General features: G+C 43.3%; 2 protein-coding genes and 1 non-coding gene across 3 annotated transcripts; all 3 read left to right on the top strand.

Annotated features, from left to right (window-relative positions):
- Positions 1–48,410: 48,410 nt before the first annotated feature.
- On the top strand, positions 48,411–58,536 carry LOC139408478 (protein phosphatase 1 regulatory subunit 26-like). The gene is made up of 5 exons (XM_071152419.1): positions 48,411–48,988; positions 50,401–54,156; positions 56,439–56,559; positions 57,731–57,786; positions 57,936–58,536. Exons 2-5 carry the CDS (start codon positions 50,441–50,443, stop codon positions 57,958–57,960), a joined length of 3,918 nt encoding a protein of 1,305 aa, XP_071008520.1. The 5' UTR covers positions 48,411–48,988; positions 50,401–50,440; the 3' UTR covers positions 57,961–58,536.
- Positions 58,537–58,618: 82 nt separating this feature from the next.
- Positions 58,619–61,256, top strand: LOC139408477 (small ribosomal subunit protein uS2m-like). The gene is made up of 4 exons (XM_071152418.1): positions 58,619–58,680; positions 58,954–59,067; positions 59,213–59,342; positions 59,820–61,256. Exons 1-4 carry the CDS (start codon positions 58,656–58,658, stop codon positions 60,370–60,372), a joined length of 822 nt encoding a protein of 273 aa, XP_071008519.1. The 5' UTR covers positions 58,619–58,655; the 3' UTR covers positions 60,373–61,256.
- An 8,649-nt stretch (positions 61,257–69,905) lies between these two features.
- Positions 69,906–70,035, top strand: LOC139410335 (small nucleolar RNA SNORA17). Its single transcript, XR_011634497.1, has one exon. It is a non-coding gene; the product is annotated as a small nucleolar RNA SNORA17 (small nucleolar RNA).
- Positions 70,036–72,089: the final 2,054 nt, after the last annotated feature.

The following is a 72,089-nucleotide window of genomic DNA, read 5'->3' as shown; positions in this document are numbered from 1 at the left end:
GGCAGGGGGTTGATAGCTGCCTCCATGTCTGAAATAAACAAGGTAATGATAAGGAAATAGATACATGGAGCCACTCCAGCTCAGCCAATTAGCTTACAGATAGAGCTGTATTAGCCAATGAAAACATAACTCCCCAGGTGACTTAAATGAATGAGTTTCAGTGCCAAGTAGTGAGTAAATTCTGCAGTGAAAGTGTTTTCCCCCTTCCTATCTCTTCCTATGTTACTTATAGGGATGCATTATAGGGATGAATCATAATCTGTGAATAGAGGATGTGTATATTGGGGTAATCGTGTATATTGGTAATGTGCCATTTGCCCTTGAGGGATGGTTATAAAACTAGTTTCTAGTTTCTGAAGTTGGGACGTGAATCAGTCAGTTGCATTCATATTCAGAAACCTCGGTCTACTCTGTTTGTTTGTATCGGGGGACTTGATACTGTGTGATATGTGTCAGGGCCAGTAAATGAATGGATTGTCATGGTAATCAAACATGACTCCTCAGATACATCCCAAATGCCTCTCTATTCCTTATATAGTGCAATACTTTTTTACCAGAGCCCTTATGGGCCCTGATCGAAAGTAGTGCACTAAATAGGGAATAGGGTTCCATTTGGGACACAACCCTCATTTCAGTTCCACTCAGCCTGCTCCAGGGAGAGGGAGAAGCCATCCCAGCGTCCTCTCTTATTTACATATTTTTTAGATGGATCACTGACACACACCATACCTGAATAACAACTGAGAGAATTCTTAAAATGGATCATATACACGCCAGGGCTTGGGTTGGATGTTAACAAAATAATGGAGGTTACTATACTGTAGGTCTAGTTTTAAAGGCACTTTTAAAGGGGAATAGCTCCATAGGGGGTGTCATGTTTTATGTGTGAGGATAAGAAGTGGATGTGAAATGGAGGGATAGTCTCCTTTTTTGTACTTCTGAGATTACATAAGTATATAAAGCAGGAAGACACATTGATGTACAGTATGCCCCAGAAATTGAGAATGTCTGACAACTTTCAACAATTTCCTACTACTCCTTCAAAACTGACCTCATTAAATCTAAACAACTTAAGTTTTCCGTTGCATATATCGGTATATTAGGGGATTGTTCCTGCAATATCTTTGTGTATGCAAGCCCTGTGGAATAATTGATGCTTGCAGTAAACAGATATAGAATACCACCACTACCAGAAATGTTGTCCATCTCAGGATCCCTCTTGGATGCAGACATCAGAACGAAGCCACGGGGCAAAACCCATTAACCTTGTCATTACCTTCTCCTCCTCCCTGAGAGAGAGACAGAGACAGGGGGGGGGGAGAATAGCTCTTCCTCTCTTCCTCTGAGATAGCTGGGCTAGCTTGAGAGAGGAGAGAACAGAAGAGAGAACACATCATCACTCCTGTGGATCGGGGGGCCTTCAGGCCAGAGTAGCCTGAGGGAATGAGAGAGGCAAAGGACGAGAGAGGAGAAGAGATTGAGTACAGAGGAGAGCGAGTAAAAAGAATGAGAAATGTGAAAGGGAGAGATGGGAGCAGAAGTGGTGCAGTAATGATGGCCATAACTAGATAACTTCACTACGGTTTTCCATTCACTATGGTTTTCCATTGTAGATTTCAGTGGTTCCCTTTGAATGGTTACTGCCAATTCCAGGGTAATGAAATTGCGCTGAGACTGATTTTTCACTTAAAATGTATGCCAAGCAAAAACCATTGATTTCAAAGTTTAGGAAATGATACAATATGCACAAGGACTACTTTTGACAAAGAAAGTTTTACAAAAACACGTTTACTGGAAGAACTAGACTGATACAGAGTTCTGTAAAATCTCCCTCAGTTTGTTATATGACCACGTGTTAAATATCTGCTCTGAATGAAGATTGAAACATGTATACAGAAGAATGGGGTGTCAGATGTGCCATGACAACTTGAGTTTGAAAAAATCTATTTTGGTTATTGAACTACAGTAAGTGAAGTGAATTTACATCCGGTTATAGAATTGCGGTAACGGAATATTATCATTGGTCCCTGATCTGCACAACACAGAAATGCATCATGATGGATATGAATGTCATCCTCTTCATGGTGAAGTATCCTAAACAGGTTCACACAGGTAGAAATATGCAATATCCTCCTTTGCATATTTGGGCATTATTCTACATACTGGCAATTATTTTAATGAGATCCACCACCAAACAAGACCAAATTGGGTTGGTCCGAACCGGACCAAATCTGAAGCAATCACAGTCTATGTTTTCCAAATTTGGACATCAAAGTATAGCATAGTAGAGCTCAGTAGAGTACAGCACAGCACAGTAGAGTAGAGTTCAGTTAAGTATATTACAGTATAGTTTAGCAAGGTAAAGTACATTAAAGTGTACTCAACTCTAGTGTGCTCTACTGTGTACTGTATTAAACTCTACTCCACTCTATTCCATTCTATTGTGCAGTACACTACAGGACTGTACTGTACTGAACTATACTACCTTTATTTACTGTACTGTACTGTACTGAACTATACTCCACTTTTATTTACTGTACTGTAGCGTACTGCAGTGTTTTCTACAAGTACATAGAGTAGCCAGCCAAATAGAAGACATCAGCCAGGCACCCCCAGGCCGGGGTTAGACTTTTTTTTACCAAAGGAGCTCTAATTTTGTGGCCTTTAGTACATTCTAATGCCTTGATTCCATCTGAAATATCAAAATGACTGAGTACCTTATCGAGTTTACCTCCCAGATTTGAAAAATGCATTGTTGTATTGTATAGTAAGACATGTGTACAATTGAAATTACTGAGAATATATGAATTCAGTGTATTGTTAGTTATTTTGGATATTGTCTAGGTCTAGGCCTATGCGATCAGGACTATTTTATAAAAGAGCATTATACCTTTAACCTGTCTTCTCTTGAGATTAAATTCTTATTTACTGTTTTAGTGCAAGATATGAATTAACACAAATATGTTTGAAGTAAATAGCCCAATGAAATAAACATTCCACATTATCTTGAAAAAAATGTATTAAAGGTTTTGTTTTTCCAGGTTTCATTATTTCAGTTTTTCACACTTTTGTTTAATAGAAAAACAATAAAATGTAATATTCTAAGTTCACAACAATGGTTAAAGGAAAACCACCAAAAAACGACGTATTTGTTTTTATTTCATTAGTCCATTATTGATATAGTCCCAAAACGTTTTGCATGTCAGCAATCTAGTTTTCAAGAAATATAACTTTTAATATACAGAAATAAAGCCATTGTGATGCATTTTGTCTTTTGGTACTGTAACGATGCGCACTGAGAGTCGGGAAGCAAGTTCAGGGAGTGAGTGTTTTAATAAATAAACACAACATAATACAAAATAAGAAACACGAACAATGCACAGACATGACACAGGAACAGAAACAATAACGCCTGGGGAAGGAACCAAAGGGAGTGACGTATATAGGGAAGATAATCAGGGAAGTGATGGAGTCCAGGTGATTCTGATGACACGCAGGTACACGTAATGATGGTGATAGGTGTGCGCCATAACGAGCAGCCTGGTGACCTAGAGGCCGGAGAGGGAGCACACGTGACAGATAAAATGGCTTGCAAAAGTATTCACCCCCCTTGACATTTTTCCTATTTTGTTGCCTTACAACCTGGAATTAAAATTGATTTGTTGGGGGTTTGTATCATTTGATTTACACAACATGCCTACCACTTTGAAGATGCAAAATATTTTTTCTTGTGAAAAAACGACCACCCCTCATCACTGTTCCAAGATGGCGTAGCAGTCAGACGTCTTGTCCTGTCATGTATATATAATTTTTACATATTTTTCTTCGCATATCTTTTAAAATATTTTGCTAAACCTCAACACCTAAATACTCTCCTGCAACCCGCCTCACCCAATGTAGCGTGGATCAGCTTTTTTTTCTTCTAAAGAGTTATATTTACTTCGGATCTGGAACCCCTCAACTGAAGCTAGCCAGCTAACTACCATCTATTAGTCAGCAAACCATTGCTAGCGGTCATCAGCTAACCTTTAGCTCGGAAAGCTCTCCCCAACAACCAACTAACTTCTAGCCCTTGCTATCTGCTTGCTTGCTAATTCGGCCTGCTAACTGCTAGCCTGCCCCGGTCTACTAACCGCTAGCTTGTTTAGCCCCGGTCTGCTAACTGCTAGCTTGTTTAGCCCCGGCCTACTAACTGTTAGCTTTTTAGCACAGGCCTGCTAACTGTCTGAATCGCCGTGTCCCCAGCTAGCACAACCACTCACCGGACCCATATTTATTTTCAATCTCTTTTCGATTTTTAATTCGATTATACCTTCCGGTGACCTGCCTCACCCAATGTGATACGGAATCGCTATTATTTTTTATTTTTAGAACACATTCAAGAACCTCCAGAAGCTAACCAGCTAACTAGCTACAAGCTATTTAGTCATTGTTAGCCACTGCTAGCGGCTTTTACCTTCTGCACAGCCAGCCAGTTTTTTTTTGCCTGGATAACTGTCTCTCCACAACAACTGCCATATCCCTAAGGCCCACTTCCCGGCCTACTCAACTGTTCACCCGAACCACACTCATACACGGCTAGAGCCCAATACTCCATCGGATCCTTGCTGTAAACTTGGCTACATAGCTGATGCCTGCTGGACACTGTGATCACTTGGCTACATAGCTGATGCCTAATCACGATACTCCATTCTGTTTGTTTATGTTTTTATCTGTCAGCCCCAGCCGCACTCAGGCTCTGTGTGTAGTTAATCCGACCCTCTCTGCCTAGTCAACGCCATTTTACCTGCTGTTGTTGTGCTAGCTGATTAGACTTCTGTGAACGAAAAAGCCTTGGTTTCATGCATGTCAACATCAGAAACCTCCTCCCTAAGTTTGTTTTACTCACTGCTTTAGCACACTCTGCTAACCCTGATGTCCTTGCGGTGTCTGAATCCTGGCTTAGGAAGGCCACCAAAAATTCTGAGATTTCCATACCCAACTATAACATTTTCCGTCAAGATAGAACTGCCAAAGGGGGAGGAGTTGCAGTCTACTGCAGAGATAGCCTGCAAAGTAATGTCATGCTTTCCAGGTCCATACCCAAACAGTTCGAACTACTAATTAAAAAAATTACTCTCTCCAGAAATAAGTCTCTCACTGTTGCCGCCTGCTACCGACACCCCTCAGCTCCCAGCTGTGCCCTGGACACCACTTGTGAATTGATCGCCCCCCATCTAGCTTCAGAGTTTGTTCTGCTAGGTGACCTAAACTGGGATATGCTTAACACCCCGGCAGTCCTACAATCTAAGCTAGATGCCCTCAATCTCACACAAATCATCAAGGAACCCACCAGGTACAACCCTAAATCTGTCAACAAGGGCACCCTCATAGACGTCATCCTGACCAACTGGCCCTCCAAATACACCTCCGCTGTCTTCAACCAGGATCTCAGCGATCACTGCCTCATTGCCTGTATCCGCTACGGATCCACAGTCAAACGACCACCCCTCATCACTGTCAAACGCACCCTAAAACACTTCTGCGAGGAGGCCTTTCTAATCCACCTGGCCCGGGTATCCTGGAAGGATATTGACCTCATCCCGTCAGTTGAGGATGCCTGGTCATTCTTTAAAAGTAACTTCCTCACCATTTTAGATAAGCATGCTCCGTTCAAAAAATGCAGAACTAAGAACAGATATAGCCCTTGGTTCACTCCAGACCTGACTGCCATCGACCAGCACAAAAACATCCTGTGGCGGACTGCAATAGCATCGAATAGTCCCCGCGATATGCAACTGTTCAGGGAAGTCAGGAACCAATACACCCAGTCAGTCAGGAAAGCCAAGAACTCCAAAAAGTTCTGGGACACTGTAAAGTCCATGGAGATCAAGAGCACCTCCTCCCAGCTGCCCACTGCACTGAGGCTAGGTAACACGGTCACCACCGATAAATCCATGATTATTGAAAAGTTCTACAAGCATTTCTCAACGGCTGGCCATGCCTTCCTGCTGGCTACTCCAACCTCGGCCAACAGCTAAGCTGTGTTTTGCTGTATTGCACTTGTGATTTCAGGAAAATTAAATATTTGTAGTAATTTCATTTGAATTTGACGCTCTGCAATTCAGCGGATGTTGACGAAAATGATTCCGCTAACGGGATGGGTGCATCAAGAAGTTTTAAATGCTAGTAAAACTAAATGCTAAATGGACCAAAAAACTGACAGCTGTGCCATATAAATTGCAAAATAGTTGGGAATAGATTTTCGATGTACCCATTCCATGGCACATGGTTTATGAATTGATACGCAAAACAACGCTGGATTCAAAACTTCAAATTTTTTAATAAAAATTACTATACAAAATTCTTGCAACTAATAGAATGTTATGTTATGGGGGATACAATCTTCCCAGCTCTGCAGATTCTGCTGTGAGGGGGCAGAGTCATTGGATCATTTATTTTGGTATTGTCCATATGTAGCTCATTTTTGGTCACAGGTCCAGGAATGGCTGAAGAATTGCAACATTTGCCTAGAACTAACACTACAGATAGCAATACTGGGTGACTTGAAAAGCCATAGTCAATCAATCAATAATATAATAATTATTTTAGCAAAAAAAATGTTTTATTTATTTACAATCTGTAGAAGCTATGAGAATAGGAAGGTTCAGTTATTTTGTGAAGCATCACAGCACAGTTGAAAAATATATGGCAAGTAGAAATTCGAAATGGATGATGTTGAGAGACAGATGGGAGGGGTTGAGTGGAGCTGAAGAGCGGGATTAATAACAAGATAAACAATGTAGGGCATAAGGGATCTGTAGAATGTATATAGGTTCGGAGCTTTTGTGAAATAGCATAGTTACAAATAGAAATCAAACTGGATCAGAAATAGAGGAAGGACTAAGAACAAACAAGAGAAAACTACTGTAAAGTAGACTGTGTCTGTAGAGTGTGTATGAGATGTATGGATTGAAGGTAGCAGCAAAAGTGTTTATTAGTTTACTCCAATTGGGGGATCGGCGGAAGGGTTTGCAGGAAATAATAATAAAGGTATATTCTTTTAAAAAGTATGTATGTCTATATAGGTATGTGTATACAGTATATATGCATGCGTGTATGGTATATATATTTACCAAACAAATATGGGGGATTGGAAATGATGCAGACAATTACATTGGAAGCAACATTCTTTCCGCAATATTAAGCTGATCCACCCTCCAAAAAAAACATTAAAAATTAAAATACATATATATTTTTTTAATGCATTCTCTTCAACTGATCGCTGCCCGCACCCGCCCGCCCGACTAGCATCACTACTCTGGACGGTTCTGACTTAGAATATGTGGACAACTGCAGATACCTAGGTGTCTTGTTAGACTGTAAACTCTCCTTCTAGATTCGCATCAAGCATCTCCAATCCAAAATTAAATATAGAATCGTCTTCCTATTTCGCAACAAAGCCTCCTTCACTCATGCTGCTAAACAAAACCTCGTAAAACGGATTATCCTTCCGATCCTCGACTTCAGCAATGTAATTTACAAAATAGACTCCAACACTTTACTCAGCAAATGGGATGTAGTCTATCACAGTGCCATCCGTTTTGTCACCAAAGCCCCATATACCACCCACCACTGCAACCTGTACGCTCTCGTCGGCTGGCCATCGCTTCATATTTGTCGCCAAACCCACTGGCTCCAGGTCATCTATAAGTCTTTGCTAGGTAAACCCCGCCTTCTATCAGCTCACTGGTCACCATAGCAACACCCACCCGTAGCATGTGCTCCAGCAGGTATATTTCACTGGTCATCCCCAAAGTCAACACCTACTTTGGCCGACTTTCCTTCCAGTTTTCTGCTGCGGGTGACTGGAACTAATTGCAAAAATCCCTGAAGCTGGAGACTCATATTTTTGCTCTTTTGCACCCCTTTATCCCTACTTGCAAATCTTCATCTGCACACATCACTCCAGTGTTTAATTGCTAAATTGTAATTATTATCGTCACTATGGCCTATTTATTGCCTTACCTCCCTAATCTTACTACATTTGCATACACTGTATATAGATTTTTATTTTGTGTTATTGACTGTATGTTTGCTTATCCCATGTGTAACTCTGTGTTGTTGTTTTTGTCGAACTGCTTTGCTTTATTTTGGCCAGGTCGCAGTTGTAAATGAGAACTTGTTCTCAATTAGCCTACCTGGTTAAATAAAGGTGAAATAAAAATAAATATTAAAAAAGTACAAACGCAGAGTCATGTCTTAAGTGTAAAACTAACAATGACTCAATAATCTATGCCTTCTTGGAACGCTATAAAGTCCAAAAGTTATGGGCAGAGTAAGAAAGTTGGCTGTCAGAAGTGTTTCAATGTATATTAACTTAACACATCTGTCTGCACATTGCAAATCAAATTCAAATGTTATTGGTTGCATACACATATTTAGCAGTTGTTATTGCATGTGTAGCGAGATGCTTGTGTTCCTAACTCCAACAGTGCAATAATATCTAACAATACACAACAATACACACAAAAAGTAAAAGTAAAAGAAAGGAATTGTAGAAATATTAGGATGATTGAAAATGTATATACAGTATATATGCCTTAATTTCAACAACAATATAGCATTGTAGCTTTCATTTGACACCCAATGTGTCATGCTCCTATGAACTTTACATGTTTGTGCTCATGGGTCCTTTACAATGGAAATGTTACTACTTTATTTCTGTTTGTGCTCCAATGCTATTCATAAAACCATTAATGGATATCTCGAGCAAATAGCTCTGGTCCAGAGTGTTAGTGCAGTTTGAGCCCAGTGGTTCACAAACTAGGTTGCGTGATCAGCCTGCTGTCTCCATCTATACCCCCTTGACAAATATGTCTGCTGTACTGATGACACCTTTGCTCAGTTCAATAGAGTTCACTAGCCACACTAGACTTCTGCCTGTGCACTTCTGCTCTTGGTTCCAAAAACACTGCTCTAAGCCTTTTCTCTGTATAGCTAAGCAGCTGTACAGCAACACTCCACCTCTGTACTGTGAACTGCTTCTCGGTTTTAGTTGTTCTTGGATACAATTAATCCTGCAGTGCTTTTCTGTTCAGATTAACGGTTCTCTACCCCTGCAATATACTGTACTCTATGTCATGTTGGCATGAAGGATCGGGAGACAGACGCAGGAATGCAAAATATTTTTTTTATTTAGCCCAAAATACGGCGTGCCATGTAAACACGCAGGGACGAAGACCAAACAAACACGTAACAAAAACACAGGGTTGAAACCCAAATATAAGTTTGAGGAGTACCTCGAATACATAACATGAGCACAATCATTAACACACGGGATGAGACCCGTAATCATCTGCGCAATCAACAATGGCACAAAAGCCCAAAACACAAAGCACAGGTACTCACACTTTAATTAAGTAATTTTTCCAACAATTGTTTACAGAAAGATTATTTCACTTATCATTCACTGTATCACAATTCCAGTGGGTCAGAAGTTTACATACACTAAGTTGACTTTGCCTTTAAACAGCTTAGAAAATTCCAGAAAATTATGTCATGGCTTTAGAATCAAATCAAATTAATTTATATAGCCGTTCGTACATCAGCTGATATCTCAAAGTGCTGTACAGAAACCCAGCCTAAAACCCCAAACAGCAAGCAATGCAGGTGTAGAAGCACGGTGGCTAGGAAAAACTCCCTAGAAAGGCCAAAACCTAGGAAGAAACCTAGAGAGGAACCAAGCTATGAGACGTGGCCAGTACTCTTCTGTCTGTGCCGGGTGGAGATTATAACAGAACATGGCCAAGATGTTCAAATGTTCATAAATGACCAGCATGGTCAAATACTAATAATCACAGTAGTTGTCGAGGGTGCAGCAAGTCAGCAACTCAGGAGTAAATGTCAGTTGGCTTTTCATAGCCAATCATTAAGAGTATCTCTACCACTCCTGCTGTCTCTAGAGATTTGAAAACAGCATGTCTGGGACAGGTAGCACGTCCGGTGAACAGGTCAGGATTCCATAGCCGCAGGCAGAACAGTTGAAACTGGAGCAGCAGCACGGCCAGGTGGACTGGGAACAGCAAGGAGTCATCATGCCAGGTAGTCCTGAGGCATGGTCCTAGGGCTCAGGTCCTCAGAGAGAGAGAAAGAAAGAGATAAAGAGAGAATTAGAGAGAGTATACTTAAATTCACACAGGATACCGGATAAGACAGGAGAAGTACTCCAGATATAACAAACTGACCCTAGCCCCCTGACACATAAACTACTGCAGCATAAATAGGCTGAGACAGGAGGGGTCAAGAGACACTGTGGCCCCATCCGATGATATCCCCGGACAGGGCCAAACAGGAAGGATATAACCCCACCCACTTTGCCAAAGCACAGCCCCCACACCACTAAAGGGATATCTTCAACCACCAATTTACCATCCTGAGACAAGGCAGAGTATAGCCCACAAAGATCTCCGCCACGGCATAACCCAAGGGAAGCTTCTGATAGGCTAATTGACATCATTTGAATCAATTGGAGGTGTACCTGTGGATGTGTTTCAAGGCCTACCTTCAAACTCAGCGCCTCTTTGCTTGACATCATAGGAAAATCAAAAGAAATTAGCCAAGAACTCATCCTTGGCAGCAATTTCCAAATGCCTGAAGATACCACGTTCATCTGTACGCAAGTATAAACACCATGGGACCACATAGCCGTCATGACCCTCAGGAAGGAGATGCGGTCTGTCTCCTAGAGATGAACGTACTTTGGTGCGAAAAGTGCAAATCAATCCCAGAACAACAGCAAAGGACCTTGTGAAGATGCTGGAGGAAACAGGTACAAAGGTGTCTATATCCACAGTAAAACGAGTCCTATATCGTCATAAACTGAAAGGCCGCTCAGTAAGGAAGATGCCACTGCTCCAAAACTGCCATAAATGGCATCATGAGGATGGAAAACTATGTGGATATATTGAAGCAACATCTCAAGACATCAGTCAGGAAGTTAAAGCCTGGTCGCAAATGGGTTTTCCAAATGGACAATGACCCCAAGTATACTTCCAAAGTTGTGGCAAAATGGCTTAAGGACAACAAAGTCAAGGTATTGGAATGTCCATCACAAAGCCCTGACCTCAATCTTATAGACAATGTGTTGGCAGAACTGAAAAAGTGTTTCTGAGCAAGGAGGCCTACAAACCTGACTAAGTTACCCCAGCTCTGTCAGGAGGAATGGGCCAAAATTCACTCAGTTTATTGTGGGAAGCTTGTGGAAGGCTACCCGAAACGTTTGACTACCCGAAACATTTAACATTTGGGAATGTCATGAAAGAAATAAAAGCTGAAATAAATCATTCTCTCTACTATTATTCTGACATTTCACATTCTTAAAATAAATTGGTGATTTACAGGGAATTTTTACCGGGATTAAATGTCAGGGATTGTGAAGAATTTAGTTTAAATGTATTTGGCTAAGGTGTATGTAAACTTCCGACTTCAACTGTAGTACTAATTTCTCCCAATAAATATATTTCTAACTGAGAGTTGTGAGAACTAGATGTAGAACACTGTTATATTGTCGATGGTGCTAGCCCTATGTGAGTGGTGTGGGGCTCAGAGTAGAAGTAGCATGGTCTCCCTTGCTAGCCCTATGTGAGCAGTGTGGGGCTCAGAGTAGCAGTAGCATGGTTTCCCTTGCTAGCCCTATGTGAGCGGTGTGGGGCTCAGAGTAGCAGTAACATGGTGTCCCTTGCTAGCCCTATGTGAGCGGTGTGGGGCTCAGAGTAGCAATAGCATGGTGTCCCTTGCTAGCCCTATGTGAGCGATGTGTGGCTCAGAGTAGCAATAGGATGGTGTCCCTTTGCTAGCCCTATGTGAGCGGTGTGGGGCTCAGAGTAGCAGTAGCATAGTGTCCCTTGCTAGCCCTATGTGAGCGATGTGTGGCTCAGAGTAGCAGTAGGATGGTGTCCCTTTGCAAGCCCTAGGGCAAGTGCATCAAAAGAGTTGCTTTCTCAGTTGCAAAAGCAGCAAGGACTTTCACAAAGCTACGTTCAGCAATCGACAGAATTCCGAGAGCTAGCTATGTACTGTCCCACAAAATTGCTAAACATAGCAAGCCATTCGCTGAGGGCGAATTAATTAAAGAATGTTTAAGCGACTCTGCAGTAATACTTTGCCCCGACGAGAGAGAACCGTTTGAAAATGTTTCCCTGTCAAGACAAACAGTGACACGGCGGGATTATTCGTGTCATGTTGCTCGTTAAGGTTGTGCCTTGTTTATTTTCACATATTATACCAAGTGTGTATAAGTTTAGGAGCATTGTTTTTCCACCTTCCGTGAGTAACTGGTTTCTCTTTTGTAGAGGGCGTTTATTTTGGTATTGTACCTGACCTATATGTTTGTGGACTTGCCTATTAAAAAACACTACTCGGACATCTCTGCTCTCCTGCACTTGACTCCTTCACCTACCTCTAAACACAATCTCGTAACAGCGTGTTGAGGACATCGCAGATGATATGGTTGTCTTCAACCAGGATCTCAGCGATCACTGCCTCAATGCCTGTATCCGCTACGGATCCGCAGTGAAATGACCACCCCTCATCACTGTCAAACGCTCCCTAAAACACTTCTGCGAGGAGGCCTTTCTAATCGACCTGGCCCGGGTATCCTGGAAGGATATTGACCTCATCCCGTCAGTTGAGGATGCCTGGTCATTCTTTAAAAGTAACTTCTTCACCATTTTAGATAAGCATGCTCCGTTCAAAAAAATGCAGAACTAAGAACAGATATAGCCCTTGGTTCACTCCAGACCTGACTGCCCTCGACCAGCACAAAAACATCCTGTGGCGGACTGCAATAGCATCGAATAGTCCCCGCGATATGCAACTGTTCAGGGAAGTCAGGAACCAATACACGCAGTCAGTCAGGAAAGCAAAGGCCAGCTTCTTCAGGCAGAAATTTGCATCCTGTAGCTCTAACTACAAAAAGTTCTGGGACACTGTAAAGTCCATGGAGATCAAGAGCACCTCCTCCCAGCTGCCCACTGCACTGAGGCTAGGTAACACGGTCACCACCGATAAATCCATGATTATCGAAAACTTCAACAAGCATTTCTCAACGGCTGGCCATGCCTTCCTCCTGGCTACTCCAACCTCGGCCAACCGCTCCGACCCCTCGCAGCTACTCGCCCAAGCCTCTCCAGGTTCTCCTTTACCCAAATCCAGATAGCAGATGTTCTGAAAGAGCTGCAAAACCTGGACCCGTACAAATCAGCTGGGCTTGACAATCTGGACCCTCTATTTCTGAAACTATCCTCCGCCATTGTCGCAACCCCTATTACCAGCCTGTTCAACCTCCCTTTCATATCGTCTGAGATCCCCAAGGATTGGAAAGCTACCGCAGTCATCCCCCTCTTCAAAGGGGGAGACACCCTGGACCCAAACTGTTACAGACCTATATCCATCCTGCCCTGCCTATCTAAGGTCTTCGAAAGCCAAGTCAACAAAAAGGTCACTGACCATCTCGAATCCCACCGTACCTTCTCCGCTGTGCAATCCGGTTTCCGAGCCGGTCACGGGTGCACCTCAGCCACGCTCAAGGTACTAAACGATGTCATAACCGCTATTGATAAAAGACTGTACTGTGCAGCCGTCTTCATCGACCTGGCCAAGGCTTTCGACTCTGTCAATCACCATATTCTTATCGGCAGACTCAGTAGCCTCGGTTTTTCTAATTACTGCCTTGCCTGGTTCACCAACTACTTTGCAGAAAGAGTTCAGTGTGTCAAATCGGAGGGCATGTTGTCTGGTCCTCTGGCAGTCTCTATGGGGGTGCCACAGGGTTCAATTCTCGGGCAGACTCTTTTCTCTGTATATATCAATGATGTTACTCTTGCTGCGGGCGATTCCCTGATCCACCTCTACGCAGACGACACCATTCTGTATACTTCCGGCCCTTCCTTGGACACTGTGCTATCTAACCTCCAAACGAGCTTCAATGCCATACAACACTCCTTCCGTGGCCTCCAACTGCTCTTAAACGCTAGTAAAACCAAATGCATGCTTTTCAACCGTTCGCTGCCTGCACCCGCACGCCCGACTAGCATCACCACCCTGGATGGTTCCGACCTAGAATATGTGGATATCTATAAGTACCTAGGAGTCTGGCTAGACTGTAAACTCTCCTTCCAGACTCAAATCAAACATCTCCATAAAATCAAATCTAGAGTCGGCTTTCTATTCCGCAACAAAGCCTCCTTCACTCACGCCGCCAAACTTACCCTAGTAAAACTGACTATCCTACTGATCCTCGACTTTGGCGATGTCATCTACAAAATAGCTTCCAATACTCTACTCAGCAAACTGGATGCAGTTTATCACAGTGCCATCCGTTTTGTTATTAAAGCACCTTATACCACCCACCAATGCGACCTGTATGCTCTAGTCGGCTGGCCCTCGCTACATATTCGTCGCCAGATCCACTGGCTCCAGGTCATCTACAAGTCCATGCTAGGCAAAGCTCCGCCTTATCTCAGTTCACTGGTTACGATGGCAACACCCACGCGTGGCACGCGCTCCAGCAGGTGTATCTCACTGATCATCCCTAAAGCCAACACCTCATTTGGCCTTTCGTTCCAGTTCTCTGCTGCCTGTGACTGGAACGAATTGCAAAAATTGCTGAAGTTGGAGACTTTTATCTCCCTCACCAACTTCAAACATCTGCTATCTAAGCAGCTAACCGATCGCTGCAGCTGTACATAGTCTATCGGTAAATAGCCCACCCAATTTTACCTACCTCATCCCCATACTGTTTATATTTATTTACTTTTCTGCTCTTTTGCACACCTGTACATGACCGTCTGATCATTTATCACTCCAGTGTTAATCTGCAAAATTGTAATTATTCTCCTACCTCCTCATGCCTTTTGCACACAATGTATATAGACTCTCGTTTTTTTCTTTTTTTTCTACTGTGTTATTGACTTGTTAATTGTTTACTCCATGTGTAACTCTGTGTTGTCTGTTCACACTGCTATGCTTTATCTTGGCCAGGTCGCAGTTGTAAATGAGAACTTGTTCTTAACTAGCCTACCTGGTTAAATAAAGGTGAAATAAAAATTTTTAAAAACAACAGTTGAAAGATAAGGTAAAGGATTTCACCTATTTCTCCTTGGCCCTGGATGAGAGCAGTGATGCAGGTGACACGGCGCAGTTGTTGATATTCTTACAAGGCATAACCACAGAGCTTGACATTACAGAGGAGCTTGCTTCAGCACAGTCAATGAAGAGGACAACCACATGGAAAGATTTATTGGAGGAGGTTATTAATAAGTGTGGCCAAGCTGGGACTGAGTTTTGAAAAGTTATCCAGTGTGACCACTGATGGGTGCCCAAACTTGACAGGAAAAAACGTTGGCCTTTTAAAAAGGATACAAGATCAAGTAGCTGAGCTGAACCCAGATAAGAAAACGATTTTCCTGCATTGCATTTTTCATCAGGAGGTGCTCTGTAAATGTTTTCTGAAAATGAGCCATGTTGTGGATACAGTCACTAAAGTGGTAAACTTCATAAGAGCAAAATCTTTAAACCACAGGCAGTTTCTCTCACTGTTGGAAGACACAGAGTCGGGTCATGCAGATCTCCCCTACCATACAAATGTGAGATGGCTGAGTTCGGGGAAAGTGCTTTAAAGGGTGTGGGACCTAAAGTTTGCTGTGTTTTTGCAAATTAAAGGAAATATGTGGATTTCCCTCAACTGCAAGATAAAGAAATGTTGTCTGATTTTGCCTTCACCGTGGAGATCATGGCCCTCATGAATGAACTGAATTCCAAATTACAAGGGAAGGTCCTTTTTGCACATCAGATGTACAGCCTTGTCAAAGTCTTCAAGGGAAAATTACTCCTAGCCCATCAAGTAGAAGCCAACAATCTCACCCACCTTCCGACACTACTAATCTGTTCCCTATCAGATAGCCAGTGGGAGAAGCATACTGTGGCAAACCTCTTCAAGGTTAGGAGCGTTTGTCACAAATTAAGTGGTAAACTGTCACCAAATCACCCAAGAATGAGAGTTATTTCGAACAGGACAGTACCTGTGTGTTTGTTTCTCCGTCCTGGTCCACCCAGGCCGTAGGCGAGGTCAAGGATGGCAGGGTTCGGTACACGAATCGGGTTCTCGGTAGGTCCAGGTCCAAACGCCAACAGGTAAGTCCAAAACAATCCAGCTCATACACGGTAAATCCAGCCAATCTCTATTGTCTCTTTCTCTATTGTTCATAGATCCTTCCAGCACTCTCTCTCCCTCTTCCTGGTTTTTCTTGACCCTTTATCTGTGTGTCGGCTCCACCTTCTGAGGGTTTCCCTTGCTTCTGGGACTTGTAGTTTTGGCGGTCGGACATTTTGTGATCTGTAGTTCTGACAGGGGTGGCCATTTTAGTGATCGGGCAGAGCCCGTTTATTAGTTCTGCTCTCACATATCTGCCATTTATCACTCGACCCCCTTCTTTGCCACACATCTCTCACCCTAGATCCGACCCCCTAGGTCGGGCTATCGCAGCAAAATATGCGTGCATGCGGGATAACCCATCCACGTTTCCCATTTCCTTCCCTGCTCTGTGTTTCAAGTCAAAATTAAACGGTTGGAGACTCAAAAACCACCGCATCACCCGAGCGTTCTTCTCTTTAGCCCTATGCATCCAGGTGAGTGGGGCATGGTCACTGATGAGGGTGAAGTGGCGCCCCAGCAGGTAGTATTTCAGGCTTTCCAGAGCCCACTTTACTGCCAGCACCTCTTTTTCAACGACTGAGTAGTTGGGTTCCCGTGGTTCCAGCTTCCTGCTTAAAAACAGGATGGGGTGTTCCACCCCTTCTACCTCTTGGGATAGCACTGCTCCCAAGCCGACCTCTGAGGCATCCGTCTGAACCACAAACTCTCTCTCAAAGTCTGGTACCACCAGAGAGCCTCCTGTAATGTCCTAAATGCTTTGGTGGCCCTTTCATCCCATTTGACCATGTTTGGCCCTCTGGCTCTAGTCATGTCGGTAAGTGGGGCGGCCACTGTGGCATAACTTGGGATGAACTTCCGGTAGTAACCGGTCAGCCCTAGGAAGGCTCGAACCTGCTTCTTATTTACTGGTTTCGGCCATTCTCTAATTGCCTTCACCTTCTTACGTTAGGGTTTGATTAACCCTCTTCCCACAGTGTATCCAAGATACTCTGTTTCCTCTAACCCCACATAACACTTGGCAGGGTTTGCCGTGAGCCCTGCCTTTCTAAGGGCGTCTAACACTGCCTGTACCCGGGGTAAGGGGGATTCCCAATCTGGGCTGTAGATCCCCACGTCATCTAAATAAGCTGCGGCGTATGCTTTGTGCGGTTTTAGGACTTTGTCCATAAGCCGTTGAAATGTGGCTGGGGCCCCGTGTAAGCCGAATGGCATGACGGTGTATTGAAACAAACCATCAGAGGTTGCAAAGGCTGTCTTTTCTTTGGCCCTGGGGGTCAGAGGAATTTGCCAGTACCCTTTTGTCAGATCAAGGGTCGTAATGTACCGAGCATTACCAATTTTCTCCAGTAGTTCATCTACTCGGGGCATGGGGTAGGCATCAAACTTGGAGATTTCATTTACCTTCCGAAAGTCGTTACATAACCGCAAAGACCCATCGGGCTTGGAGACCATCACAATTGGGCTAGATATGATTGGGCTACTATGTGACTCTTTGATCACTCCAGCTGTCAACATTTTCTCCTTCTCTGCTCTAATCGCGGCCTGTCGAGCCTCGGGTACCCGATATGGCCTCATACTCACTTTTCTCCCTGGTAGGGAAACGATATAATGAGCCGTAACCTCAGTTCGGCCAGGTACCTCTGAAAACACATCTATGTTTTTCTGGATCAGGGTCTTTACTTCCTGTACTTGTGCTGGGGACAGAGTGGGTGAAATATTTACTTCGGCTGTCTCCTGAGTGTGTGTGGGGTATGTGACCAGTAGTGTTTCTCTCTCTCTCCATGCTTTTAACTTCTTGATTCTACTTGAGACGCATATGTCTCAAGTAGACACCTGGAAATGCAAATGCGCTACGCTAAATGCTAAATGTACTCGTTTAAACTCAAACCTTGATCAAAATTCACAAGCAGGGTATTGAATTAAAGCTACACTCGTTGTGAACCTAGCCAACAAGTCAGATTTTTAAAATGCTTTTCGGAGAAAGCATGAGAAGGTATTATCTGATAGCATGCACCACCTGAAAATGCCTGAATGCGACGTAAACAAAGACTCTGCTTATCCGACGCAGCACAAAACGCAGAAATAAAATATAAAACATTCATTACCTTTGACGAGCTTCTTTCTTGGCACTCCTATATGCCCCATAAACATCACTATTGGGTCTTTTTTTCGTTTAAATCGGTCCATATATACCCAAAAGAGCTTTCTATGGAAGCTGTGTCATTCAGAAAAAAACATCGTTTTTTAACGCTGCATCATTTTTTAAAATTAAAAAAGTCGATGATAAACTTTCACAAAACACTTCGAAATCCTTTTGTAATCCAACTTTAGGTATTAGTAAACGTTTATAATCTATCAAAATGATTACAGGGCGATGTATATTCAATAGCTCCTCGTGTGCAAATCAATGGCTGCCCATGTCCACATTAACAACATCCTGGTGGAGACTGGAAGAAACGGAAGCCAGATAGATGGATTTTCCAACAAAAAATTCAATTGAAAATGACGACAATGGCGACATCGTGTGGAATTTGTATGAATTGCATGCAGGTCGATATTAAATTTTGTCCTCTTTTAACAACCCATGGAAGTGACTTATGGAAATTATTTTTAGCTTTCAGAGAGCAGTTTTTCTTGCGTTTTTCAATGAAACACACGATCTGTTATAGTCACAGCCGTGATTTAACCAGTTTTAGAAACTTCAGAGTCTTTTCTATCCACACATACTAATCATATGCATATACTATATTCCTGGCATGAGTAGCAGGACGCTGAAAAGTTGCGCGATTTTTAACAGAATGTTCGAAAAAGGAGGGGGTAGAAGTAAGAGGTTTTAACAGGTTTATGTGATAAATCTGTTCCTGGGGCCATCGACCTGGCTGTCGGATCCGTTAATTGACTTCTCCTATTCTCTCCAGTACTTCATATGGTCCTTTCCATGTGGCTAGTAGTTTACACTCTACCGTGGGGATCAGCACTAACACCTTATCTCCCGGTTGAAATTCCCTCAGGGTAGCCTGTCGGTTATAAGTGTGCCGCTGGTGCTCCTGTGCTTGTCTCATGTGCTCTCTGACGATGGGCATGACTGTGGCTATCCTGTCTTGCATTGCCGTGACGTGCTCTATGACACTAGTATACGGGGTGGATTGGTGCTCCCAGGTTTCCCGGGCGATGTCTAAGATTCCCCGGGGATGCCTCCCATATACCAGCTCAAAGGGAGAAAACCCCAGCGAGGCTTGAGGAACCTCTCTAATGGCAAACATCAGATACGGCAACATGCAATCCCAGTTTTTCCCATCCTTATCGATTACCTTCCTGAGCATTGACTTCAGGGTTCGGTTGAATCTCTCAACCAGCCCGTCCGTCTGAGGATGGTAAACCGATGTCCTCAACTGTTTCACCTGCCACAGTTTACAAAAGTCCGCCATAAGGCGGGACATAAAGGGGGTCCCCTGGTCGGTAAAGATCTCCTTTGGAACCCCTACCCTGGTGAACAAGAGCACTAATTCCTTTGCGATATTTTTGGAAGCCATCGTCCGAAGGGGAATGGCTTCTGGGTAGCGAGTGGCATAATCTAGAATGACCAGAATGTATTGGTGCCCTCTGGCGGATTTGGGTAGTGGGCCCACTAAATCCATCGCTATCCTCTCAAATGGCGTTTCGATTATAGGGAGTGGCACTAACGGGCTTCTAACAGCTGGTCGGGGAGCTGTTAACTGGCACTCCGGGCACTCTCCACAATGCCGAGCCACTTCAGCTTGAATTCCTGGCCAGTAAAACCTCCTTACAATCCGGTCTCGGGTTTTATCGATACCAAGGTGTCCACCCAGAATGTGCCCATGAGCTAGATCCAGTACTGTCCTCCGGTACCGAGTGGGAACCAACAACTGTTCCACCACATCACCCCCTATTTTCGAGACTCTGTACACCAAACCCTTTTTCATGATGAAGTGGGGAAAACTATTAGGCATCATCCCAACATTTATGGGAGTACCATCTACGACCTGCACATCTGCTCTGGCTTGCTGCAGGGTTGGATCCTGGTTTTGGGCCGTCCCGAAATTAGTCAAGGACCCTGCCAGGTCTGCTGGTTCTAGATCGTCGTCCTCTGGATTCAGATCGACCCCAGCCCCACTAGTACCGGGCTGTTCGTTATCAGCGAGGTTTGCCACTTCATCCTCCTCCTCCCCTACTAGCACCTGTGATGTTGTCCCCTGGGAGACCTCTTTTCTTGGCTTTGGTTGAAGGCCCCATGCTTCTTCCTGCTTGGTCAGGGTTGTTGGCTTCTCAAATATGCCATTCTTGTGGCCTAACTTCGCAAAGTTAGGAAAGTCTCTACCCAATCATATGGCATCTTTGGGACCACGCCGACCTCATAATCCAGTAGACCGTCCTCTGTTTGTATGCTCACTAAGGCCGTGGGGTACAGACGGGTATCCCCATGTATCCAGTTTATGATTCGGCACTAGGCTTGCAACGACCAGGGTTAGCATACTGCCGGAATCAGGCAGTGCTTCAACCTCTTTCCCTTCAACCTTCACCCTGCACATATGTTTGTTTCTTGATCTTTCAAGTACAGTGGTTACAACAGGACATGCATACCGTATATCATCTTCATTTTCACTGAGGTTACATTGCATTGGCTCTTCTTTAATAGGGCAGTAGGCTGCAATATGTCCCGGTTGATTACAATTGTAACAGATAATAGGGGTTCGGGGGGAGACCCCCTCGAAACCCAGTCCCGGTTTCCGTTTTTTCCCTTAGTGTCTCGGCCTGATTCTGATTCTTTCCTCATGGCCCCACGCTGCTCTCTTCCCCTTTATATGTTGGGACAGCCTTACCCTGTCCGCTGGTTCGCCCAGGCCTGGGGAACGGGAATCTTTCCTCCTGTGCCTGCTCAGCTGTTCCTGCCGTACAATACCGTTCAACCAGGCCCACGAGATGGTCGGCGGAAAGTACCTCGTTCTGGCCAACCCATCGTCTCACTTCTTGGGGTAGACCTCGCTGAAACTGGTTGAGTACGATGGTCTCGGCGATCTCGGCGGATGACCGGGTCTCTGGTCGCAACCATTTCCGTGCCAGGTGAATCAAGTCGAACATCTGTGTTCGAGGGGGTTGTCCCGGTCGGAAGGACCACTGGTGGAAGCGGTGTGCCCTCACGGTATCGGTCACTCCCAGTCTAGTCAAGATCTCTCCCTTTAGTGTATCGTAATCCTGTGCATCTTTCAACTCCAGGTCGAAATGTGCTTTTTGAGCATCCCTTGCCAGGTATGGTGCCAGAAGCCCTGCCCATTCTTCTTTCGGCCACTTCTCCCTCTCTGCCGTCCTTTCGAAGGTGGTAAGATATGCTTCCACATCATCCTGTGCTGTCATTTTTTGAAGAAAATGATTGGCCCGCCTCTGGGTATTTGCAGCTGGTAATTGAGCCACAATTTGGTCCGCTAGCCCCTTTAGGCCTTCTCTTAACTCCCGGGTGTTTCTCTCTTGCTCTTCTCTGAGCAGCTGGTTGGTGCAGTGCTGGACCTGTAACGTGTCCTGATACATTCGCATTGCATCCTGATGAGCTATTTGTTGAGCTCTAGTTGCCTCTTGTTGGGCGGCCACCGCTTGTAACAGGGCCTGTATGGCTCCCTCCATACTCATTTTCCTGAGAAACTGTCCTAACCAAACAAAGCCACAAAAAAAAAACCTGACTCCCCTTTGGAGTGCTAACTGAACATTTTTTTTTTTTTTTCTACCTAACCAATGGTATGGTTAGTCCATGCCCGCATTCTCCACCACGTGTGGCAAACCTCTTCAAGGTTAGGAGCGTTTGTCACAAATTAAGTGGTAAACTGTCACCAAATCACCCAAGAATGAGAGTTCTTTCGAACTGTGTGTTTGTGTGTTTGTTTCTCCGTCCTGGTCCACCCAGGCCGTAGGCGAGGTCAAGGATAGCAGGGTTCGGTACACGAATCGGGTTCTCGGTAGGTCCAGGTCCAAACGCCAACAGGTAAGTCCAAAACAATCCAGCTCATACACGGTAAATCCAGCCAATCTCTATTGTCTCTTTCTCTATTGTTCATAGATCCTTCCAGCACTCTCTCTCCCTCTTCCTGGTTTTTCTTGACCCTTTATCTGTGTGTCGGCTCCACCTTCTGAGGGTTTCCCTTGCTTCTGGGACTTGTAGTTTTGGCGGTCGGACATTTTGTGATCTGTAGTTCTGACAGGGGTGGCCATTTTAGTGATCGGGCAGAGCCCGTTTATTAGTTCTGCTCTCACATATCTGCCATTTATCACTCGACCCCCTTCTTTGCCACAATACATCGCTGATGGGTGCTTTGAACGGTGAGTTTTGTCTTCGTTTTTGAGGATTTTAAAAGTGTTGGAAAATGACATGATGTTGGTTTCCTCTCCTTTCACCTTCAATGTGGATAACTCTCCCACTGACCTGCAATTTAAGCTTATCGAGCTTCAGTCTGATGCAGTGATTGGAGAACTATTCAAAACACTGTCACTGACGAGGTTCTATGAATCTCTCGATGAACAAAACATTCCAAAGATTAGGAGTCATGCTCAGAAGATGTTTGTACTGTTTTGGTCAACATATGTGAACAGACATTTTCACTGATGAAATATAACAAGTCAAGGCACAGATCATCTCTTACTGACTCACCTCTCAGCAATCCTGCAGCATAGCGACGTCAGAAACTATACCTGACTTCACTGCTTTAATCAATGCCCATCAGAGACTTCACTCCTCACACTGATTGAGCAGTTTAAATGTAATGTTGGGCTCTCTCTCTTTCTTGTGTTTTTGTGCATACCCGTTAACCAGAGTTCTGTCCGTGGTGCTGAATGCACTTTTCCCTCCGTGTATTTCATTGCATATTTAATATTGAAAATATCTACTAAAAGGAGAACATGGATGTGGTTTATTTCTGTGCATGTTATTTTGCAAAAGTAAAATAAGTAGCATTTCTGGACATGATTTACAGTAGAAATATGTGTCAACACAGTCATACACATGATGTATAATCCTGTAATATGATTCTGGCCCGCGATGGCAAAAATATATTCTAATGTGGCCCACATTGGAAAATAATTGCCCAGGCCTGCCGTAGATATATATCAGGATGTCAAGGTGAAGCGTCTCACAGATTGTACATTTACACAAACCCACTATGCAAAAATGCACAGGAAACACATTCACATACTACACACAGTATAGTTGTGTACATATGTCATGAGCATCATGTGGAAAGTACACGTGGCATATGAGAAAGTGCACGTGGCATATGGGCTATTATACTGAACATGTGCTGTGCTGTATATTCATGTGGAGGTTGTTCTATACATTAGTTCTGCCTCTCATATGACGCCTACACAGCTTCCTTCTGGGACGCTACCATAAGCCAAGCTGTGCCAGATGTTTATTAATACATACCTACAGTAAATACACTAGATTTGTGGCTTCTACCTAGCAAGTTCATCAGAGACATACATTCCATAGCCGTATTCAGCTCAGTAGATGTTCAGGGACAACGTATAGGTGAATAATTTCCATAAAGGTAAAGCAGCACCAGCGGGCCCCACAGAACTAAACCAGCCCAGATGGTCACAGTCCAGGCACACTCCCTCTGCCTGTCACCACAAAATGAATAGGTCATTAGCTCAGAGCTGCTTTTTCACCTCACAAAATGGTGGCACTGCTAGAAAGTCTCCTCTAGCAAGTCCCACAACAGCAGAGGGAACAAGAGGTGCCTTAGAACCATTGAGTGAGTGAGTGAGTGAGTGAGTGAGTGAGTGAGTGAGTGAGTGAGTGAGTGACTGACTGAGTGACTGACTGAGTGACTGACAGACTGACTGAGACACAAGAGGAGTGTTTTAATCCTCTCTCTGTCTTTTGGACATCCCTTACACAGTCTGTTTCACAGGTTTCAATCGTACCACCAAATCCAGGGTTATTACAGTTTTTCCCAATTGTTTACACACTAAAACTGGCCCATGAGGCACAATGACCCAAACCTGTAACTCATTTAGCAGAACCATACACAAAATTTGCAATACTACTGGCACATGTTTTGCTTTACACTTAGATTACAATTCTATAACAAACATTTGGCAAAACACAACACAAAATTCTCTAGCTTTGGCACAACCTTCACATCTACAATATATTGTGTGCAAATTAAAAGAAACACTCTTCAACAAGCTAAGCTCAATTACCAACTGATCAATTTCACTCTTCACATGTGCAAACACTAATTGCGGAAATGTTCACTATGAAATCAGACTTTTGGTGTGGATAAAAACGCTACAGGGGAGTACTACTGTGTTTGAAAAACAATGGAAGCAAACTTAGCAGGGAAAGGTGGAGGTAGACGTTGAGGTAGACGTGGAGGTGGACGTGGAGGTGGACGTGGAGGTGGACGTGGAGGTGGGCGTGGACATAGAGGTAGAGGTAGAAGTGGAGGTAGAGGTGGAGGTAGAGGTAGAGGTAGAGGTGGAGGTGGAGGTGGAGGTAGACATAGAGGTAGAGGTAGAGGTGGAGGTGGGCGTGGACATAGAGGTAGAGGTAGAGGTAGAGGTGGAGGTAGAGGTGGAGGTGGGGGTAGACATAGAGGTAGAGGTAGAGGTAGAGGTAGAGGTAGAGGTAGAGGTAGAGGTAGAGGTAGAGGTAGAGGTAGAGGTAGAGGTGGAGGTGGAGGTAGACATGGACTTGCATTACTTGCATTACACTCCTAAAACATTAGCAATTACAGTATTTATTGTCATTTCAGAGACTCATGGAGTTGGATGCAAGTCCCATCCCCCAGGAACTCATATTCATAGATGAGGCTGGATTAAATTTTTCGAAGATGAGGAGGAGAGGAAGGAACATCATTGGTCAGCGCGCTATCATTGCGGTACCTGGCCACATTGGGGGAAATGTCACCATATGCGCAGCTATGAGCCAGAATGGGGTCCTCCACTGCCATACCACCCTTGGACCATACAACACTGCCCATCTCCTTAATTTCCTGAACTCCTTAAATGACAATCTTTTTCAGTCGGAGCAGAGAGTGCCAGGTGATCCTGATCAGCAAATGTATGTTCTAATTTGGGACAACGTGAGTTTCCATCGGGCTGCTCAGGTCCGCAACTGGTTCCATGACCACCCCAGGTTTACAATTCTCTATCTCCCACCGTATTCCCCATTTCTTAACCCCATTGAGGTGTTCTTTTTAGTATGGCAGCGGAACGTATGGCCCTTCTCCAGGCGATGGAGGAGGCCTGTGGTGACATTCCAGCAGAGTCCTGTCAGGGGTGGATGTGTCATGCCAGAAGATATTTCCCCCACTGTCTGGCCAAGGAGAATACCGCATGTGATGTTGATGAAAATCTGTAGCCGGACCAAAACACAAGACATGACTGATTTTGTTTTCACAATTGAGTATTTGTTTCTTGATTTTGATTTGACTGTATTTTGACAGTTTCTTTATCTATTCCGTACAATTAATCTAACATACAGTACTGTAGTACAATTCATCTAACATACAGTACTGTAGTACAATTCATCTAACATACAGTACTATAGTACAATTAATCTAACATACAGTACTGTAGTACAAATAGGCAAATTTTTCTTCCTTTGCACATGCAAAATACACTGCTAAAATAACACATCCTAGATCTGAATAAATGAAATATTCTTATTAAATACTTTTTTCTTTACATAGTTGAATGTGCTGACAACAAAATCACACAAAAATTATCAATGGAAATCAAATGTATCAACCCATGGAGGTCTGGATTTGGAGTCACACTCAAAATTAAAGTGGAAAAGCACACTACAGGCTGATCCAACTTTGATGTAATGTCCTTAAAACAAGTCAAAATGAGGCTCAGTAGTGTGTGTGGCCTCCACGTGCCTGTATGACCTCCCTACAACGCCTGGGCATGCTCCTGATGAGGAGGCGGATGGTCTCCTGAGGGATCTCCTCCCAGACCTGGACTAAAGCATCTGCCAACTCCTGGACAGTCTGTGGTGCAATGTGGAGTTGGTGGATGGAGCGAGACATGATTTCCCAGATGTGCTCAATTGGATTCAGGTCTGGGGAACGGGCGGGCCAGTCCATAGCATCAATGCCTTCCTCTTGCAGGAACTGCTGACACACTCCAGCCACATGAGGTCTAGCATTGTCTTGCATTAGGAGGAACCCAGGGCCAACCGCACCAGCATATGGTCTCACAAGGGGTCTGAGGATCTCATCTCGGTACCTAATGGCAGTCAGGCTACCTCTGGCCAGCACATGGAGGGCTGTGCGGCCCCCCAAAGAAATGCCACCCCACACCATGACTGACCCACCGCCAAACCGGACATGCTGGAGGATGTTGCAGGCAGCAGAACGTTCTCCACGGCGTCTCCAGACTCTGTCACGTCTGTCACATGTGTTCAGTGTGAACCTGCTTTCATCTGTGAAGAGCACAGGGCGCCAGTGGCGAATTTGCCAATCTTGGTGTTCTCTGGCAAATGCCAAACGTCCTGCATGGTGTTGGGCTGTAAGCACAACACCCACCTGTGGACGTCGGGCCCTCATTACCACCCTCATGGAGTCTGTTTCTGACCATTTGAGCAGACACATGCACTTTTGTGGCCTGCTGGAGGTCATTTTGCAGGGCTCTGGCAGTGCTCCTCCTGCTCCTCCTTGCACAAAGGCAGAGGTAGCGGTCCTGCTGCTGGGTTGTTGCCCTCCTACGGCCTCCTCCACGTCTCCTGATGTACTGGCCTGTCTCCTGGTAGCGCCTCCATGCTCTGGACACTACGCTGACAGACACAGCAAACCTTCTTGCCACAGCTCGCATTGATGTGCCATCCTAGATGAGCTGCTCTACCTGAGCCACTTGTGTGGGTTGTAGACTCCGTCTCATGCTACCACTAGAGTGAAAGCACCGCCAGCATTCAAAAGTGACCAAAACATCAGCCAGGAAGCATAGGAACTGAGAAGTGGTCTGTGGTCACCACCTGCAGAACCACTCCTGTATTGGGGGTGTCTTGCTAATTGCCTATAATTTCCACCTGTTGTCTATTCCATTTGCACAACAGCATGTGAAATGTATAGTATTTTGTGTTGCTTCCTAAGTGGACAGTTCGATTTCACACAAGTGTGATTGATTTGGGGTTACATTGTGTTGTTTAAGTGTTCCCTTTATTTTTTTGAGCAGTGTATATTTACTGTATGTTTAGATTTTTGCTGTATGTGTGCTTACAGTATGCTGTTTGAAATGTATTGAGTCATATTGAAATATCAAATCAAATCAAATCAAATTTATTTATATAGCCCTTCGTACATCAGCTGATATCTCAAAGTGCTGTACAGAAACCCAGCCTAAAACCCCAAACAGCAAGCAATGCAGGTGTAGAAGCACGGTGGCTAGGAAAAACTCCCTAGAAAGGCCAAAACCTAGGAAGAAACCTAGAGAGGAACCAGGCTATGTGGGGTGGCCAGTCCTCTTCTGGCTGTGCCGGGTGGAGATTATAACAAAACATGGTCAAGATGTTCAAATGTTCATAAATGACCAGCATGGTCGAATAATAATAAGGCAGAATAGTTGAAACTGGAGCAGCAGCACAGTCAGGTGGACTGGGGACAGCAAGGAGTCATCATGTCAGGTATTCCTGGGGCATGGTCCTAGGGCTCAGGTCCTCCGAGAGAGAAAGAAAGAGAGAATTAGAGAGAGCATATGTGGGATGGCCAGTCCTCTTCTGGCTGTGCCGGGTGGAGATTATAACAGAACATGGCCAAGATGTTCAAATGTTCATAAATGACCAGCATGGTCAAATAATAATAAGGCAGAACAGTTGAAACTGGAGCAGCAGCACAGCCAGGTGGACTGGGGACAGCAAGGAGTCATCATGTCAGGTAGTCCTGGGGCATGGTCCTAGGGCTCAGGTCCTCCGAGAGAGAGAAAGAGAGAAGGAGAGAATTAGAGAACGCACACTTAGATTCACACAGGACACCGAATAGGACAGGAGAAGTACTCCAGATATAACAAACTGACCCTAGCCCCCTGACACATAAACTACTGCAGCATAAATACTGGAGGCTGAGACAAATATAAAACATACATTTTTGCATTTGTGTTATTTTCTTGTTTGAGTACACTAACAATATACAGTATAACAACACAATCTTAGTTTTACACTAAAATAGATTCTGATAGTAGTGTTTTGAATATGTCACATAAGTGTGATCTCGATTGTCACTAAGTTAGATTAATTTGATGTGTGAGTGTATTTCATTTGTATGCATTGTTTAATTTTGAGCAGGGAGTACATTATTTTGATTTCTGTGTTTGATTTTGCAAGATGTCTGTGGGGTTTGGAGAAATTGGCTAACTGTATTGCGTTTTGTATTTAGAGTTTTGAGTACCTGAGATGTAGTTTCAGCAAATGTGTGCTAACAATTGGGAAAAATTATAATGAACGAAGCAAAGGCCGTTTTGCAGAGCGAAGGAGTCTGGGGTCGATGGGACCGACGTGTTGGCTAATCTACACAAGCACTAAAAATCAATTTCACTGACGCTCTCGCTCTGCACCCCTCCTCTCTTCCCCTCCTTCCTCACCTCCTAACCCTTCTCAGGTGAGCCCCTTCACCAGCCCCTTCACCAAATCTATTTCAGTGACGCTCTAGCTCGGCACCACCCCAACCCTCTCCCCCCTCGCTCTCCTTCTCTTCCCCTCCTCTTCTCAGGTGAGCCCAGAGCCCCCTCTCCAGAAGCTAATTTCAGTAAATCACCCCAGACTCCCCCCTCCACTCCTCCTTGCCCCCTCCCTTCCTCCCTCCTCCTCCCTCCCCTCTCCAGCTAGCCGGGCGCCCTTTCCAGAAGCTTATTTCAGAGAGTCACCCCAGAGCCGTGTCCTCGGCTGGCCTGAGTCTTTCTCATTATTGTTGTCTGGTGTGGATAACACATGTACCACTAAGTTATTGTGTTGACACAGCTAGTCTGGAGACAATATGCTATTGGACTACATGCTATTGGACTACATGCTATTGGACTACATGCTATTGGACTACATGCTACTGTTGCATAATTCACTGTTGTGCTACAACTAGTGTCTTTGTCTTACTTGTTCAACTGCATTGTTTGAGCTACAGTGATTTAATATTAAATCCTAGAAGTACTGCTATACTTTTGGAAATACATTATTTAGGATTATGTATGGGGTAAAAATGAACTGTCATACTTTTTTTTAGCAATGACTGGAGTGAGGTTAAATCGTCTTTGTTCACAGATGAGGAAACATTATAACAAGAGAGAGAGGAGAATATGAGAAATGAAAAAAGAGAAGAAAAGATAGAAGGGATAGAAGAAGAGAGGCAAGGGTAATTCAGTACTCAATGAGGGCAACCTGAGAGACAGAACACTACTGTCCCCATCTGGCTGAGTTCTGAACTGCTGTGACACAATAGACCTGGCAAATCTCATCTCTTTTTTTTTCTTTTAGATATATAGAAGAACTTATCCTACAATATCCCAGCCTGTCTGTCAGCCTGCAACTCTTCTCTTTAGTCATTATTTTACTCACTCAATCTTCTCTTTACATTTCCATCTGTTAGCCTAAAACTCTTCTTCTCTTCTTTTTCTCAAACTACTAACCAAATGTTCAGGTGTAAAATCGTAATAACACAGAAATAAATGACATTTTCTTGAATCAAATAATGTTATTGTGGTAAATTCCCTGAAGCCCTCCTCGAATAAGCATCCATGCAGGAGGACTCCAGACCGATACACCAGACCGATACAAAGTAGATCCTAGAGCTACCTTCTGATAGGGTACCGTCTGCTGGTTTCTGTTGACACATTTGTTTAGCAGTCAAAAGGATATAATAGAGGCATTCAATTCACCCTCCAATTGCAGACGTTGAACTTGTTTCTCATGGCCAGATAGAGAATACAAAAGGAAAAAGGATTTGTCAGCATAAAAGCATTTTCTGTAGGTTCTGCACATGGCCTTACTACTCCACTCTTTCTTTATCTCTTTAGCTCTCTCTCTCTCCCCTCTCCTCCATCCCCCCCCCCCCTCTCTCTCTCCCTCTCGCTGCTTCTCTCAATCTGCCACTATCTCTCTCTCTGCCTCTCCCCCACCCCTCTCTCTCCCCCCTCTTTAATACAATTCTACAATCATAAGTATTCTGACAACCATTACTCTTTCCTTGTAGATTGTATTATATTTGCTTTTTCATTTCCCCTGCATGTTGGGTTGTTAAAGGCAGAAATAGCTAATTGTTTTAGATTTCAGTTCCCACTTGTACCCAGTGCAGATGGTGTGAAATGGTTGTTGTATAAATAGCCTCCATGCTAGCAAAGCCTCCCTCCTCTGAAATATATGGCTGTCTGAAATGGCACCCTATTCCCTATTCTGCTCAACATCTGCTCTGACGACGAGCTCATGTCTGAAGGAGACGACACCTGCGAGGGTAAAAAAAAAACACGCCCTGTTAAGAACTCTTTTTTTATTTTTTTAAATATTTTTTTATATATATTGACTTTCAATGTTACCCTATTCCCTATATACACTTTTTGACCAGGGTCCATAGCGTTCTGGTCTAAAATAGTACACTATGTAGGAATTAGGGTGTGATTACAGAAGCAGACCTTGTTCTCCAAGTCCCTCCGTTCCCCCATTGGACCTGCTTAGACCACCAAACGCTCTACTCCACTCTCTGAACCAAACAACCAGTGTGACAGCCAGTGGTACACATCCCTGTACCATAATCTGATGTACCTACAAGACAGTGCTAAATACTGTAAAGAGATTAACTCCTAGGCTACTCTAGACTACACCAATAGTCACAAATGCATGCGTTTTCTAGCAAGTATTCTTCAACAAATCATTACGCTAGATAGCAGTCCTAACCGTAGCTCATTCATTGGTCCAGGTCTTTCTTGAAAAATGAAGTTTTATCTCAATGAGACTAAACTGGTAAAATTATGGTTATTTCAAACTTGCATTCACAAGCCATGACATCAATGCTCTTACATACTGTAATGTAATACATAGTTCATTGACTGTTACCACTTTGTCAAATAGTGAGAGACACAGATTTGTGTTTCTAGTCAAGTCAGATTAGGATCTCTCCTTTTCCCTGTAAGAACCTTCCAGTCAGTGATGTTTGGGGTTCTGCTAAAAGACTGTGTTATATTTTAGTTCCAGGGGCCAATTATAGATGACAGACGCAGTAGGCTCTCAGGAAGTGCAACCCTGAAAGCCCTTTTAAAGCAGTGTCAAAGCATAACTTGGAAGTTATTGAGGTCCCCTCGCCCCTCACACACACGGTAATACATACACTTTTAGAAACACACACACACACTCAGACCCCCCCACACACGCAACACACACCCACTCACTCTACCTCAGCCCCTCCCTCCCGTAGCATGCATATTTTATAGACAACCTTTCACTCTGATCTCATCTCTTAACCCCATGGGTTACTCTGGGTAAAAGTCACATTGACTAGGCAAACATTTTTTTCCTGGCTGCCAAGAACACAGCAGGATCCTCCATAAGCTCCCATCGATGTTAATCCTGCCATTTATACACTGTCATAAAGGAGGTATTGGACCATCGTGAAATGCCACACCAGCAGAGGGTTGATATTCTCACTGACTTCTGAAATTGAATATTGACCTTGAGACGTCAATCAACATGGGAAAATGAGGAAAGATTGAAAGAAAGAGATTTATAGCGCAGCTATGAAACTAGCTACAGTGAGGGAAAAAAGTATTTGATCCCCTGCTGATTTTGTACGTTTGCCCACTGACAAAGAAATGATCAGTCTATAATTTTAATGGTAGGTTTATTTGAACAGTGAGAGACAGAATAACAACAAAAATCCAGAAAAACGCATGTCAAAAATGTTATAAATTGATTTGCATTTTAATGATGGAAATATGTACTTGACCCCCTCTCAATCAGAAAGATTTCTGGCTCCCAGGTGTATTTAATACAGGTAACGAGCTGAGATTAGGAGCACACTCTTAAAGGGAGTGCTCCTAATCTAATTTTGTAACCTGTAGAAAAGACACCTGTCCACAGAAGCAATCAATCAGATTCCAAACTCTCCACTATGGCCAAGACCAAAGAGCTCTCCAAGGATGTCAAGTACAAGATTGTAGACCTACACAAGGCTGGAATGGGCTACAAGACCATCGCCAAGCAGCTTGGTGAGAATGTGACAACAGTTGGTGCAATTATTCGCAAATGGAAGAAACACAAAAGAACTGTCAATCTCCCTCGGCCTGGGGCTCCATGCAAGATCTCACCTTGTGGAGTTGCAATGATCATGAGATGTAACGGGATTCGTCCTCCTCTGACGAGGAGTATGAGAGATCGGACCAATATGCAGCGTGGTACGTGTTCGTCATGTTTTAATGAACAAAATCACCTAACACGAAAATACAAAATAGCAAATAGAAAGACAGAAACAAAAACCGAAACAGTTCCATGTGGAACACACAGACACAGAAAACAATCACCCACGAAACACTGGTGGGAAAAGGCTACCTAAGTATGATTCTCAATCAGAGACAACTAATGACACCTGCCTCTGATTGAGAACCATACCAGGCCAAACGCAAAATACAACATAGAAAAACAAACAGACTGCCCACCCCAACTCACGCCCTGACCATACTATAACAAAGACATAACAAAGGAACTAAGGTCAGAACGTGACATGAGAACGGTGAGGAATCAGCCCAGAACTACGCGGGAGGATCAATGATCTCAAGGCAGCTGGGACTATAGTCACCAAGAAAACAATTGGTAACACACTACGCCGTGAAGGACTGAAATCCTGCAGCACCCGCAAGGTCCCCCTGCTCAAGAAAGCACATATACATGCCCATCTGAAGTTTGCCAATGAACATCTGAATGATTCAGAGGACAACTGGGTGAAAGTGTTGTGGTCAGATGAGACCAAAATCAAGTTCTTTGGCATCACCTCAACTCGCCGTGTTTGGAGGAGGAGGAATGCTGCCTACGACCCTAAGAACACCATCCACACCGTCAAACATGGAGGTGGAAACATTATGCTTTGGGGGTGTTTTTCTGCTAAGGGGACAGGACAACTTCACCGCATCAAAGGGACGATGAACGGGGCCATGTACCGTCAAATCTTGGGTGAGAACTTCCTTCCCTCAGCCAGGAAATTGAAAATGGGTCGTGGATGGGTATTCCAGCATGACAATGACCCAAAACACACGGCCAAGGCAACAAAGGAGTGGCTCAAGAAGAAGCACATTAAGGTCCTGTAGTGGCCTAGCCAGTCTCCAGACCTTAATCCCATAGAACATCTGTGGAGGGAGCTGAAGGTTCGAGTTGCCAAACGTCAGCCTCTAAACCTTAATGACTTGGAGAAGAGCTGCAAAGTGATTGCCAACAAGGGTTTTGTGATTGCCTCTGTGATTGCCAACAAGGGTTTTGCCACCAAGTACTAAGTCATGTTTTGCAGAGGGGCCAAATACTTATTTCCTTCATTAAAATGCAAATCAATTTCTAACATTTTGTTGTTGTTGTTATTCTGTCTCTCACTGTTCAAATTAACCTACCATTAAAATTATAGACTGATCATTTCTTTGTCAGTTGGCAAACGTACAAAATCAGCAGGGGATCAAATACCTTTTTCCCTCACTGTATGAAACTAGTTGGAAAATGCCTGATCGATTCGATTTTCAAGGGAGTTTTAGAACTGGAGGGAGGGGAGTTTTGTAATTGATCAAGTTTTTTATCACCCCTTGACCTGCCAATCCAGATATTAGATGCTTTTCTCTCTTGAACAATAAGAGAGGGATGGGACAAATATGTATGTAATAAAGGAGACAAGTGAGATCTGAGGACACACACACTACACACTACACACAGAAAGGGCTGTCGCAGGCTAAGAGAAGCTACAGACTATAGTCTACTACAGTGGAGATGACTGAAACAGGTGTGCGTCACCTGGAGCAGGAATGGAGTGGATGTAAGCTGCTGATGCTTGACAAGCTGCAACACACTCTGCTGACAGAAACTTCAACTTCCCTTCTTTTCCAACTCCACTCTTCCTCTCTGTTAAACCACGGCATTGTTGAATACTCTATTCTGATTGGCTAGAAGGCCATTCTAGAGTGTGCATTAGCTTCAGATATATGGGCAGTTGGAAAAGACATTGGACACCTCTTAAGAAGTTCCAACAATAAGAGCCTTAATACTGTTCTAAATCACTGCACCAAGTGGATGTCATACTTGCCACAAAGTGACGAAACTAAACCATCAACCACACAAACTGAAATTGGATACATTGAAAACGCTGGAAAAGCATAGCTATCTAAACGCAGGAAAAACATAGATATCTAGCAAGCATTCATATATTTCTGCAGAGATGCCTTTTTTGTAGCATCTGATGATGTTGCAGTCAAAACACAAGTAGTGCTAGTGCTGTCAAATCCCACATTTCTCCTTTGACCAGTTGTTTTTGGCAAATATTGTTTTTTATATTTGGTTGTCATATTGGCAAATTCCTCACTATCTCTTTTACTTTCAGGGTCTAGGCTTGGATATCCCTATACCAGATTCTAATTGATTATTAGAATGGTGGCCAACCAAGAGTATCTTGTGTGGAGTGCGACAAGGAAGATAATCATCATGGGTCATCCCATGCCTGTGTTCTTCCCTGGAACTCCTTCCTACTAGGAACCTGAGGAGAGGGGGTGGAAGGATGCCCGGCGTTCAGGAAACATCACTGTTTCCCTTTAAGATGGTGTTGTTTTGACATATATTTTGGCATTTTAGTCATTTAGCAGACATTCTTATGAAATTAGGGTTAAGTTCCTTGCACAAGGGCACATCAACAGACTTGACTCTGGGACTACTAATTATAAACACATAAACCGACAGATGCTTTTTCATAAGTACTACTTTACAACTGCCACGTGTTTGACAACAGACATTTCTTGTCTACCTCAGCTGTGAGCAGAGGACAGGATCCCCTAGAGGCCAACTCTAACTCTCCAGGGTTTTCAGGTGTTCCACAAAGACACTATAGAGGCACAGAAATGACCCTCGATGATGTCATCCTCTTTCTCTAATGAGTTATGATGTTCCAGCTGGAACCCTGGGGAGAGGGGTTGCCAGGGTAAAGGGGTTGCCAAGGACATGTGGGGGACATATGAGGGCCAAAGCCCCGCTGGGAACCCTGTTGCTGGGCTTTGGAAACTCACAAACACTCCCACAGGCACTGAGAGACAACTGTTATGCAAAGCTCTAAGAACTAAGTGTACTTTTATGTTTTCTCACTTTTCTTTTAAATCAAGCACCTAATAATTATATATCTGATATTAAATTATGTGTATATCTAGGTGTTACTATTGATGCACATCAGGAATGAACATTTCCCTGCAAAGGCTCTTGATAAGGTTGCTTATCATGTAGAAAAGTGCTTAGAAAGCACTAGTTGACGTAAAGCAATGCAGAGGATTAATTATAAACATAATAGGCTCTAGCCTGTTATTTTAGTTATTGACAGCATCTGGATGACAACATCTTGGATACACTGCAAAGTGCATATTTTTCTGACAAAACCCCATCAACTCAATAGTCCCTCTGGAGAGCAGAGGTTAGAGGGGGCATCTCTCTCTCTTTCTTTCCCTCTCGCCCTCCCTCTCTCTCTCTCTCCTTCCCTCTATATCTATCTCTCCCCTTCTCTCTCCCTCTCACACACACACTACCCCCTTTCTCTCTCTCTCTCTCTCTATTGCTCTCTCTTTCTTTCTCACTCCCTCCCTCTCCATCCCTCTTTCACTCTCTCTCCCTCTTTCTCTGTAATATTCCATTAAAATAAGTCAAACGGAGGCCTCAAGGACAGTTGGCCACAGCAGTCAACCTGCTGAGGGAGATATTGATCGTAGAAGAAAATATGTTTAATATCACATTGTGGGGCAGGGAGAGGACCGAAGAGGAACAGCAAGGAAAGGGCCATGGGGTGAAACACACATACACACACACTGTGGGGTGAAACACACATACACACACACTGTGGGGTGAAACACACATACACACACACTGTGGGGTGAAACACACATACACACACACTGTGGGGTGAAACACACATACACACACACTGTGGGGTGAAACACACACACACATAAACTGCCCTCTTGTCTCTAACATCACACTGTCCTCACAGCCAGCCAAGGGTCACTTTGTGTGTGTGTGTGTGTGTGTGTGCGGTAATTTGTTTCTGCAAACATTGACCAAATAAAGGGAACTTCACTAAATCAGCCCTTCTCACATCTGTCTCTAGGTGACCTACAACAAAGTCATCTGTCCACCAGAGAGGAAAATAAATGTATATTTTTTTGCTCGATGTGCGAACTCATTAACTCACTCACTAACGGCCATCAAGCCTCTTCAAGGACATCCTTGTCAACGAAAGATGATAAGTCGACAGCAGCAAGAATTGTATCATTAATCATTATGTCACTTTACTTTGAATTAATAAATCATTCATTAATTATTAATACTGGAGGCTTGCGATCATAGTAAATATTCTTCCTGTAGTGTCACACTAACAAAGAACAGAAGTTGGAACAATTTGTGTGTTGCATTTTTATAAACACTGCAACTTAGCTGCTTTCGATGTTATGAACATGCTTTTTAGTATTGGCAACAGTGCCTTTGAAATCCATCCTGATCTATTGTTCTGTTTAGATTGAAAGGAAAAGGATGAACTAGAGCACACCAAGGATCTTTGCTTGACATCTCAACCCTACAACCTTTGACATTTCCTCCAAGGCTCTACTCCTACTCAAGGCCCCACTCTCATTCCCACACTCCATCTCTCCCCTGCCCTTCACACTCCTTCCTCTTCTTATATCACATCTCTCTCTCTATCTCTCTCTCTATCAGTTTGTGGCATGTCTTCCCCCTCCCTCCAAAGGTTCTCGCCATCATATCTCTCTTTCCCTCTTTCCATCCTCCCTCTATCCCCACCCCTCTCAGGTTGTTGTCTCTCCCTCTCTCCCCTCGCTTCCGTGCGTTCTCATTAATGTCATTCTCCTGGCTCCACCACCAGCCAACCACAGCCAACCCTGAGATAGGGCTATATTATTCACAAAGCTACAACTGAAAACACTGGAAACACAGTTATTAGCATGTACCGACTGTAGTGACCGACTGACTCCTTACAACCTCATCTCCTCAGCCAGAGCAGGGGAAAATGCTAATTTGACTCAAATCATCATCGTGCTGCTCGAGGCGCAATAAAGCAAGGCCTTTATATCCTGGCCAAAGACAACTATCAATTATGAATTGATATAAGTTGCCAAACAAAACACATTTGTTTGAATAGTGAAGTCTGAGCATCTGGTCCTATTCTGTGTAACTGACAGACAATAAAAATAGAAATACACTTTGCAGCAATGTTTGCAGATATTTTGATTGTGAGAAAAGACGTGTATGAAAATGTGTGGTCACACCAACTAATTAGATTTTGGGGCCAAACTTTTGTTAGCGGCTCCAGAATAATTACTGTTCCATGTATGCATGTGTTAATTGAAAGTATAATTACAAAGTGTATTAATAAGTAAAGTGATCATGTTTAAGAATTCATGCTAAAGTTAAGCTAAAGAAATGTGAATGCTTACTTTATTTGAACCTAATTATTGAGGTATTTTCATGTTTCCTGGTGGGAGAGTATGACCGCAATTGGAGATGCGTTTGAGAATGGCATTTTTAAACTGTGTAGTGGTTCGTACACCTGTTAATTGTCCCAGGGCAAGGGGGAGAATAATTGGAAAATATTGAAATGTGTAACTATTAGAAATGTGTAACTATTAGAACCCTGGACCCGATGATTAGGCCAATTTATGGGGGCTTTCTCCTCAAGAAATGCTGGCGGCTATGACAGAAGCTAAACGTGAGTTGGATTGGGGGTGTGGTTTAATGTGTGTGTTTCTTGCGTCTGTCCTTGCCACCATCAAGACACACCCATCTGTCAGAACCTTGCCCTCAGCTGTTTCCCCCCACTCAGCCAAAACAAACAAACCTTGTGCAGGTTGAGTTCATTAACTACATGCAGATGTAATGTGAGATGACGATGGAAGCTTTGAATAGGTCAGTAGGCTACAGAGTAATATGAGAAGAATGCAATTGCTGAATTTATGTAGATATTCTAAATTAAGTGTTTTGATAACTTTCAAATGTAGTACCAAGTCCATATAGAATAAACAAACCTTTACATTATACCATAGAAGCAGGGTTCTGATAATATAACAATGTGCACCTTTCATCTTTCATTGTCATTCCCAGCCGATACATACCTTCCTGAGAGGTGTCCCTTATACAATAGGATTTCCTTTATCCTGGTGCAGAATACACTGTGTTTCTCCCTCCCCATGTTGACTGATACCATTCAATTCAATAATAAAAAAGGCAATACAATTAAAAGCTGTGTCTAGTAAAATGTTAATGCCGAGTCCCATGTCTCTCTCCATTCAGAGACATCCATATCAAGCCCGTCTATCATTCTGGACTTCATCACATCATCTTGCAAGTCTCCATGTGCTGGCTCCATACATGTTTCTGTGAACACATGCACACATAGTCACTGTTCTATACCAATGGCAGTTAGGATACGTAATATCTGAAAGACAAAAAGGTCCTATGTTGAAGTTTGAACAGATCAGACAAAACCTACCCAATTATGGTCTCCCCATTAAACAACTGAGGCTGCCATCTGGCAAAAGCATCTCCAGTCCTTCTGTAGAAATAGGCAGAGTTGAGGGAGAGTTCAACAGTGACACATGGAATGAAAAGGTTGTTGCTATTACTGGACATTTGTGCTGTACTGTATTATAGGTACAAACCTCATTGTGAATGTGTTGAGTGTCAGGTCTTTCATATCATGCATCGGTGAACACATACACACAGTCACTGTTATATTAGCAATGGCAGTTGGTATTTGACACAGAAACATATACTATGTTGAAGGTTGAACAAGTCAGATTAAACCTACCTAATTCTGTTCTCACAATCGACGACCATTGGTGAGCAGGCAGGAGGTGGGGCTGGAGGTGAGGTCTTTGCCAGAGCCCCATAGCAGCGTAGCTCAGCTCCTGGCCCCTCATCAAATATACTGGTCGGTCACACATAAACACAGAGCACTGATTACATCATCAATGGTGGTTATGATTAGGCTGGTGGAACCAACCCAATCACTGATTCACCTTTCTATTTCACTTCAGATATCATAAAATGTGACGTGAAATAGAATGGTGAACAAATCGATTAGTCTGGTTCCCGGCTAGGTTATGCCCTGGACATTATATGCATCTAAGAAGAAGAAAATAAACAACAAAAGTCAGTTGTATCAAAGTAATGAAGTGGGTTACCTTCTGTATTTGAACCAATGACGAACCTGTGTTGCCGGCGATATGTGAAGGTTGCTGGTCGGATACTTGCCGACATGTAGCTGACTGTTCCATTCATAGGAATACTCACAGCGAGGGCCTGTCTACATGATGCTGAGAAGGGCCCCCTTGCTGGTATTCTCTATACTGCAGGTTCGGTTGCAAATTGGACATCTCTCAAACAATTGCAGCAGGCAATCTTCAGAGGTGGTGTTGATTGACCCTGTGACAGGGTGAAACAATTGACAGCCAAGTGGTAAATTACATTTTCTTCTAAAGAAAAGAGAAAGGGTTTTGCTAATGCACTTCACAACCAACATGACTCTACTAGTTGTATCTGCTTGGCTGGGGAATAAGCCTACTAGTTTATCAAGCCAGGTATTTTTTTATACAACTTTTCACATTTCACACAACACACATTGCCTGTCATTGTTGATGAAGCCATCTGAGTCCTCAGGGCAGTAACTTGGGTCACTATCAGAGGCCTCATGATGGTGTGTCCTTTTCATAGGAGTCGAGGGAGATTGTGTCAACAACAGAGGAGTTATCACAAGGGTACCTGTGTCGCATGACACACCTTTATTCTGAGGTCTTGCCTGACAAGCTGTGAAAATAGCAAGTGAACTGTGAATTAAATTATTTTTGTAGGTCGCTAAACATGCTATGATACCCACCTTTGCTCCTACTGGTAGGTCCCGGCATCCATTCATAACCAGGTCATCTGTCTGGCACCCAACTGCACACTTTATCGAACAGAAAAACAGGGTCAACGATTGTCATCATCCCGTTTGGAATCAAATGTTATGCTGTAGAGATGTAAACTGACTGGCTCCAGATTGGATTAGATTCAGGTCGGTGACACAGTTACACTATGTAACTGGACCCGTACAAATCAGCTGGGCTAGACAATCTGGGCCCTCTCTTTCTAAAATGATCCGCCGCCATTGTTGCAACACCTATTACTAGTCTGTTCAATCTCTCTTTCGTATCGTCCAAGATTCCCAAAGATTGGAAAGCTACCGCGGTCATCCCCCTCTTCAAAGGGGGTGACACTCTATACCCAAACTGTTATAGACCTATATCCATCCTGCCCTGCCTTTCTAAAGTCTTTGAAAGCCAAGTTAACAAACAGGTCACTGACCATTTCGAATCCCACTGTGCCTTCCCTGCTGTGCAATCCCGCTTTCGACTCTGTCAATCACCCCATTCTTATCAGCAGACTCAACAGCCTTGGTTTCTCAAATGACTGCCTCGCCTGGTTCACCAACTACTTCTCAGATAGAGTTCAGTGTGTCAAATCGGAGGGCCTGTTGTCCGGACCTCTGGCAGTCTCTATGGGGGTGCCACAGGGTTCAATTCTTGGGCCGACTCTTTTCTCTGCATATATCAACAATGTCGCTCTTGCTGCTGGTGATTCCTTGATCCACCTCTACGCAGACGACACCATTCTGTATACATCTGGCCCTTCTTTGGACACTGTGTTAACAACCTCCAAACGAGCTTCAATGCCATACAACACTCCTTCCGTGGCCTCCAACTGCTCTTAAAAGCTAGTAAAACTAAATGCATGCTTTTCAACCGATCACTGCCCACACCTGCCCGCCTGACTAGCATCACTACTCTGGACAGTTCTGACGTAGAATATGTAGACAACTGCAAATACCTAGGTGTCTGGCTAGACTGTAAATTCTCCTTCCAGACTTACATTAAGCATCTCTAATCCAAAATTAAATATAGAATCGGCTTCCTATTTCGCAACAAAGCCTCCTTCACTCACGCTGCCAAACATACCCTCGTAAAACGGACAATCCTTCCGATCCTCGACTTTGGCGATGTCATTTACAAAATAGCCTCCAACACTCCAACACAGCAAACTGGATGCAGTGTGTCACAGTGCCATCCGTTTTGTCACTAAAGCCCCATATACCACCCACCACTGCGGCCTGTATGCTCTCATCGGCTGGCCCTCGCTACATATTCGTCGCCAGACCCACTGGCTCCAGGTCATCTATAAGTCTGTGCTAGGTAAAGCTCTGCCTTATCTCAGCTCACTGGTCACGATAACAACACCCACCCATAGCACGCGCTCCAGCAGGTTTATCTCACTGGACATCCACAAAGCCAACACCTCAGTTGGCCGCCTTTCCTTCCAGTTCTCTGCTGCCAATGACTTAAACAAATTGCAAAAATCGCTGAAGTTGGAGACTTATTTCTCCCTCACTAACTTTAAGCGTCAGCTGTCAGAACAGCTTACCGATGGCTGCAGCTGTACACAGCCCATCTGTAAATAGCCCATCCAACTACCTACCTCATCCCCATGTTTTTATTTACTTTTTTGCTCTTTTGCACACTAGTATTTCTACTTGCACATCATCATCTGCATATCTATCACTCCAGTGTTAATTTGCTAAATTGTAATTACTTCGCTACTATGGCCTATTTATTGCCTTACCTCCTTACACCATTTGCACACACTGTATATAGATTTTTCAATTGTGTTATTGATTGTACTTTTGTTTATCCCACGTGTAACTCTGTGTTGTTGTTTTTTTGTGATGCTGCTTTGCTTTATCTTGGCCAGGTCGCAGTTGTAAATGAGAACTTGTTCTCAACTGGCCTACCTGGTTAAATAAAGGTGAAATAAAAATAAACAAATAAATAACTATGACATGTTTTGCTATGGCCCTGGGTTGGTTTGAGTTTGTTTCTGCTAGTTAGTAGACTGTTGTAGTCAGACATGAGTTAGCTAGTACCACCATAGCTGCATCCAATATTTAAGAAAATAATTGGTACGAAACAACTTTGCCATATTATGATGTAGTCAAATTAACGTTGGGAGAAGGCAATGTTGCCATTAATGTTATAAGCAAAGTTTGTAAAAAAAAAAATGTTAGCTAGCTAAAATGCGGGGTTTCCCTCAATCTTAGTTAGCTGGCTAAAGTTATAATGAATATTTGTATAACTAACCCAACATAGACCACAGCACGTGCTAGCGAGATCTTGTTGGCACGTTCTAGCACGTATTTGCATATTTCCGTTAGAAAAGCGTACTCTATGAATTGCGCGTCTGTAATAACTCAATTCGTCCTAACCCATGCACTCCTTCTAAACAATGCAATTGTTTGAAACTTTGGCAAAGGGTAAAGTCTACAAAAAGTAATGATCCTTTGAACGTGTTTGGAGCGATGAAACAACTGAACTCCATTAAATTAAGTGAAGCAAAGTGGGCAGAGGGGTGATTTGCATGTGGAGCTTGGCAAAAGGGGGCACAATTTGTTGACATAATTGTAATCCAAACCTAACCTTTATTTACTTGTTGTGACAAACCGAGGTTCCAAACTTCGTTTTAGATGAGACCGACTTTATGAGCAAAATGATCCTACTTTGTAGTCAATTTTAACACTAGAAAAAATGTTTCTTACTCGTATCGATACCACATAGCTTGTTTCTGTCACGTTCTGACCTTAGTTATTTTGTTATGTCTTTGTTTTAGGTTGGTCAGGGCGTGAGTTGGGTGGGTTGTCTATGTTCCTTTTTCTATGTGGTGTTTTTGTGTTTGGCCTGGTATGGTTCTCAATCAGAGGCAGGTGTCGTTAGTTGTCTCTGATTGAGAATCATACTTAGGCAGCCTTTCCCCATGTGTGTGGTGTGGGTGATTATTTTCTGTTCTGTGTTTTGCTTCAGGACTGTTCGTTTGTCGTTTTATTGTTTTTGTTCAGTGTTCAGTATTCTTATTAAAACAATATGGACACTTACCACACTGCGCATTGGTCCTCCTTTTCTTTCACCCATGACGAGCGTTGCAGTTTCAAAAGGGATGAGTTGGTTTTTAGGGGCAGTCGCTCTTTAAGGCATTGTTTAGCACCTTGATGGAAGTGTGTGCTATCGGTAAAATGTTTATTGCCTGAATATGTGCCAATCATGATCTTTATGATGTTAATTGCTCATTCATGTCTAATGGGATATCCCATGGTGAAATGCATTATGGGTCAAATCAATTATTAAGGTTAGGACAGTGCTTTTACTTATGTTGCTCTTTGTCCTGTTTATTAATTTGTAAATATTGTAAGTATCCTACTTTTGGTGCCTATTTATTTTCCACTTTTGCTAAGAACAGTAGATGTTTTTTAAATGTTTATATCCTTCTCTGCCTCCTCACTGCTACATCCAATGTGACGGCCTACCTCACATTGTATTGATGCAGCCCTCAATAACAAATGGGTATTCTAACACTAAGGCTCATTCTCCTGAACCTCAGTGTATGGGGCTGGAGTTCACACACATAGTTAGGGGAAATAAAAAGAAGGGGCAGTGAGAGACATTGAGAAGTTTGTAATGACTGCATGTGCTGACAGTCCAACTTTTTTATTTTATTTAACCTTTATTCAACTAGGCAAGTCAGTTAAGAACAAATTATTGCTTACAATGACGACCTACCCCGGCCAAACCCTAACCCAGACGACGCTGGGTCAATTGTGCACCGCCCTATGGGACTCCCAATCATGCTGGAAAAGCGTGATCTTCATGGATGGATCCCGATTTCAACTGTACTGGGCAGATGGCAGACAGTGTGTATGGCATTGTGTGGGCGAGCAGTTAACTGATGTCAACGTTGTGAACAGAGTGCCCCATGGTTGGGGTGGGGTTACGGTATGGGCAGGCATAACCTACGAACAATGAACACAATTGCATTTTATTGATGGCAATTTGAATGCACAGAGATACCATGAGGAGATCCTGAGGCCCATTGTCATGCCATTCATCCGCCGCCATCACCTCATATTTTAGTATGATAATGCACGGCCCCCATGGATCTGTGCACAATTCCTGGATCTGTACACAAGGTTCTGTACACAAGCTGAAAATGTCCCAGTTCTTCCATAGCCTGCATATTCACCAGTCATGTCACCTGAGCATTGGGAGCACGATAACCAGCAACTTCACACAGCCATTGAAGAGGAGTGGGACAACATTTCACATGCCACAATCAACAGCCTGATCAACTCTACGCAAAGGAGATACTTTGTGCTGTATGAGGGAAATAGTGGTCACACCAGATCGTGACTGGTTTTCTGATCCACGCCCCTAACTTTTTTTTAAAGGTACAGTGCCTTGCGAAAGTATTCGGCCCCCTTGAACTTTGCGACCTTTTGCCACATTTCAGACTTCAAACATAAAGATATAAAACTGTATTTTTTTGTGAAGAATCAACAACAAGTGGGACACAATCATGAAGTGGAACGACATTTATTGGATATTTCAAACTTTTTTAACAAATCAAAAACTGAAAAATTGGGCGTGCAAAATTATTCAGCCCCTTTACTTTCAGTGCAGCAAACTCTCTCCAGAAGTTCAGTGAGGATCTCTGAATGATCCAATGTTGATCTAAATGACTAATGATGATAAATACAATCCACCTGTGTGTAATCAAGTCTCCGTATAAATGCACCTGCACTGTGATAGTCTCAGAGGTCCGTTAAAAGCGCAGAGAGCATCATGAAGAACAAGGAACACACCAGGCAGGTCCGAGATACTGTTGTGAAGAAGTTTAAAGCCGGATTTGGATACAAAAATATTTCCCAAGTTTTAAACATCCCAAGGAGCACTGTGCAAGCGATAATATTGAAATGGAAGGAGTATCAAACCACTGCAAATCTACCAAGACCTGGCCGTCCCTCTAAACTTTCAGCTCATACAAGGAGAAGACTGATCAGAGATGCAGCCAAGAGGCCCATGATCACTCTGGATGAACTGCAGAGATCTACAGCTGAGGTGGGAGACTCTGTCCATAGGACAACAATCAGTCGTATATTGCACAAATCTGGCCTTTATGGAAGAGTGGCAAGAAGAAAGCCATTTCTTAAAGATATCCATAAAAAGTGTCGTTTAAAGTTTGCCACAAGCCACCTGGGAGACACACCAAACATGTGGAAGAAGGTGCTCTGGTCAGATGAAACCAAAATTGAACTTTTTGGCAACAATGCAAAACGTTATGTTTGGCGTAAAAGCAACACAGCTGAACACACCATCCCCACTGTCAAACATGGTGGTGGCAGCATCATGGTTTGGGCTTGCTTTTCTTCAGCAGGGACAGGGAAGATGGTTAAAATTGATGGGAAGATGGATGGAGCCAAATACAGGACCATTCTGGAAGAAAACCTGATGGAGTCTGCAAAAGACCTGAGACTGGGACGGAGATTTGTTTTCCAACAAGACAATGATCCAAAACATAAAGCAAAATCTACAATGGAATGGTTCAAAAATAAACATATCCAGGTGTTAGAATGGCCAAGTCAAAGTCCAGACCTGAATCCAATCGAGAATCTGTGGAAAGAACTGAAAACTGCTGTTCACAAATGCTCTCCATCCAACCTCACTGAGCTCGAGCTGTTTTGCAAGGAGGAATGGGAAAAAATGTCAGTCTCTCGATGTGCAAAACTGATAGAGACATACCCCAAGCGACTTACAGCTGTAATCGCAGCAAAAGGTGGCGCTACAAAGTATTAACTTAAGGGGGCTGAATATTTTTGCACGCCCAATTTTTCAGTTTTTGATTTGTTAAAAAAGTTTGAAATATCCAATAAATGTCGTTCCACTTCATGATTGTGTCCCACTTGTTGTTGATTCTTCACAAAAAAATACAGTTTTATATCTTTATGTTTGAAGCCTGAAATGTGGCAAAAGGTCGCAAAGTTCAAGGGGGCCGAATACTTTCTCAAGGCACTGTATTTGTGACCAACAGATGCATATCTGTATTCCCAGTCATGTGAAGTCTATAGATTAGGGACTCATTTATTTATTTCAATTTACTTATTTTCTTATATGAGCTGTAACTCAGTAACATTTGTGAAATTGTTGCATGTTGAGTTTATATGTTTGTTCAGTTAGATGTTCAATGTTTCTTTAAAAATATATATATTTAAAAGGAATAGTTTCACCATATTAAATGAGAGATATGTTCAAATAACAGGGTAGACCTTAAAATGAGGGACAGACATAAATGAACCACTAATCACATGAAATAAATACTAATTTTCAGAAAAGACCTTTCCGGTCCAGAAAATACTCAAAGCGATAAAATAACTAGGTCTTTACAATGATGGTGAAACTTTGACAAATGTTGGGATTCAATTTGTTACAATCTTTCTAGAAATGACACAAGGTTGATCGAAGGGACATGTCAAAATGCTGAAATTTGGTATTTCAGAAAGCTTCTTTTCATATTCAAAATCTGATTTATTGAATTATCTACATGGTCTGTATTAAAAGGCACTTCATAACAGGCTTCAAAATGCAATATTGTTGTACAATTTCTACTTAAAAATCAAAGAGACACTAAAGACACTAATTTTATGGAAATACCCAGGGAATAGGGTTCCATTTGGGACACATGCACTCACTACTGTGATAGGATGCTGTCAATAGAGCTGCAATCTGGGATTCATGTTTCAAGCAAATGGCAGCCCCTCCATTTGTTTTGGTATTCATCTCAGGGGGAAATGAGACCCCTCTCAAATTCATAGACAGTGCTCTAGATCCAAGGGCAGTGCTGAGCTCATGAGTCATGAGGCATGTTATATTATTGAAGAATTTAAAAGACCATTAAACAGATTCCCATAACCCAGACTGTAGCTTTAAGATATTTTAAGCCTGTGTGTGAGATAGTGTCTATGCCCCAAATGGCACCCTATTCCCTACAAAGTGCACTACTTGATCAGAGGGCTAGGTAGTGCACTTTGTAGGGAATAGGGTGCCATTTTGGACACAGGCATTATCTCACACACAGGCTTAAAATATCTTAAAGCTACAGTCTGGGATATGGGAACCTGTTTAATGGTAATTTCATTTAATTACAGAGAAAGAGAAATTAACTGACTCCACTGAGAATCACTGTAATAGAAGCCTGTTCGAGTGAATCATAATAAAGATGGAGGGAGGAAGGGGACAGAGAGAGAGAGAGTTTGTGTCCCCATAATATCTATTTTCCCCTGAAGTTTGCACTTGTTCACTTCCCTTGAAAGGAAATGACTGGCATGGAAAACTTTCTCTAGCCCATGCCTACACCAATCCAAGTTGAAGAAATTGAGACAAAAAGTATCAGTATTTTGAACCTGGGGTGTAACTGCACCTGAGGGAAAGAGAAAGATAGAAAATAGATGATGAGAGGGGAAAGAGGATGAGAGAATAGAGATGAAGAGGGAGAGAGGTTAGAAAATGAGAGAGAAGAAAAGAAGAGATGGTTTGTGCTTGCATACAGCATCATCTTGTGGTATTTGAAACAACTACAGATACAGCATATGTAGTATAGCTCACTTTATGTATAGCATTTATATTGCTACTGTCATGTTCACCAACCTACAGTAAATGCATGGAACATAGTAGACAATTAATTTGTGTCCGTTTTTAAGTGAATTCCCATTACTTTCTATAAGGCTACTATTAATCATTTGAGCTGCACTACATGTATATTTGTAACTGTATTGTCTGGACCTGCAGCTTTGAATTAAACATATTTGTTGGAATAAAAGTGCCATCAACTTATAATAATACTATTATGAATATTTACTTGTAACTCATTTAAGAAGGTCTAATTATTGCAAAATGTAATTAGGCCACAATATTTCGTAATATGTAAAGACATTTGTGTAATATTATTTCTAACATCATAGACTACTTTAAAATAATTAGGCCTGATTTCTAATATGCCCTTCTGTCCAAATCAATAATATTGTAATCATGTAAAAAGGTTTGTAGGTTAATACAAGGAGGTTAACATCAGGAGGGGCTGTTACACAAAGCTAACGTAATACAGGAGGAGGTTAACATCAGGAGGAGCTGTTACACAAAGCTAACGTAATACAGGAGGAGGTTAACATCAGGAGGAGCTGTTTCACAAAGCTAACGTAATACAGGAGGAGGTTAGCATCAGGAGGGGCTGTTACACAAAGCTAACGTAATACAGGAGGAGGTTAACATCAGGAGGAACTGTTACATAAATCTAACATAGTCCTTGCTGAAAGTCAGTGGTGGTCAACTTTGAGAGATAGTCTATATGTTATTTTACTGTTCCTTTAAAGAAGATGGTCAATGTGTCGCACGGACAACTGGTAAAGTACGCCAAAATATAATTTTATTCAACATTCTGGCATGTGGAGGTCGTGAGAGAACTTTCCTGATTCAAACGTTAATTTCGGCCTGACAGAATTCAATGCAATTTAATACCGCGTTTCCTGTCAAGCCGAGGTGGAGACGAAGGGGTGCTCGAGATCGTGCACTGTTTGCGCGTGTCTGTTCTGTGTGTGGATGCTAAACATCTGAAGAATTACCAGGGAAATTAAATTCACGTGTAGGCCCTACGTGTAATTCAACCATAACCAGGTAAATTGAACTAAGTAGATGTGCCTTGTGTGTTAATATTTAGAGGTTGTCGAGGTGCACAATACAAATGTTTTCTTCGCAGAAAAATGCCTGTTCTACAGCAGGCCCGCCAGTATCTTATTACACCGAATAGGTTCAGTGGGATATCCCCTATTCCGCCTGTTTTATACCTTTTCTATTAATATCGTAATTAGTGAGAAAAATGTTGTCGAATTACCGGTGTCCTTTGAGAATATGACAACGTTAAGAGAGGGTTTGATGGAGCAGTGGCCAGGTAGCGGAGGAACATGGTTGCTCTGCGGTGTCTCCTAGTGATACACACCGGGCAATAGTGCATCCCGAGCCGCTAGAGGGATACGGGCCTGCCGGGGGTGGCGTTGCGACAACCAAGGCGTTGAGGTTCGGAGACAATGTCCTCAACATACGATTTTGTTGGAAAGCAAACGTAACTATTTATCAGCTATAGCCATATGCAGACGATGTTACTGTTACCACAGGTAAAGTTAAATGTTTGTATGGATGGTAACACATTATTTTTGGATTCAGTGTTAAAAGTCGTTCTCGGCTATTATGTATGATGACGGCAAATCACATTTGGACATGGATTGTCGTCTATTTTAACTGGCTATACAGTAAGTTACATTGACTCATCTGTCCACGTTGTATTCGTGACCAACGATATCTGAGTTTTTGTGGTATATTATTTGATTAAACAGTAACCTAGGCTTGGTCTTCTCTGGGCTTGCAGCCCTCCCTCCTTTCTCATCTGGCTACTGCAGCCTGGGGTTTCGGCGACGTTGTTTATCACTCTACTTGGTTGATACAGAATGGCGGGTTTGAGTATCGCGCTACACATGACTGCCCCTTACACCTGCTAGTTTGATGCAGTGCATGACGTAGTCTATTTGTAGAATACCCTAATTTGGTTGAGTGTTAAATTAATAAAACGTTTATATTCTGGCAGATTTGGTATTTTTACCAATTTAGGCCAATGCCCTTACTGCATTGCTGTAGCTATACCCTGGTCTCAATTGAGATTCCCTGTATAAATAGAGGTTAAATTAAAGTATTGTAATTATCATGATACTCAGTAAAGGACAATTTCAGCAGTAATGTGATGTACTTTTCAAAGGTTTTCTATTCCTTTCTAGGTGCATAATCAGAAATACCAGACCAATATGGGGCATTGTGCCTATAGGGGGCACAGGGGCTGTTTCAGGTGTTTGACAAATACCAAATTCTCCAATTTATGGACAGGGGATAAGCTCCCCTCCAGACCACCTCCCTCACATACTTTGTGCCCCTCATTCTTTGTGCCTACAGTGAAAATCTGAACAATAATAATAAAAATATTGTGATATGAATACAAAAGCTGTATTTTGACTGTCTATTGTTTCCTTTTTTTGTTTCAGATGTAAAGATGTGAGTGTGGTCTGAGGCAGCTGTGATCCCATGCTTCAGCCCCCCCACCCACCCCAGCACCACACTAGAATGTACTTGAACTTGCCTCCAGTCGCGGCTTTGCACACAGAATGGAGGTCATCGTGCGGTGGTCTGCCCAGAGGCTTTAGCGGTCTGCCCCTGTGCTTCAATGACTCTGACAGCGACTTGTCCACCACTGGAACACCCATCTCAGAGAAGGTCCAGATGATCATAGAGAGCCTAAGGAGCACCCAGTCCTCACTCAACATGGGCGACGAGACAGAGGGGAACCAAGTGCTATCAGGGCAACCGGTACAGGAGGCTGGAGCCCGGGGCTCCCAGGGCCAAGGCTTCAAGGTCCGGAGGGGGCCTCCTGTGGTTATGGGACCCAAGCCCAAATTCAGAGGCCCTCTTCCTCTCACTCACACTGATAACTTGCTGGCACTGCCAGAAGTTTCCTATAATGTTGATTCGGAGAGTTCTGACGGCGATGACTCTGTAGATAGAGGCATCGAGGAGGCCATTCAGGAGTACCTGAAGGAAAAGGATGACCACAAACGCAAGGCTGAGCCAGAACCAACCACTAATATTTTACAGCCACCGAAGATTCCCCGGAGGGAGGCTGCTCCAACCTTTCCAGAACCTACTAAAAAACATTCCGACAGCAATAAGATTTTAACTGCCAGCAACCAGGTTCCGAGAAGTGTCAAAACAGAGACACACAACACAGCACTACCCATGAAAAAATGTTTGAAAAGTAAAATACCCACCTGCAAAGAGAATCCCTTTAAGAAACTGGACACAATAAGCAACACAGCGGTGGTAAAAAAACGATCTTTGGAACAGAAGAGAGGCCCCTCTAATTCCAACCCTCTCTCTGACAAACAGAAGAGTCCTGTACTGAATACAGTGAAGTTGGAGGAACACTTGTCTGACAGTGACAGCAGCAGCAGTAGTGATGACGGCATTGAGGAGGCTATTCAACGTTACCAGCAGGAGAAGAAGAAAGAGAGACAAGAAGGAGGCCCTAAGTCCTCCAAACCCCTTCTCGTCCTCAAAGAGGAGTCAGACTCCAGCAGCAGTGATGACGGAATAGAGGAGGCCATCCGCCACTACCAGCTGGAGAAGCAGAAAGAGAAGGGTGTACCGACGCTCTCTCTATTTCTACCCAAACAAAAGCAACTGGGTAAAGCAGCGGCTCCCCTGCACTGTTCAGAGAGCACAAGCACTCAGGCAGCAGCCATGAAAAAACACAAACTGTCTAAGAAGAAGAAACCTGAGACTAGGGATTTAAAATCATCTCTACCCTCTCAAACTCCTGGTTCCTCACTCTCTCTTATCAAGAAGAGATTAGCAGTTAGCAGCCCCAAAGGGAATGGCCTCCTCTTGTCAACTAAAGTGGAGCCGCTGCGAGAGAGGGAGCAAGAGCAGCACACCACCCCATGCCCAGCCACTCTGAAGGTGAACACCACCACCACAGCTGAGCTGATGTGTGCTGAGGCCATTCTGGACATTTCTAAAGCTGTCATTAAAATGCCAGGGGCCTTTAACCCTAATGTAGCATCAGCAGGCCATATCAATATTAACAGTAGCTCCACGGAGTCTACCGCCACCACTTCTCTTATCTCCACAAACTGCCATGATGATGATGTTGATAATAATACAAGTGATGATGAGAGCTCCATTGATAGTGAGGATGGGATCGAACAGGAAATCCGGAAGTTTCTTGAGAAGAAAGCCCAAATGCACAAACTGCCATCTGGGCCCGGCTCAGATGTTGGTACTACAAGTCCAGGTGGAACCAATACAATAACAGAACCAGAGAAAAACACCAAACTTAATCCGGCCCAGAAGAAAACACTGAGGCTATCTGTGAAGCAGAAAATAAATCTCAAAGAGGAAGGTGGCAGCAAGAGGGGTTCCAAGGAAGGAGAGAGTCATCTCAAAATGAAAGAAGAGGCACTCCGAAAGCATTTGACCAAGCATGACCAAAGGTCAAGGTCATCTGTTTCCACCCTGAAAAAATCCCCACTGAAATCAGTGAGGACCTCAGAGAGGAGGGGGGAACCTAAGAGTGGAGACAAGAGTAGCTCACTGGACAGTGACGAAGACCTGGACACTGCAATAAAAGACTTGCTCAAGACTAAGAAGAAGTTGAAAAAGAAGACTAGAGATATGAAGTTGAAGTCAAGGAAGGGCCTTGAGGATGAGAAGCCGTTGTCTAGAAAAACAGAGTTAAAGAAGCTGGGTATGGACCATGTGCCCAAGACTACCAGCCTTTTGAAAACTAGCCTTAAAATCACTACTACTACTACCCAGAGTAGTAACAACAACAGAAAAAAAGGCACATTTAGTATGAATGTGTCACAGTATCCACAGAGCAATGAGAAGAAAGAGCCCCTCAACCAGACAGATGAGATGGACCGATCTCAAGGGAACAGGGATGTAGAAGGCCTGTCAAGAGAGACTATCCCAGTTGTTCAGATCAAGGAAGAGAGCAGTTCAGTGGACAGCGACGACAGCATCGAACAGGAGATCAGAAAGTTCCTGGCAGAAAAGGCCAAGGTTTCTACTACCACAGTGAAAACAGATGATAGAGAGGAGATCGTGAATGGCAAGGGCAAAACAGCAGTCCCTCTCACGGAGAAATGCATAAAATTGGAAAATCTGCTGGCTGAAATTCCAAGGATAGATGTTACTCAATTCCCTGTCCTGCCTCGTCAGAGCAGTTGTGAGCAGAGAGGAGTTCCAGAAAGAGGAATCTTTCCAAACACACCCCCTATCCAGCCAGTGCCAGGAAACCACACCCCAGAAACAGCCAGGGGGTCGTGCCTCCTTTCAGCCCTCACCCCCAGCTCCTATCCTCCAGCGGTGGAGCCTGCCAATGGCGCTGTGTCTGGGGCTGCCAGATCAGAGAAGAGGAGGAGCTCTAGTTCAGATCCAGGAAGCGGTGATACCCACCAGAGTGCCAACTCTGAGATGGCAAGGGAGCACAGCTACAGGTCATTTCCCAGCACCAGCTACCCCTTGCCCAGAACTGACTCGGAGCAGTGGCGTAAGAGCCAAGTGATCCCCACCACTGAGACAAAAGAGAAGATCCATAACAGGAACCCATTCCAGTACAGCTCACCTAGTTTCGGTGAGAAGAGAGCCACCACTCCAGCGTATCAGTGTGTAGTACCAGCCAGTATCTATTCGCGTAGGAGGAATATTGAGCCTGCACCGGATACACCTGTCTCCACCCGTCCTGCTGCTGTACGGACTGGGAGCAGCATCAGATCACCACTGGTTCCATTCCACCGCCCCTCATCCTCAGAGACCACATCTACGTCGGCTGCCGTCTTCAGCTCCCCATTCCCCAGCCTGACCAGGAGACCTACGGAGACAGGACCATCAGGGAGGTACTTCCTTCAGGGTCATGAGTCAGGCAGCCGCTGGGGTCAATCCCCAACCCTGACCCCGGGGCTGTCGGAGAGCAGCGTGGTACACGTGGCCAAGGACAAGACGATGTTTGTTGAACTGTTCACGAACGAGACCAACCACGTTCAGGTCAGAAGCAGGGAGGTGAAAGTGAGTGAGGGAAAGGAGGAAAGGAGGAGAGACTTGCCAGCAGGAGAGAGTGAGAGAGAAAGGGAGTGCAGGAAGACAGAGCAGATAGGAAGACGAGGAGAGGAGTGTGTAGATGAGACCGACGTCAGCGAGTCAGATGAGAGGACGAGCCCAGAGCAGCAGGGCTTTCACACTTTGTAAGTGCAGGCTTTTTTTCTTGTTTGTTAGGTCACATAGCGGCATCACATAATCTTTTCTTTTTTTAATATTAGTTAGCGTATTGAGTGTGCCCTCCTTCCTGGTGGATGTCATGTCAATTCAAGTACATTTGTTAGTTCGTAGGTTCCAATGGTTTGTTTGTTTGTTGTTAATACACACACACAAAGCCTCTTTTTATATGTTTGTACATTTTATACATCTATTTAAATACTCTAACGCAATGTCATTGAGAATTTAAGGCTAAAATGTTCCTTTTTTAATTTGTGCTCTTAGATTATTATTATTTAAAATTGTTATCATGGAAACCCTTAAGCAATATCAGCCACCGCCCTGAAACAACAAGCAGAGTGCATGAATGTTAGTACCACCCAATGCACAGCTGTGTGTTGGTTGTTTCTTACAGGAAATAAGATGGTTATTTTTGTCTCACCAATGTTTCACTGACTGTTTTTGTAAAGATACAACATATGAAAATCCTATCGAAGCCCTCTTAAAGTTATCAGGCCAAAGATAAAGGCCTAACCACCCAAATATACTATATGAGTAATTGGTATAATAAAATATTGGGTCAAAATGATCAATTGAAGACATAATTTTACAGGGAGCAGTGAGTTAGTGTTTTGTAGCTCCATGGATGAGTGACTGAAGGGACTAATTTTTATCATGCAAATACGTCAGACTGTATTCAACTAATATTTGTGTGTGTGTTTGTTCCCCTTGCCCTCCTTGTAATTTGTCCATCGGCCAAAATCTTCCCTTTGCATTCTAATATAGTCTTCCTCTTTTTTTTAGTGGCATTAACACATTTAAACAAAAAAAGTATCATATTCTATTCTCATGACAAGCAAGTTTAAACCTTGTCATAAAGTAGGCATATATTTATGTTTGTTCTCTTTTAAGGGTTCTGTCAGCAGTGGTTAAAATAGCAAAAGCAACTAACCCCAGTCACAAATGCTGTTTTTACATGTGGTTTTTGTATATTTGTTCTGTCGCTGACAATATACAAATACCTTTTAAATTCATGAGATTTTCCTCTACAATCATAGGCACATTTTCCATATCAGTGGTTGATTTCCCTCTGACAAACTGTCAACAGCACACAAATCATCAAGGCTCTTTGTATTTCTTGACTTGCCATTTGGTTTTTTGTTTGTTTGATGTTCTAGTAGTTTTCTTGAATATTGTTACGTGAAAATATTATTTATTTTTGTTTATGGAAAAAAGGAGGAAGAAATAATTGTACTGAACATGCTGTGCATCGCCAGTTTTCATAAATAATTAGCAAAAATTTTACTTTTCTCCCTTTTTCCCTGTCAAAGGAAGAAAACCTTGACTTTCTTTTAAAGTGCAACTGTGTAATAAAGAGTGAATTTCATCAATAGTGGTGCATCTCTTATCTAATTCAATTAAAATGTATCCTCAACAATATTCTAAACACCTTGATATTCCTCAACAAAGATGGGCCATACATGCATTGCAGCTCTTCAAGGTGTTCTTATCAGCTGCTACTCTTCAGAAGGGCACTTTTCCACTGGAGAAATGTGCATTTCTGTTAAACCAACTGTCTAATTCTTGCTATATTATCTCTGTATATGACTCATTTAGCTAATGTTAAAATCCTTAGTGTCCTCTGACCTCATATTACCAAATCAGAATTACTCAGCAGTGAGGGGTTCAGCAGTACCTTGGGCTACAATACATTATATTAGACAGACAGACTGACTTGGATACATGAATGAGTAACTCAAAGGCTTCTCTCTCCTTGATCTCTCAACATTTCCCTCTGGTAACAGCATGTAAAAGTCTGGTCTGCGGCCAGCCGGCCACACCGTTTACATTTCTCTACTGTTGAGAGTGATATGATCGTACTGGCTTCATGGTTATCATGATGTTCATAATGTCTAATGCATAAGCAGAGTGAGGATAGGAGTATGTGTTCGACATCAATTTTGCTCAGTCGCTGATTGCCAACCCCAAATTATAGGGCGTGTTCCTCTGTCCAGGCTTAGCTGACACATGCCAGATCTTACAATGCCTGGATAGGCATTTTACAGCACGTGAACCCCATGTTACCCACGTCATCTGGTGTATGACGGCACAGTCGATGACGTGGCACGCAACCATTGGTTGATGCATGCAACATCTGAGCAGGGGAATGCGACCATAATGAGTAGTCATTTATAATGCAAGGTGATGTGTAGATTAGTCTGTCTACATAAACATGCACTGATGTTTCCTCCCCTACTCTGCCTTGCCCCAGGTCTCTGTCCAGCTCCATTGACCCTGGTATCACCCTCAGCCCTTACATAGCATTGAACACAGAGGAAAGGAGCAAGAGGTTCAGATGGATGTGTAAAGCTGTTGCTGTAAATCAGCCAAAGGTACAGTGACGTACAGGGACAGTTAAGCACGTTGCACACTGTCCAGACAATGCCAATCAAACACCAACTAAAAACAGATGGATAGGTGTGACTAGTGCTTAATTTGAGCCGGCACCACCCTGTTTGGCTGGATCCGGTACCTCTCATGGCATGAAAAATAATTGTCACTTTTTACAATGTAAAAATTCAAATGAAAGAGATCAAAGTTAATTTGAGTTACCTCTTCATTTATTGTCCTGCCCCAACCCACCCAAAAAAACGTAATGTGAAAAAGTCGATTTTCAGCCTGGGCCTGATGTTCCAAGAGTTGATTTGGGTTGGGCCAGCCCTGACTTACGGTGTGCGTAACATTGTAACCTATGTTTGAGACCAATGCATGGCCATGGCTGTGTGAGTAGCATGCCTGTATCTCTCACAGAACTAAAATACTCCCAATGTGTAAGTGCCTCTACTCTCCTGCTCTATGCCACTACACAAATGCGATGATAAGCATGCAATGCTTTATTATTAAGGTAATTCTTTTTTCTTATGTGTTCCAGTACCTCCAGCTCCCTAGGGCACCCCTTTCTCCCGCTCACATTTTGTTCCAGTACCTCAGAGCTCCCTAGGGCACCCCTCTCTCCCGCTCACATTTTGTTCCAGTACCTCAGAGCTCCCTAGGGCACCCCTCTCTCCCGCTCACATTTTGTTCCAGTACCTCAGAGCTCCCTAGGGCACCCCTCTCTCCCGCTCACATTTTGTTCCAGTACCTCAGAGCTCCCTAGGGCACCCCTCTCTCCCGCTCACATTTTGTTCCAGTACCTCAGAGCTCCCTAGGGCACCCCTCTCTCCCGCTCACATTTTGTTCCAGTACCTCAGAGCTCCCTAGGGCACCCCTCTCTCCCGCTCACATTTTGTTCCAGTACCTCAGAGCTCCCTAGGGCACCCCTCTCTCCCGCTCACATTTTGTTCCAGTACCTCAGAGCTCCCTAGGGCACCCCTCTCTCCCGCTCACATTTTGTTCCGGTACCTCCCGATTTACAAATTAAGTACTGGGTGTGCCCCTATGTTTTTGTTGGAGTGTGCAAGGGGCTTTACAGTGTGTTCCAATCTGTCTGGAATAGGTTTGTGATTAATTGGTGTTTGTTGGCTTGGTTTGTTAACAATCGATTATTTCTGGGCTCTTTTTCAGAAGACCAAATTTGAGAAACCTGTGAAGAGAATGCTCCAATTTCTACCTCTATCCAGGTACATTTTGTAGGCAAATCGTGTAATATTTAACCTACTTGATAACACAATAGTACAACACATAGATACATAAAGGATTAGGCACAGACATGATTAAATTAGAAGATAAGGAGGGTTCATTGAGTGTAATGAATTATGTTTCTTTGCAGGAAAAATAAATCAACTGGGAAGTAAAGCAACAGAAGGACAGATGTTTTTTTTTACAGGAAGATCTTTCAAGATTTCTTATCAAACATTTAAATGCGTATATGCCATTTAGCAAATGCTTATATCCAAAGCGACTTAGTCATGCGGATGAAAACTGTTATTGTTGGTGAAGAGGGTTTGTCTGTTGTATGTGAATTGTTTGATTCTGAATTATGTTGGTTATGTTGAAATTGCACTTGTTATTGTTCAATGTTTTAATTATTTATGTTTGTTTAATATTCGGATACATGAATTTTTTTATTAGGCTATGGGTTCTCAATATTCAAATTGACAGTTGTTGAAGAACATTTTCAATTTCAATACATTTTATAGATTGACTTCTACATCACATTCATATTAATGTTAAAATATAATTTATTGAAGGAAAAAAAAACAGTTCTGAAAATCAACATATCCCAAAAAATGTAGCTGTTACAGTATTTGGCTAGAATTTGACAATAAAATGTGTAGGCTACAAGAGAGTACAGTATGGTTCAGGAACTGTGGTATTACAATTCAATAAAGTGTTTGAATGAGCATTCAACTACATGCGTGCTCATGGGAGTTGTGGTCCAAAGGAAATTATTGACACGTGATCTAATGCGTACGAGACATCCAATGGACTTCAACTACCAGTCGCATATTTCTTTGACCTTCAGTGGGAGGGGACAACAAGAGCAAGCATGGCAGCCGGAGTTCTTACCAAAGGTACATTTTTATTTACATTATACAATCAATTCATATACTTTGGTTATGGTTATGACATGAAATATATTTAGCATCTCTTTTGCTACCTTGCAAGACTGTACAAAGACTACTGTATCCTCGTTTTTAATGGACAATTCAATTACACGACCATTGGCTAGCAGTAGCATCAAGTTGGATGGCCAACGTTACAATGTAATGTTTTATATGTTGTAGTTAGCTGCTGTCTTTATCGTCTGACTGCTAGCTAACTGACTGCTGGTGGGTTTCTTGTAGGTTTGTGCGGGTTCCGCCAGCCCCGGATTGTTGCAGCCGGATACTCCTGTAGTGGACCTCTCTATGCGACTGCTACCGCAGTCAAAACACTCCCTTTGCAAACTGACAGCACGGGTAGGCCGAGTTGTCAGTGACACGTACAGTTAGCTGTCTTGCAGTAGTTCATGCTATGGATATTTAACACGAATTCATAAAGCTTCTCTACAATCACAAAGAACTAACCACTTCTCGATATTATCTTTTTTTTTTTTTTAAATAGCTGTCACTGACAAGATCCAGAACTTGCCTCTTGAAACGCCAGATTTCTTTCACTTGTCAGAACTCTTCTCCTTAAAAGATCTATTCGATGCCAGAGTGCACCTTGGACACAAGAAAGGCTGCAGACACAGGTTGGATGGCTGATTTTCATAGTTCATTTGACAGTTATGTTCTCATTGTGGTTCATATTGACCTTATCTACCATATTTACTTTACTCTTGCATCAGAGTAAAGTAAAACCAGCTTGATTATCTTCATAGGGCAACATTAAAACATATACATATGGTTTTTATTAACCTTTTATTTAACTAGACAAGTCAGTTAAGAACAAATTATTATTTTACAATGACGACCTACCAGGGAACAGTGGGTTAACTGCCTTGTTCTGGGGCAGAAGGACCTATTTATAACTTGTCAGCTCAGGGATTCGATCCAGCAACCTTTCGGTTCCTGGCCCAACGCTCTAACCGCTAGGCTACCTGCCATCACAAAACATGCCTTGCAGATTTCATATACAGAGACAGACAGCATACTGTAGGTATGAACAAGGGCACATTGTCACACAAACATTGATCTTGATTCTCTCTCCCTTCATCCCTCTCTACTAGACTGATGGAGCCCTATCTGTTCGGCAGTCGTCTGGGCCAGGACATCATCGACCTGGACCAGACAATGGCGCACCTCCAGAGCGCCCTGAACTTCACCGCCCACATCGCCTACCGCGGCGGCATCATCCTCTTCGTCTCCCGCCGCCGGCAGTTCGGCCACGTGGTGGAGAGCACGGCAGGGGACTGTGGAGAATATGCCCACACACGCTACTGGCAGGGTGGTCTGCTCACCAATGCCCCAATCCAGTACGGCCCGGGGGTCAGGCTGCCTGACCTCATCATCTTTCTCTCAACTCTCAACAACGTCTTCCAGCAGCATGTGGGGGTCCGCGATGCAGCCAAGATGAATATACCCACGGTGGGTGTGGTGGACTCTAACTGCAACCCCAGCCTGGTGACATACCCGGTGCCTGGGAATGATGACACAGCAGCCGCAATGGAGCTGTACTGCCGCCTCTTCAAGATGACCATCAACAGGGCCAAGGACAAGAGGAGGCAGATGGAGCTGCTCCAGGGTCTATCACCAGCGGGCCTCACACAGGGTTCCTCGTGAGAGGCACTGGTGGAATTAATGAAGGGCCCCTTTTTGAGTTATTTGAAAATGCATTATTCAATTTTACTCCCTTGAAGTTAACCCTGATCTGAAATGATAGGATAGGTAAAATCTCTGCCTTTTGGTTAAGATCAAGAGTAGTATTTGAAAGCAAGTGTTCCACTTCATTGTTTACAACAACATAACAAATTAATTGTTATTGGTCGGGTGTATCGAAATGTTTGTGTTCCTAGCTCTAATAGTTCACAGCAAAACACACATCTCAAAGTAAAATAATGGAATTAAGAAATAAAAAAAATATTATGTTCTTGTCAGATTAGGGATTTAGGTGCGGCAGGTAGCTTGGTGGTTAATGTTGGGCCAGTAACCGAAAGGTTGCTAGATCAAATCCCCGAACTGACAAGGTAAACATCTGTAGTTCTGACCCTGAACAAGACAGTTAACCCACTTTTTTAAAAACCTTCCAGTTACTAGTCCAACGCTCTAACCACTAGGCTACCCTGCCGCCCCTGTTCCTAGGGTTGTCATTGTAAATTAGAATTTGTTCTTAACTGACTTGCCTAGTTAAAGGTAAAAAATATATATAGTCAAACATGGTCAAGGACTACTGCTAAAATGCTATATGAAGCACTGTTTTTCAGCAACAGATTTGGTGCATTTGTACAGAGTTGTTGCTCTTTGTCTAGATTTATCTGGAGAAACTGAGGTTTACAAAGTATGTAATTGCAGTGTTTGCTCCATCAAACTGATCATGTTTCCAGATTATTTCTAACATTCAGCTTGACATTGTCTGGTCAAATAAAATAAAAAAGAAGCTATTTCTGTATCAAATGACATGAATGCACTCATACTATTTAATAAGTAAACTTTCTTTTCACTAAATATGTGTGGTCTCCTCGTGTGCTTTTTTGACATTCCAACTATTTCCTTGAATTGTAATACTGGGCTAAAATCTTAGTGTTCCCAGTCATATAAAATCAATGTCCGAATTCATCTAACATCCTTATCATTGTAGCAATAAAATACAAAATGGCACTGGCATGTATAGTGGCTGTTTTATGGGTTCCTGACCAATTATACTATTTTCCGCTGATCTTAACTTTTTATTTTGTACATTGTTTCTGCCATTGTTTCATATGACCGAAAAGAGCTTCTGGACATCAAAACGGTGATCACACCTCAATTTGGACGACTCAGCCGCTCAAGACATACTGCTCACCCTGGACCAGGTCCTAATCCCCGACACCCGGAAGAGGAAAAGACAGAGATGTAGAGGCCGACATAGGGGCAGCCTGATGAAACTACCTCTACCCCCTGTTCTATTGGCGAATGTACAATCACTGGAGAACAAATGAGACAGGCTCCGTTTGAGAATGTCCTATTGTAATATCCTATGCTTCGTGGAGTCGTGGCTGAACAAGGACATGGTTAATATGAATCTAGCTGTTTTTTCTATGCATCGGCAGGACAGAACGTCAGTGTCTCGTAAACCCAAGAGCAGAGGTGTGTGTCTCTGTTAACAACAGCTGGTGCACAATCTCGAGGTTCTGCTCGCCTGAGTTAGAATATCTCATGATAAGCTGTAGACCATACTATTTACCAAGAGAGTTTTCATCAATATTTTTCGTAGCTGTATACTGATCACCACAAACCGATGCTGGCACTAAGACCGCACTCAACAATCTGTATAGGGCCATAAGCCAACAAGAAAATGCGCTCCTAGTTGGCAGTGATTTTAATACAGGAAAACTTAAATCCGTTTTACCTAATTTCTACCAGCATGCCACCTGTACAACTAGCGGTAAAAAACAAGATAATCTTTACTCCACACACGCATACAAAGCTCTCCCTTGCTGTCCATTTGGCAAATCTGACCATAACTATACTCCTGACTCCATCTCAAGTAAGGATCCGCCTCTTTTTTTCAATTTTCGCCTAAAATGACATACCCAAATCTAACTGCCTGTAGCTCAGGCACTGAAGCAAGGATATGCATATTCTTGGTACCATTTGAAAGGAAACACTGACGTTTGTGGAAATGTGAAAGGAATGTAGAAGAATATAACACATTAGATCTGGTAAAAGATAATACAAAGAAAAAACTAACCCATTTTATTTGTTTTTTTGGTACCATCGTCTTTGAAATGCAAGAGAAAGGCCATAATGTATTATTCCAGCCAAGGTGCAATTTAGCAGTGTATGTGCAAAGTTTTAGACTGATCCAATGAACAATTGCATTTCTGTTCAAAATCTTGTATCAAGACTGCCCAAATATGCCTAATTTGTTTATTAATAACTTTTCATGTTCAAAACTGTGCACTCTCCTCAAACAATAGCATGGTATCATTTCACTGTAATAGCTACTGTAAATTGAAGAGTTAGATTAACAATAATTTAAGCTTTCTGTCAATACCAGATATGTCTCTGTCCTGGGAAATGTTCTTGTTACTTAGAACCGCATGCTAATTGCATTAACCTACTTTAGCTTAACCGTCCCACAGGGGACCCACCGATCCTGAAGAATGTTTACAAGCAATAACTCAAACAGGAAGTACCAGTGACACACTCAATTCGGAAGTGGTGCGATGAAGTGGATGCTAAACTGTTTTGCTTGCACAGACTGGAATATGTTCTGGGATTTATCCAATGACATTGAGGAGTTTACCACATCAGTCACCGGTTTTATTAATAAGCACATCGACCAAGTCGTCCCCACAGTGACCATACATATATATTCCAACAAGAAACCATGGAATACAGGCAACATCCGCACTGAGCTAAAGGCTATAGAGTTGCTGCTTTCAAGGAACGGGACATGAATCCGGACACTTATAAGAAATCCCGCTACGCACTCCGATGAACCATCAAACAGGCAAAGCATCAATACAGGACTAAGATCAAATCCTACTACACTGGCTCTGACGCTCGTTGGATGTGGCAGGGCTTGCAAACTATCACGAATTACAAAAGGAAATCCAGCCACGAGCTGCCCTATGACACAAACCAAACAACTGTGTGATCACGCTGTCCGTAGCCAATGTAAAACCTTTAAACAGGTTAACATTCACAAGGCCCCAGGGCCAGACGTATTACCAGGAAGCTTATTCAGAGCATGCGCTGATCAGCTGGCAAGAGTCTTCAATTACATTTAAACCTCTCCCTGGCCCAGTCTGTAATACATATGTCAAGCAGACCACCATAGTCCCTGTGCCCAAGAACGCCAAGGTAACCTGTCTAAATTACTATTGCCCCGAATCCATGGCTCACATTAACACCATCATCCCAGAGACCCTGGCCTCTCTCCAATTTGCATACCGCCCCAAAAGATCCACAGATGACGCAATCACTATTGCACTCACTGCCCCTTCTCACTTGGACAAAAGGAACAACTACGTGAGAATGCTGTTCATTGACTATAGCTCAGCGTTCAACACCATAGTGCCCTCAAAGATCATCACTAAGCTAAGCTCCCTGGGACTGAACACCTCCCTCTGTAACTGGATCCTGGACTTCCAAACAGGCCGCCCCCATGTGTTGAGGGTAGGCATAAAATATCTGCCTTGCTGACCCTCAACACGGGAGCCCCTCAAGGAGGGGTGCTTAGTCCCCTCCTGTACTCCCTCTTCACCCACGACTGCGTGGCCGCGCATAACATAGCGCCAATACAGGACTAAGATCGAATCGTACTACACCAGCTCCGACACTCGTCTGATTTGTCAGGGCCTGCAAACTATTACAGACTACAAAGGGAAGCACAGCCAAGAGCTGCCCAGTGAAACGAGCCTACCAGACAAGCTAAATAACTTCTATGCTCACTTAAAGGGAAATAAGACTGAAACATGCATGAGGGCATCAGCTGTTCCGGACAACTGCGTGATCACGCTCCCCGCAGCCGATGTGAGAAAGACCTTTAAACAGGTCAACATTCACAAGGCCGCAGGGCCAGACAGATTACCAGGACGTGTACTCCGAAGATGCGCTGACCAACTGGCAAGTGTCTTCACTGACATTTTCAACCTCTCCCTGTCTGAGTCTGTAATACCAACATGTTTCAAGCAGACCATCATAGTCCTTGTGCCCAAGAACAGGTAACCTGCCTTAATGACTACCTACACGTAGCACCCACGTCTGTAGCCATGAAATGCTTTGGAAGGCTGGCTGGTCATGGCTCACATAAACACCATTATCCCAGAAACCCTAGACCCACTCCAATTTGCATACTGCCCCAACAGATCCACAGATGACGCCATCTCTATTGCACCTATGTGAGAATGTTATTCATTGACTACAGCTCAGCGTTCAACACCATAGTGTCCTCAAAGCTCATCAGTAAGCTAAGGACCCTGGAACTAAACACATCCCTCTGCAACTGGATCCTGGACTTCCTGACAGGCCGCCCCCAGGTGGTAAGGGTAGGTAACAACACATCTGCCACGCTGATTCTCAACACGGGGGCCCCTCAGGGGTGCGTGCTTACACCCCTCCTGTACTCCCTGTTCACTCATGACTGCATGGCCAGGCACGACTCCAACATCATCATTAAGTTTGCTGATGACACAACAGTGGGCCTGATCACCGACAACGATGAGACAGCCTATAGGGAGGAGGTCAGAGACCTGGCCGTGTGGTGCAAGCACAATCTCCCTCAACGTGATCAAGACAAAGGAGATGATTGTGGACTACAGGAAAAGGAGGACCGAGCACACCCCCATTCTCATCGACGGGGCTGTAGTGGAGCAGGTTGAGAGCTTCAAGTTCCTTGGCGTCCAGATCACCAGCAAACTAACATGGTCGAAGCACACCAAGAAAGTTGTGAACAAAACCTATTCCCGCTCAGGAGACTGAAAAGATTTGGCATGGGTCCTCAGATCTTCAAAAGGTTTTACAGCTGCACCATTGTTAAAGAAATTTGATTCCTATATGTTTATCAACCAATTCAATTAAAACACTGCCCATTTCTAAGGATTTGTAAGATACTTATTTGCATAAAATGGACAGAGACCAGTTTCAAAATCAATTAATAGAGTTTATTCTCGAGAGTACTGATCATGGTACAATTTACAACAGGCTATATACTAAAAATGACGTCATAGGTTTCATTCTGTCCTTCCTCCACTCCGATACAATGGCAGTATAGTTCACAAGCCTTCCCACATTGTCCACCACCTGTTAAATAATCTACTACTAGCCCAAGGTCTCTCCTCTCCCTGTGTAGAGACAGGATGTCCTGTAAGGAACACAGTATTCCAGCCAGTCTGACGATAGCTCCATTCGTTTCTAACAAGGAACAGACAGTCCTAATTCTGGACGAAAACTACACAGATTACATTCAATGTTATGATTATAATAAGATACATACATCCATACAGTAACATAGTAGTATTCTGTTTAGTCATAGTTCTGATTGAAATGTATACATCATTTAGTCATTATTCATAAAAATCCCTTAACAACCATTGAGAGCATCCTGACAGGTTGCATCACTGCCTGGTATGGCAACTGCTCGGCCCCCGACCGCAAGGCACTACAGAGGATAGTGCGTACGGCCCAGTACATCACCAGGGCCAAGCTTCCTGCCATCCAGGACCTCTATACCAGGCGGTGTCAGAGGAAGGCCCTAAAAATTGTCAAAGACTCCAGCCACCTTAGTCATAGACAGTGCCAAGTCTAGGTCCAAGAGGCTACTAAATAGCTTCTACCCCCAAGCCATAAGACTCCTGAACAGCTGGAACGCTGCTGCTACTCTCTGTTATTATCTATGCATAGTCACTTTAATAACTCTACCTACATGCACATATTACCTCAATTACCTCAACACCAGTGCCCCCGCACATTGACTCTGTACCGGTACGCCCTGTATACATCCCAGCTATTGTTATTTACTGCTTGTTTTAATCATTTGTTATTCTTATCTCTTATTTTTGGGAGTTTAGTTTCTTAAAACCACATTGTTGGTTAAGGGCTTGTCAGTAAACATTTCACTGCAAGGTCTACACCTGTTTTATTTGGTCATGGATACCTTTTCAAAAAGTAGGGGCGTGGATAAGAATGTATTTTTATTTTTTATTGAACCTTTATTTAACTAGGCAAGTCAGTTAAGATCAAATTCTTATTTCCAATGACGGCCTACCCCGGCCAATCCCGGAGGACGCTGGGCCAATTGTGCGCCACCCTATGGGACTCCCAATCACGGCCGGATGTGATGCAGCCTAAGAAAACATCTGGTGTGACCACAATTGGCTTCATGCAGCCTGACACCTTTCCTTAGCATGGAGTTGATCCACCTGTGGAATGTTGATCCACTCTTCAATGGCTGTGTGAAGTGGCTGGAATTGGAACTCTGTCATGTTAATCCAGAGCATCCCAAACATGCACAATGGGTGACATGTCTGAGTATGCAAGTCATGGAAGAAATTAGACATATTCAGCTTCCAGGAATTGAGTGCAGAACCTGGCAACAATGGGCCTGTCTCGGTTTCTCTGTGCATTCAAATTGCCAACAAATATAAATGCAAAGTGTTGGTTTCATGAGCTGAAATAAAAGATCCCAGAAATGTTCTACACGCACAAAACTTATTCCTCTCATTTGCCAAATTTGTTTACATCCCTGTTAGTGAGCATTTCTCCTTTGCCAAGATAATCCATCCACCTTACAAGTGTGGCATCAAGAAGCTGATTAAACTGCACAATCATTACAGGTGCACCTTGTGCTGGGGACAAGACCACTCTAAAATGTACAGTTTTGTCACAACCCAATGCCACAGATGTCTGAAGTTGAGTGAGCGTACAATTGGCATGCTGACTGCAGGAATGTCCATGAGAGCTGTTGCCAGATAACTGAATGTTAATTTCTCTGCCATAAGCCGCTTCAAATGTCGTTTTGGAGAATTTGGCAGTACCTCCAACCGGCCTCACAACCGCAGACTAAATGTAACTAAGCCAGCCCAGGACCTCCACATCACCTGCAGAATTGTCTGAGACCAGCCACTTGGACAGCTGATGAAACTGGGTTTGCACAACCAAAGAATTTCTGCACAAACTGTCAGAAACCGTCTCGGGAAGCTCATCTGTGTGCTCATCAACATCACTGGGTTCCTGACCTGACTGCAATTTGGCGCCGTGGGCAAATGTTCACCTTGGATGGTCACTGGCACGCTGGAGAATTGTGCTCTTCACGGATGAATCCCGGGTAGATGGCAGACAAGGTGTATGGTGTTGTGTGGGCACGGTGTGGTTTGGGCCGGCATAAGCTATGGACAACATCCAAATTCATTTTATCGATGGCAATTTGAATGCACAGATATCTTGAGATCCTGAGGCCCATTGTCGTGCCATTCATCCCCCGCCATCACCTCATGTTTCAGCATGATAATGCACAGCCCCAAGTTGCAAGGATCTGTACACAATTCCTGGAAGCTGAAAATGTCCCAGGTCTTCCATGGCCTGCATACTCACCATACATGTCACCCATTGAGCATGTTTATGATGCTCTGGATCAATGTGTACGACAGTACGTTCCAGTTCCTGCCAATACCCAGTAACTTCACAAAACAATTGAAGAGTGGGAGAACATTGCACAGGCCACAATCAACAGGTTGATCAACTCAATGCGAAGATGTCACGCTGCATCAGGCAAATGGTCACAACAGATACTGACTGGATCCACGCCGCACCTTTTATTGACGCTATCTGTGATCATTCTGATACATTTATATTCTCAGTCATGTGAAATATATAGGTTAGGCCCTAATTTAGCAATTTAATTTATTTCAATTTACTGATTTCCTTATATGAACTAACTCCGTAAAATCTTAATTGTTGCGTTTCTATTTTTGGTCAGTGTATATAAAATGTTGAGGGTAAATAATTACTGGTATTCATGTCAGTCATATCTCAAATGATCTATTTTCTCTAGCCCCTCGGCTGGGAAGCGTCCAATGAGGAACATTGGATACCACCATGATCATTTGGGTCCCACTGGCCAAGCTGATGAAACAGGAAAATAACAGTAGCCTGTTGTTCCTCCCTGAAAGAATGGTGTGCACACCTAATGGTAAGCAATGGGTGGCCTTAATTCAGTCTGCATGAAATATATAGGTCTGTGATGAGAAATCATGCACCATGCTGAACTTGTGATGGACAACCTCTACCACATTATCTGAGACCTGCACAGCCACATACAAATGCATGCTCACAAGGCTGTTTTAAATGGTATGTCTGTAATAACGGTTCATGGGTTCTAACTGTTTCTTCTGGAACTGGTAAGACTAATAGTCTCTGGGTTTATTCTTCCCTTCAGATGTAACTGTGGTGCCAATGCCACGGTTGTGCAATGACCGGGCAGACAAACTGACACATGATGGCTCTACTGCCCTGTCCAGCGGGTATGGAACTGGGCCAGATAAACCCTGACCCTCACCAGAAGGACAGGGTATGTTTAACCTATAGACTGGTTGTTTAGCAACAACCGATGTGTGTCAATTATGGGGTAAAACACATGGGTTTGACTTAGATGATTGACAACATTTGAACTTTCGTCTTAATGTTTATTGAAAACATAAATACATCTGCACAATGCCACCAGAGGTCTCTTCACAGTCCCCAAGTCCAGAACAGACTATGGGAGGCACACAGTACTACATAGAGCCATGACTACATGGAACTCTATACCACATCAAGTTTGATTTAAAAAAACAGATAAAAAAACACCTTATGGAACAGCGGGGACTGTGAAGCAACACAAACATTAGCACAGACACATGCACACACACACACACACACACACACACACACACACGCGCACGATAAAATACGCACTATACATACACATGGATTTAGTACTATAGATATGTGGTAGTGGTGGAGTAGGGGCCTGAGGGCACACAGTGTCTTGTGAAATCTGTGAATGTAATGTTTTTAAGATTGTGTAAACTGTCTTAATTTTGCTGGACCCCAGGAAGAGTAGCTGATTCATAATAAATACAAATACAAAATGAGCACTTGTCTCAAATACATTGAAAGTTGTTGGCTGGCTAGAAAATTTGAGCCATATTAACATTGACATGAAATCTGTGAAAATGCCTCTAAACAAGACATGGTCTCCACAAGAGAACTAGCTGAGATGTGTCACCTACGATTCCCCACATGGCAGCTTCTTGTCATTGTTGATAGCTATCTGACATGATAACACAAGCCTTCCGGCCACATCGACATGTACGTCATATGTGACATTGTCAGCCAACCAGTCTAATCAAGAATGGTTCATCTTGGTGTAAAATGGATGCTGTAGAACTAGCAGCAAGGTACTTGGACTCACTACTTTATGTACTTTTGACTTTGTTGCCTTAATCAGTTTCCTTGTGGCTCTTCAAACCTAACCTATAGTCTTTTGGATGTTAATTTCAGATGAAGAGCAGTCTGGAGGTGCAGCAGTAGCGACTGTGGTCGTAGTGGGGGATGACCAAGCCATAAGCCATGGTCATTACACTCCTCACTGGGTAACGTACAGGCTAAGTGTATTGGTCTCTGACCAATCCGCCCCTCGAGGCGTTGCAGTCTGACTGTACGTGTTGAGCCTGTGTGATGAGGGGCGGGGAGTGAAATATATTTATATGCTGAGGACGCAGAACGGTGGGTACTTGAAATGATCATAGCTCTAACATTTGGCCACCAAGGAACCATTTAGACCCTCTGAAAAGGGTTCTTAGTGTACAGGAAGTGTTTGAACAGGAGTGAGCCAGTTAAAGAAAAAATATTTTGGTATTTATTGGTTTTAGTCCATTGGTGACATTGTCCAAAAATGTTTTACTTATGTCAACAATGGAACAAACACCAAAAACTGTGGTGGACTTTTCCTTCAAGATACCTCACCCTCAGCAGTTGTGTTTCTTGTGTTAATATGTTTACTGACTGGTAACTGCCATTAGTACAAGACTTTGAGTTTTGATTGACTTTGATCTGAGGTCTACTTTTCTTGATCATTTTGGAGGATTGATAGGTCTTTTGGCTATTGTTTTCTCACCCATTTCCTGATTCTTTGACAGATTGCAGATGTGACGAAGAAGCCAAGATGTGGCCAGTTTCAAAGTTGAAGATTCAAGGTGATGGTAGAGAAAGGATTGTGCAGGCCACACTCTTGCCTGTTTATGGTGACATCTTCTATAGTGTAGGGCCCTGTTTTGGGTTTTGCTGCATTAATATGTAATCTAAGGGATTACATTTGATTATATTCCTACAGATCTACACAACCTACCCCACATCTTCAACGTTAAAGTTATAGAAAATGTAACAAATTAAACACTGAAATATCATAATTTGGATAAGTCTCCACCCTAAACTTAGTACTTGGAAGCACCTTTGGCATCCATTAGTTCTGAGTAATTTGGAATAAGATTCTACCAACTTTGCACAACTCTTACGGCAACAAGCACTGTGTACAAAACATTAGGAACACCTGCTCTTTCCATGACATGGCCTGACCAGGTGAAAGCTATGATCCTTGATGTCATGTTGAATCCACTTCAATCTGTGTAATGAAGGTGAGGAGATGGGTTAAAAGATTTAATACTTGAGACACATGGATTGTGTAAGTGTGCCATTCAGAGGGTGAATGGGCAAGATTGAAGTGCCTTTGAACGGAGTATGATAGTAGCTGCCAGGCGTATCAGTTTGTCAAAAACTGCAATGCTGCTGGGTTTTTCATGCTCAAGTTTCCCGTGTCTCAAGAATGGTCCACCGCCTAAAGGACATCCAGCCAACGGCAGGCCTGTGGCCGAAAATGGGTCTTTGACGAAAGACGACAAAGGAGGCTGACCTGAATTGTGCAGAGTAACAGACTGGCTACAGTTAGTCAACTGACAGTCCAGTACAACATTGGTGCCCAAAGACCCAAAAGAATGCACAACTCGTCGTACCTTGACACGAATGGGGTGTTGCAGTCGACGACCTTGGAGTTCCACTTTCAGCACACAAAAAAAAAATGGGTTTCAGTGGACTAAGGAACAAACCATAGAGAATTTGAAAAACATTGCCTGGTCTGATGAATTCCAGTTCCTGCTGTTTCACGCTGATGGGAGGACTTCGGTATGGCGAGAACCACGAGTACATGCATCCATCATGCCGCGTGTCAACATTGCAGGTTGGTGGTGTGTTTTCATGGCACACATTGGGCCCCTTGATAAGTGGCACAATGTTTGAATGCCAAGGGATATATAAACATCATTGTCAATTGGGTGCATCAATCGGGTGCATCAATCTGTGTATCAATCTGTGACATTTTTTTTCCCCAGCAGGATAATGGCACAAGGCTTGGATTGTCCAAGAATGGTTCCACGAATGATGCATTCTGCTTAGTGCAGTAGCCTGCCCAGTCACCAGATCTCAATCCAATTAAGCATCTGTGGGATGAGATGGAATGAGCTATTCGGTATAGAGATCCACTACCAGCCAATTTGACACAACTGTGGGACGCATTGGAGTCAACATGGGCCAGCATCCCTGTGGAAAGCTTTCTAGACCTTGTGGAGTCCTACGCCAGACAAATTCAGGCTGTTCTGAGGGCAAAATCAGGTGCAACTTGATATTAGGAAGGTATTCCTAATGTTTTGTACACTGTGCATGTTGCTGTAAGAGTTGTGCAAAGTTGGTAGAATCTGATAGGCACTGTATTTGGGTAGATGGATGATCATGTTAACCTCTGGACTCTCTGATCATGTTAA

The sequence above is a fragment of the Oncorhynchus clarkii genome, chromosome 5 (assembly GCF_045791955.1).
Source record: "Oncorhynchus clarkii lewisi isolate Uvic-CL-2024 chromosome 5, UVic_Ocla_1.0, whole genome shotgun sequence".
Classification (NCBI taxonomy): domain Eukaryota; kingdom Metazoa; phylum Chordata; class Actinopteri; order Salmoniformes; family Salmonidae; genus Oncorhynchus; species Oncorhynchus clarkii.
Note: the sequence above shows the minus strand (reverse complement) of the source record. Positions and strands in the feature narration are given on the sequence as shown.

What these genes read in the sequence shown, in the direction of transcription:
- LOC139408478 (XM_071152419.1), top strand. Translation starts at nt 50,441, where the DNA reads ATGCTTCAGCCCCCCCACCCACCCCAGCACCACACTAGAATGTACTTG. An exon ending in CAGCAGGGCTTTCACACTTT is followed by an intron (nt 54,157 to 56,438) that starts GTAAGTGCAGGC and finishes GCCTTGCCCCAG; the next exon opens with GTCTCTGTCCAGCTCCATTG. An exon ending in TTGCTGTAAATCAGCCAAAG is followed by an intron (nt 56,560 to 57,730) that starts GTACAGTGACGT and finishes GCTCTTTTTCAG; the next exon opens with AAGACCAAATTTGAGAAACC.
- LOC139408477 (XM_071152418.1), top strand. Translation starts at nt 58,656, where the DNA reads ATGGCAGCCGGAGTTCTTACCAAAG. An exon ending in TTTGCAAACTGACAGCACGG is followed by an intron (nt 59,068 to 59,212) that starts GTAGGCCGAGTT and finishes TTTTTTAAATAG; the next exon opens with CTGTCACTGACAAGATCCAG. An exon ending in AAGAAAGGCTGCAGACACAG is followed by an intron (nt 59,343 to 59,819) that starts GTTGGATGGCTG and finishes CCTCTCTACTAG; the next exon opens with ACTGATGGAGCCCTATCTGT.